At 44.4% G+C, this 72,089-nt stretch overlaps 1 protein-coding gene and 1 long non-coding RNA gene across 2 annotated transcripts; both read left to right on the top strand.

The window, feature by feature from the left end:
* Positions 1–53,442: 53,442 nt before the first annotated feature.
* LOC123041621 (myb-related protein 305) lies at positions 53,443–56,196 on the top strand. The gene is made up of 3 exons (XM_044464208.1): positions 53,443–53,851; positions 55,103–55,232; positions 55,323–56,196. Exons 1-3 carry the CDS (start codon positions 53,698–53,700, stop codon positions 55,813–55,815), a joined length of 777 nt encoding a protein of 258 aa, XP_044320143.1. The 5' UTR covers positions 53,443–53,697; the 3' UTR covers positions 55,816–56,196.
* A 5,952-nt stretch (positions 56,197–62,148) lies between these two features.
* LOC123041620 (uncharacterized) lies at positions 62,149–64,107 on the top strand. The gene is made up of 4 exons (XR_006418577.1): positions 62,149–62,583; positions 62,718–62,985; positions 63,160–63,203; positions 63,568–64,107. It is a non-coding gene; the product is annotated as an uncharacterized lncRNA (long non-coding RNA).
* The last annotated feature ends 7,982 nt before the right edge of the window (positions 64,108–72,089 follow it).

The following is a 72,089-nucleotide window of genomic DNA, read 5'->3' as shown; positions in this document are numbered from 1 at the left end:
ATATTGAAAATAGTTGGAGAGAAGACTAATAAAATCAATTGATCCTTTCTTCAAATTTGAAATAAATCCAAATATGAATTTTGCGAAACCTCCAACTCTCTCCTTGTGTCCTTGAGTTGCTCAAGACTTTTAGGATCACAAAAAAATGCAAGAATAAATATGATATGCATATGATGATCTATATATAACATTCAAATTAAAAATTGGGAAGTTACACTGTTTCAAAAAGGTAAATAGCGGTTCCGACGTTTTGCAACAAGCATCCTGTTGCGGGGCTTGTTCCGCAACACCTCTCTTGTTACAAAAGGGAGATGGCATTCGTGGATGGGTAGATCGGATGGACATCCCCGCGTCCATCCAACAGCCAGCGAAGCGACAGATGTTTTTTGTTTATCCGCCGGCTGACGCCTAACGTGGCCCTTATAAGCTCATCAAATTTGAAAAAGTTTCATTCATTTGTAAAAATAGTTCACAATTTTAGAAAATGTCATCGATTTTGAATAAAAGTTCATCAATTTTTAGAAAAAGTTCTTTGAATTTGAAAAAAACTCATAGAATCTGAAAAAAAAATTCATCGAATTGAAAAAAAGTTCATTCAAATGAGAAAAAAAATAAAAACTGAGCAAAACCATTCTGAATAAAAAGAAAAATGAAAAAATAGAAAAAATAAGAAAGAAAAAGAAAAAGGATTTTTTTTAGAAAAAGACATAAGTAGGAAAGAGTCTACAAGAGCACATGAGGTGAGGCAGGTGGGGTGGCTAGTGCAGGTCTTGAACGACCAGGAGGTCTTAGGTTTGAATTCCACTAGACGCATGTAATCAACAGAACTAAACAACCTGCTAATAGTTCGTAACATTCCTTCTTCATTTTACACTAGAGAAGCACTGTAGCATCGTGACTTTCCTTTTCTAAATTAAAGGATTTGGCTTCGCCATCAGGCGCCCGTTTGCGAACGGTCGCTTAAGCGCCAAATAGGATTCGCCCGCTTAGGCACGCCCTGGCACTGAAGAATTACGGCTATTTCCATGGTCCTTTAAACTGATGGGCCGGGCTGGATCTTGGGTTCAACGGTCATTTGCTGTTAATTTCTTTGCTTTGGGCCCCTTGTCTCTTCATGACTTTTGCCCGTCCACAGGACCAAAGCACTACAATGTGCCTTCCATGATGGAATGCAAGTACAGTACAGCATTTCCGTGTACTTTGTGGGCACATTCGTGGCTTCGTGAACAGTAAGGTGGGTGCAAGTTCAACAGTTTAAGACCGACGCAAGATTCTGTCCCCTCTTTACGCCAAGAGGACCGAGGGACTCGTGGACGGATCAGACAGCTGCGTACAAAGTGGAACTGATTCCATCCATTTGTTCCTTATTTTCTGTTACCTTTTTTTTAAATAAACATCCTCTTTATTTATTAGTAATAATGGTTACATCGTCTATAAGAAAATTTACAATATCGTTCATAGGTTTTTCAAACCAGTTCCTTGTTTCGGAAAATTTGGCTACTCTAGCAACTTCATGAGCTACTTTATTTGCCTTCCTATTACAGTGTTCAAATCTAACTAACGAAAAATCACAAATCAAAAAATAACAATCATCAAACACAGCTGCCGCCGCTCCCGCTATATGTCCTCCATTCTTCATCGTGTCAATTACTTCCATATTATCAGAGTTAACAACAAGTCGGTTACTTCCCGCCTTTTGTGCAAGTAATAAGCCAAAACGTAGTGCCATGGCTTCTGCTGTTAAAACATCTGCACACCAATCCATCTTCCAATTCCCTCCAACAATAAATCTTCCTTTATCATCTCTAAGTACAGCTCCCGCTGTGCCTCTAAGCATGTCTTGATCAAAAGAAGCATCGACATTTAATTTCACAAAACCTAGAGGGGGTCTCGTCCATCCCTCTATTTTATTTGTTGCCTTGGAGGATTGGGCAATAACATAGTTCGTCGTTATAGCACGGGCTCCCATCGAAATTTGGTATGCATCTTGGGTCTTCCCCTGATGAACTAGCGAACGTCTTTCCCACCATAAATACCAGGCTGTTATAGCGATCAGTTCGCGAACATTCTGTGTGCCCAATGTAGATAGCTCATGTTCTGGCATAAAAATTAGAAATTCAAGTACTGCCTCTCCCGCACGATCGACCGCACAGGCTTTTTTAATGGCTTCGTGCAATCCCAGTTTCTCCCACACCTCTTTTGCCTTTTGACATAAAAATAATAAGTGTTTAGTATCTTCATGCCCGTTTGAATATGATGGGCAGGTGGGCGAAACTTTCATATGTCTATTAGCAAGTGTAACACGACACGGGAGGGTTCCATGTAAGGTACGCCAAATAAAGATCTTCACTTTTGCTGGACAAGATAATTTCCAAATCTTGCTCCAAATAGTATTGACATTTATTCCTCCAATGCCATCTGAGTGTTGCAATTTCCTCCCATGTTGGCTTTCCATTCCTCCAGATAAGCAGAACGAACCATGAACAGTCCATTCTTTGTAAAGCTCCAAGCTATGAAATCCGACATGTCATACGTGGGGAGGGGGATCGTAAGCACTCTCTGGACATCAATTGGCCACAACGTTTGTCTTACCAAATCTTCATCCCAGCAATTGTTGATTGGATCTATAAGATCAGCAACTTTTGTTAGAAGCTGCCCTCTTCTAGGAGTGATAATTTTCCTATTTGCCCCATTCGAGATCCATGCATCTCTCCAGATATCAATATTCTGTCCATTACCAACTCTTCAAATATAACCTTTTTGAGAGAATCCACTCCGGCCATAATGCTTTGCCACGTGAAAGAGGATCCTTTTTTCAAACTCGCATTCATTAAATCTCCATCTGGAAAATATTTAGCTCTCAAAATTGTAGCACATAGTGAATCAGGGTTATCAAGCAGGCGCCACGCTTGTTTGGCTAATAAGGCCAGATTGAAACAATGTATGTCTCGAAAACCCATTCCTCCTTGGTCTTTTGGTACACACGTCTTCCACCATGCCATCCAATGCATTCTCTTCTGATTGTCTTCATCACCCCACCAAAAATGCGACATCGCATCAATGATTCCTTTACAAATCTTTTTAGGAATTTTAAAGACGGACATTGCATAAGTTAGGATAGCTTGTACAACCAATTTGAGAAGGATTTTCTTTCCTCCTGCTGATAGCAACTTTTCCTTCCAACCACTGATTTTCATAACAAATCGGTCTATTAAGAATTGGAAACAATCACTTTTGTCCATACCCATATTTGAAGGCAGACCCAAATATTTGTCATTGAGAGCTTCAGTCATAATGTTCAGAATAGTACATATATGCGCCTTATCTTCCACTTTCGTGTTGGGACTAAAAAATATACTAGATTTTTCAACACTCACCATTTGCCCCGATGCAGCACAATAAGCATCCAAAACTGCTTTCAGCGCCTCCGCGTTCATGGAATTAGCTTGCATCAGGATTAATGAATCGTCCGTGAAAAGGAGATTTGAAATAGATGGGGCATCTCTGCTAACTTTAATTCCGGAAATACTTCTATTCTCCTCTGCATTAGCTAGGAGTGCAGTCAGGCCTTCCGTACATAACAAAAATAAATATGGGGAGAGAGGGTCCCCCTGCCTCAGTCCTCTAGATGGTTTGAAGCTCTCTGTTTCTTCCGTGTTAAAACGAACCCGATATTCCACCGAGGTCACACATTGCATAATTAAATTCACCCAATCCTGCTGAAAGCCTAGTCTCAACATGATTTCCTTTAAGAAAGGCCACTCCACTCGGTCATATGCTTTGTGCATGTCTAGTTTTATTGCACACGTGCCCTCTTTACCGATCCTTTTATTTTTTATTTTATGGAAACATTCATAAGCCACTAAGATGTTATCTGTAATCATTCTTCCAGGCACAAAAGCACTTTGGGTAGGGCTAATAATATCTGGGAGGATTGTCTTCAGACGAGCAGCAATCATCTTTGAAATGACTTTATACACCACATTGCACAAACTGATTGGTCTAAATTGAGTTACCTTTTCCGGGGAGTTAACTTTTGGAATCATTACTATTGTAGTATCATTCCAACCATCAGGTATAGTACAGGTATTCACTGCTTGGAGAACCTCTTCAGTCAAATCATCTCCTAACATAGCCCAAAATCTCTTATAAAAAATGGCGTGAAGGCCATCTGGCCCCGGCGCCTTTAAATCACCAATGTCAAAAAGTGCCTTCCTAACCTCTTCAGCCGTGTAGGGGGCAAGGAGAGCCCTATTCATCTCATTCGTTACTTTTCTTTTTACAAGGGAGAGGACCTCATGGTTCGGTTGATTAACTTCTGAAGTAAACAGGTTAGAAAAATACCCCAGAATATGATTCTTCATCTCCGTGTCTTTTACCCAAACCCCATTATAGTCAAGCAATTTTTTTATCTGATTCCTCTTCTTTCTAGCTGTTGCGGCGTTATGGAAAAAAGAAGTATTTCGGTCACCATGCAATAACCAGTTTGCTCGACCCCGTTGTAGCCAGTGTATATCCTCTTGTTCCAATAAATTTTCAATCAATACAATAGTCTCCTTTTGACGTGCAAGAGAGGTAGCATTCACAGGCCCTCTCCGTAATTTTTCTAAATCTTTTTTTAGTTTGTTGATTCTTTTTTTCGGACCCTTAAGGATATCACGATTCCAAGTGTGCAAATCTGCATGTACCGCTCTTGTACGATCAGCGAGAGACGGCCCTATGCCCAACATCTTCGCTTTTTCCCAAGCTGTACGTACAATTTCTGTAACCGTATCTTCTTTCAGCCATCGAGCTTCAAAATGTTTCCTTCGACTTTTTGAGCGGTCAAAAATATTATCGTCAAAATATTCCGTGTCTAAAATAATAGGGCGATGGTTTGAGTGTACATGTTCTTCGTTAATAACCGCCGCTCGAGGGAATTTATTCGCCCAATCCACATTACAGACCGCTCGATCTAGTCTTTCCCTGATTTCGCCCCTCCTCCATGTAAATAAGTCACCCATACAGCCCATATCTGCTAGTCCACAATCTCCCAGACAATTACGAAAATCTCTCATCATCACATTTGGTCTCACATTCCCTCCCTCTTTCTCTGATGATAACAAAATTTCATTAAAATCTCCTAAAACTACCCATGGGTGATCGCCCTTCTCATACAAATTTCGAATATCATCCCATGAAAAAGCACGGTCACTCCAGTTGGGGTGCCCATAAAAGCCTGTTAAACGCCACTGTACAGTATTCCCTTTCATAAAAACAACATCAATAAAATTATTTGACACATAGTTCAACTCAACTTTATTCATATTCTGATAAAACAAAACAAGACCACCCGCCCGGCCATCGCTCTCAACTACAAACATTGAATCGAAATTTAAAACTCGACGAAGCTCATCGGCTTTACATTTATTTAAGTGAGATTCTGAAAGGAAAATTAGCTCTGCTTTGGTACGCTCCTGTAGATCCAAGAGCTCGCGAACCGCCGTGGGAGAGAGCATCCCACGACAGTTCCATCCGATGATTCTCATTTGGCCCGGTGTACCTCCTTTCGGAGGCCGCCAATGCGCCATCATCTCCAACCGACTCCCTTCCCTGCTGCCCTGGAGCCTCTTCTTTCTCCTCAACTTCTTTTGATACGTGTGTAACCACCCCATTCCCATCTCTCACAGCTTCCACTCTACCCATACATACACGCTTAGAGGAAACATTTATGTCCCCATACAGAATACGCTCATAGCTATCCATGGTTTTCTCAAAAGAGAAATCTAGTTCACTACCAGCTGCTGGAGCTTTATACAGGCTTCTTTTTTTACCTATAATGTTCTTGCGTGCTCCCTCTGAACTCCCAATTCCTCCTCCCTTCTTTCCTTTCCTGCCCTTATTTTCTGTTACCTAGCTAGCCTGCCGGAATCGCATTTCAACCACACCCGGCCGAGCTCAAACTTGGCGCTCAACTAGAGGTGTGCACACTGAGCACATGCGCTCATGTTACCTTGCCACGGAAAGAGACACCTTTCTTGTTTTTCCGGTAGAGAAAAGAGACGCCTAATGCCAATAAAACAGTGCTCTCTCTCTCTGATCAACATCTTCAAAACGTGAATGCGGCAAGGGTATTATGACAAAGGTGAACATAGCGGGTACGCTAGCCCCCATTGCATGCCCACAGCGCGCTCACCAGCGGAGAGTGTATGGAGAAGCATATAATGTATCATCTCCTCGCACCACACCTACATATGTACGCTTACACACATTATGAAAATGAAACATGTGTTGAATTAGAAAATAGTGGTAAGAAAAGACATAAAGGATTCATATTGCAGAATGTTGCCTTGTTGGACCGATTGTGGATTGGAACAGAAGTTTGTATTCGTGTTTACTGAATGGAACTTGATGTAAGCCATTATTGGGAACTCTCCTTTTTGACACATGCTATCAGTTATATATGATAGGCTAATTAAGTCCTTAAATTTAAGAAATGAGCCTTCCCTTACTTTTTTAACACAAAACTGTTATGCTGTTTTGCTGCTCGTGCAATCAAAACCTGGAATAGAAGAAAAATGTCCGAATTGGCATCTTGGGGTGAACGCTGGTAAACCAAAAGTAATTTCATATGGTTAAAAAGAAGTTCATATGTTGTGCTGAGGTTATCTTATCATTTGTGTGCAAAATTGGCATCTTGTATCCTTTTATATTGAACTAACTGGTAAAATAGCAAACCAACAAAAATATACACTTTTACTTGGTTGGATATGACCCATTCTTTTCAAGTTCCAGGACACAATTTGGAACTCATTTCTAGAGTGTATGCTAACATAGGCAACCTATCAAAAGGTACTTAAAATAATTGTGATGAAACCATGGAATCTTGTTTGATACCAGATTATTTTTACCAATTCTACCAACTTTTTTTAAACGATTCAATTATAACTAATAACAAAGGAAGAGAAAACAAATAAAGACATTGCAGTGACAAATACAACAAAAGTGGCACCTAATTTAGATTAGTACAATTGAAGCGCTAACCTTCATCTACTGCATATGAACTTTGCTATCCACCTACCAATTAAGTAATAACCATTGTGATACAAAATGAGGGTATGACAATTGGTGAACTAGATGTTTGTGAGGATCACTCTTGCTAGCTATGGATCTGAGAATTTCATGGGGATTCGAGCTAAGATATTTGAATTTCGGATGAGGATTCCTCCCAGCCACCCGCACCTCTATCCGTTCAACCGAGCCGCGGCCGCAGCCGTCCAATTCCTAGCCAACCCTTACAAGTATCCCCGGATCAGTTTATATACTATTACACCCGCTTAACGGGCCTAGTTTGGGCTAGCAAGCCACTGGGGTGGTCTCTTGGCCCGTGTAGACTTGGGTCTCTAGTCCTTGACGCGCTCTGGATCGCTGTTGCCGGCAACCGCTGGATCAGCTACAGGGCTTGGCACTCCTCCTGCAGGGACATGGGCTACAGGGCTGCTGACATCCCCCCTCCGTTGAGAGACGGCTTGCCCCCAAGCCGTAGCTCGAGGAAATTGCTGGCGCAGAGAGTCCAGGTCCTCCCAGGTTGCTTCATCTTGCGAAGAGCCACTCCACTGGATCAAGCCTTGAGCGATCGTACGTTTGCCATGTTGTCGGACTCGTTGCTGGAGCACGCGGAGTGGTACCTGAAGAGAAGCAAAAGAGGATGGCAGTTTGCGAAGAACGGTGCAATTGGGCAGCACTACCTTCTTAAGCTGAGACACATGGAAAACCGGATGAATTTTGCTGTCCGGAGGCAATTCCAATTTGTAAGCCCCTTCCCCAATCTTGTCAAGGATGGTATAGGGTCCAAAGTATTTGAAAGCCAGCTTGTGGTTTGCTCTATGCACAACTGAAGATTGCACATACGGTTGCAGTTTCAAGAAAACTTGTTCTCCAACGTTGAAAGATCTCTTAGTCCTGTTTTTATCAGCCATGTGCTTCATTCTCTGTTGAGCTCGGAGCAGATGTTGTTTAACAGAAGCTACCACAACCTCCCTGTCTTGTAGCCACTAAGTAATATTCACAGGGGCAACATTATCACTGGCAGCAATCCCAAAGTATCTAGGAGAGTGCCCATAAAGTACCTCAAAGGGAGACTTGCCCACAGCTGAATGCCAATTTGTATTATACCAAAACTCACACATGGACATCCATTTGCTCCATTTGGAGGGGTGAGCACTAATAAAACTTCTGAGGTAGCATTCAATCTGCTGGTTGACTCTCTCAGTCTGGCCATCAGTAGCAGGGTGATATGCAGTACTCATGTTAAGCTGAGTCCCAGTCCTGTGAACTAGAATTTGCCAAAATTTGCTTGTGAACACCGGATCTCTGTCAGATACAATGTACTCTGGCATGCCATGCAGTTTCTATATATTTTCCAAGAACACTTCAACAACCTTTTGTGTAGAAAAGGGGTGTTTGAGGGCCATGAAATGCCCATATTTTGTAAACTTGTCAATGACCACAAATATGCAATCAAACTGATAGGAAGGAGGTAATCCAGTAATAAAATCCATGGTCACAGTTTCCCATGCCTTTCTTGGAACTGGTAAAGGAGAAAGCAGCCCTGGATACTTAACTCTTTCAGGTTTAGCTTGCTGACAAACTAAACAAGACTGCACCTTGTCCTTAATAAATTTCTTCATGCCCATCCATATGAATAAGGAGTGAATTCGATGGTATGTGACAGGAAACCCAGAATGTCCTCCCAGGGGGCTATCATGAAAGGCAGAAAAAATTCTCCTGCAACTCCAGATTGTTGCCAACCCAAATACAACCTTTGTACCTCAGCAAACCGTGCACTAATTGATACTGAGAATTAGCAGGTGTTTTGACCGCAAGCTCTTGCAACAACTCTTTAGCTCTGTCATCTTGAGAATAACTGTCTATAATTTCTTCCATCCATACAGGTTGCGATTTGGAGATGTGAAACAACTGGGAATGTGATGGTCTTCTAGATAGAGCATCTGTAGTCGAATTTTCTGCTCCCTTTTTGTAAACTATAGTATAGTTCAAGCCCATAAGTTTGGTTAGAGCTTTCTGTTGCCACACCGTGTGTAGTTTTTGATCTTGCAGATGTACCAAACTCTTCTGATCACTAATGGTAAACTATTGGAACTGTATGTAAGGTCTCCACTGATCCACAACTAGCAAAATAGCTAGATACTCCTTTTCTTGGGCCTCAAGGCCTTGCTGACATAAGCTATAGGATGACCTTCTTTCATGAGTACAACCCCAATTCCTGAATCACAGGCATCAGTTTCAATGACAAAAGGCTTGTCAAATTGTGGCAGAGCTAAAACTGGGGCTTCCACCAGGGCCTTCTTGAGAGTTGTGAATGCAGTTTCAGTCACTGTAGTCCAGACAAATGACACTCCTTTCTTAAGCAGCTCAGTGAGAGGTTTACTGATCATACCATAATGCTTTATGAACTTCCTGTAGTAACCACTTAATCCAAGGAAGCCTCTCACCTCTTTTACACTGGTTGGGGTAGGCCAATGTTCCACTGTCTAAATTTTACTGGAATCAGTAGAAACTCCTGCAGAGCTGATGGTGTGGCCTAAATACCCAATTTGTTGTTGAGCAAAAGCACATTTGGACATTTTCACTTTCCACTGATCAGCTCTGAGTAAGGCCAACACTTCTCTAACATGTTGCAAGTGCTCCTGATAAGATTTGCTGAAAATCAATATGTCATCAAAGAAGACTAAAGCATTTTTCCTGTTAACTGGAGACAGTGTGGTGTTCATTGCTCCTTGGAAAGTGCCTGGAGCTTCACTGAGTCCCATGGCCACTACTAAAAATTCATAATGCCCTAAGTGAGTTTGAAATGCAGTTTTATACTCCTCCCCAGCAGCCAACCTGATTTGATGGTATCCTGCTCTGAGGTCTAACTTAGTGAACCAAGCAGCTCCAGCAAGTTCATCTAGAAGCTCATCAATCACTGGCACTGGAAATTTCCCTTTTACAGTGATAGCATTTAACATCCTGTAATCAACCACTAGCCTCCATTCTCCTCCCTTTTTCTTTACTAGCAACACAGGAGATGAAAAAGGACTTTTGCTGGGTCTAATTATACCTGACTTCAGTAACTCTGCAATTTGTTTTTCAAGTTCATCCTTTAACTGAGGAACTATTCGATATGGCCTGACAGCAACTGGCCTTGCTCCTGGAATTAGAGGGATTTTGTGGTCACAACTCCTCCTGGGAGGTAACTGAGTAGGAGTTTCAAAAACATCAGCAAATTCATCTAGAATGGACTGAATTTCTGGAGGAATTTCATTTTTCTCATCCATGTGCACTGCAGATATGGCTATGCAAGTGTAAGTGCAGTCCTCAGCTCCAAACCCATGCAAAGTAATTGTTTGTCCTGCCTTAGTGAAAGAGAGCCATTTTTCCACCCAGTCGATGTACATGGGGCTGTGTTGGGCAAGCCAATCTAGGCCTAAAATCCCATCATAAGTATGCAAGGGCAACAACTGGAAGTTAGAAGAAAATGTGGTTCCATTGCATTCCCAGAGACATTCTTCAATTTGTTGCTGGCAGTGTATTGTTGTACCTCCAGCTACTGTGACAGTGAGAGCCTTGATTGGGGTGACCCCTTCGAAGTGCTTGTACTGTGCGTCCAGGAACGAATGGGTGCTGCCAGAGTCAACAAGGAACTGTAGTTTGTGCCCTTGTAGTTCAATTTCCAATTGCAGAACAGGAGCTTCAGGTTCCTTCCCCATTGCAGCAGCTGATAATTTGATAGAATGGACTGAAGATTGGGTTTGCTGTTCACTGTCAGAGTCTGAACTTTCAACTCACTGGGTTTGTAATTGATCAATCAACTCCTGGACGAAATGCAGTTGGACAGTGGATTTGCACACATGGTCTTTGGCCCACTTTTCTCCACACACAAAACATAAACCCTTGGATTTCCTATAGTTTATCAGAGTTGTCCATTTGTCCTCTTGGCTGGTACTACTGACAGATTCTTCTCTCCTCTCTTCTGGTTTCGGTGGCTTGGAATTTGTAATTCCTGTGGAAGGTGTTGTTCTTCTGGTAGTTGCGAAGCTGGTTGGATGGTACACTTCCCCTAGCTCCTCATGGAGCAGAGCTAACTCATAAGCTGCATCGAGATCTTTGGGTTTCTGCAAGGCAACTGCCATTCGAACTCCAGGCTTCAGCCCATCCAAAAATCGAGTGATATAGTGCAAGGAATTCGACGCTTCTTCATATGCTGTCAGCTGGTTGTACAATTCCACAAACCGTTCAACATAGTCTTCGACAGTCGTAGTCTGAGCAATCCTGAACAACCTTCTGAGCAGTGTTTGATGCTGATTTCGACCAAAACGACTCTGCAAAGCTTCACAAAATTCAATCCAGCTGGAGTTGGGCATGCGCCTCTGAATTGACTCAAGCCAACGCGCTGTGGCTCCCTCAAACTGAGTAGTTGCCAGAGACAGCCAGCGGCTAGCGGGCGTGCCCCAGAGTTTGAATTGATCCTCGCAGCGATTTTTCCATAGTCGCGGATTTGTTCCATCAAATTTGGGAAGTTCCAAATGCAGAGAAAACAAATTGTGCTCAGCAGAATCAACTGACGGATAATCCTGAGGGGAAAAATTTCTAGGGGAGAAACCAGAATCGCGCGCACCTCTGACCGGAGGAGGGACATAAATATTATGCACCTTCCCCCGGTGTTCGTTGTCGAAGCCAAGGGCGCCGGTCGCGGCGGCGCCACGACCCAGCCCAGCGTTGCGTGAAGACGTGGCGGCGTCGAGCTTGGGTTCGTGCTCCTGGGACTCTGTCTTGTACAGGTCGGATCTGATTTGCTCGATGTCGATGGCGAGCTCTTCTCGGATGCCGTCAGTCCTTGCCAACATCAGCCCATCGAGCGTCGTGTTGTTCCTCTCCATCATTTTGCTCATCGATTTGAGAAGCGACTCACCATGCGTTCGAAGCTTGTCATCCAAGTCATTGGCGAATTCATGGCGAAGGATCTCGTAGACGGAGCGGCCCTCGTCGCTCAGCCCTTCCATCGCTGAGACGCGTCGGGTAGCGGTGAGGGGGCAGCTCCAGGACGAAGGCTCTGATTACCAGATGTGAGGATCACTCTTGCTAGCTATGGATCTGAGAATTTCATGGGGATTCGAGCTAAGATATTTGAATTTCGGATGAGGATTTCTCCCAGCCACCCGCACCTCTATCCGTTCAACCGAGCCACGGCCGCAGCCGTCCAATTCCTAGCCAACCCTTACAAGTATCCCTGAATCAGTTTATATACTATTACACCCGCTTAACGGGCCCAGTTTGGGCTAGCAAGCCACTGGGGTGGTCTCTTGGCCCGTGTAGACTTGGGCCTCTGGTCCTTGACGCGCTCTGGATCGATGTTGCCGGCAACCGCTGGATCAACTACAGGGCTTGGAGCTCCTCCTGCAGGGACATGGGCTACAGGGCTGCTGACAATGTTGCTCTCTTCTTTTTCAATCATGCAATCACAACCATTTCCCCCGAAAAATTAAGATAACCCCTCTGTTCGTCCGTTCATGTATCAGTTGATGCACACAACTGTTTTTTTACAAACACAACATGCCATCACAGAAGAGCTAGAGCCTAGAGCTACATAAAAGAAGGTACAAACTATCGCCGATTCTTTTGGTAACTGGTCATCCATATTGGTAAGATAATTTAGTTGAGCATTTATACATGACACGCTGAATGCAGACTATTTTTTTTACTATTACTAACTTGATTCCAAGGGAAAAAGTTGTCGGATCGTAAAAACAAGGATTAGTGGAGAGAATCAAACATGTTTATAGGAGTACGTAGGAGTATATATGTAACCACTATATATAGCAGACAGAATGACCAACCTGCTATATATAGTTTGCCTAGCTAGCCATAGCTACTGCGATTAACTTTGTTTTGAGGTGTAAAAGTACCCAGGAGACAATAGATTTTCCCTATAGGCTATAGCTCTGCCTTGTTTTAGTAATCCCTCGGGGCCATAGCATTTGCCCGATCGATGCGACTCCATCGCCAAATGCAAACAGCAAAGCTTGTGCGGGAGGGGCGTATCTTGCTTTCCACTTTTGGTCCCCGCTCGACGAGCTTTGCTTTGCTTGGAGTATAAACATACTACCTCCAAATACACCTGGCCTTTGGGTTTTATATACAAGTACTAAACAAAACTAGCAGATCGAGCCTTCTAGACCGCAAAGTAGAGAAAGGGACCGTGTACACGACACCATCAGTCATGCCATCATCGATGGATGCTTCATTTCACCGCACACGGATTAACATAACCCTTGCAGCCACATCACGGGAGAGATTTACTAATGGGGGCAGCGAATAGGGCGCGGCCTCCATGCCCGCGCAGACGACATGCAAACAAACAGGTGGAGGGAGCTCGACGAAGCAACCCCTGCCGTGTCTCCCGGCCGTGGCATGTACTGCAAGATATATTAGCTGTAGGGATAGTTAACCATTAACGTGCCCGTCGCCGGTCGATCTGGGTTCTTCTTCCTGCTCTTTCCGGTGGCCGGGATGGGCTTTACGCGCGGGGTGGCGATTAAACAAGGCGGTGGTCCTGGACCTGGAGGGGGAGCTGGTGCGCGTGGGTGACACCTGTCGCCGGCGTGGTGCGGCAAAGTCACCGCACCCAGCGCGCGGAGACGGCGATGCGCGCATAAAATAACACTCGGCCGAGGCCGATCGCGCTCGCCCGCCCGTACGTACGTCTACGTGCTTGCCCGAAATAGCAGCCACATTATTTTACGGGCGCGCGCGCTGTCTTCCGGGCCGCGGGAACCCCGATCGGTCTAGAGAGGAAGAGGAAAGGCGGGCGGGGTGTCGGCGCGGGATTGGCCCGGCCATCGCCATCGGCGCACCCACCACTAATTGGTGGCAGCGACAGCGGCTACCGATCGAGCATGACCTTAGCTTATTAGCTTAGGGCATTGTTAATTGCGCAGTGATGCGTCCTGCTGAGCCTGCTGATGCGCGCGCGTGATGCTCTGGTGTAGAGCTGGCTTATTGGCTCGGGACGTTTGGTGAGGTGAGACGCCGTGAGAGCTAGGCATGGGAGAGGGCACATTGCCACGAGCGCTAGCTTAGGGGCGATCTACGGGAAAGACCGAAAGAGAAGGTGTACGTGGAGGGCATGGCCGGGGACCGTACGTAGAAAATATACTTAAATCACAAGGGGAGATCTAACGATCTACTGCTGCTGCTGCTGCTGCTTTGGGGTCAGTATTATTCTTTGGTGAATGTCACGACGGGGAGGTCTCTCGAAGGGGTAAGGGAGATTAAGGAATTGGATATTGGTTTTGATTCCGGCCTCTTGTTACGTGCGCGTACGTGTGTGGTGTTCCCATGTTGCCCTCCGGTAACAATGGATCAGGCCGGGGTAGATCGGTGGAACTGAAGCTCCGGTTTCCCGGGGAATCTTGTGCTGTGGACACCTGCGCTCGATCGAGGGGTTCTTTCGGTCGTTTTGTCCCCGGCATCCCAGCCGGCAGGTAACTTTTGGCCAAATTAATTCATGCCTCCTTCGACCCATCAAAATGGTTCCTGGAGCCGCCGTTTTGTTTCACCTTAATCTACCCACACGGGTGAGACCGTGAGAGATGGGATTGGGGATCCTAGCCGGCAGGCGTTACAGTCTTGCTAAGTCTCAGTGGATTGCTAGATCCGTTAGATCATACATTAAGATCCGTGCGAAAAAATTCTCTCTTACATATTATGTCACATGACTGAGACTTAGTTAAATCTCAGTCAACTGAGACCTAACCACATCCTAGGCGGTAGGCCAAGATGTGGGCCGGCAGTGATTTTTTTCACTGTTGTGGAACTGATTTTTAGATATAAAAAAAGTTTAAAGAGAGTCTGATTTTGAATTAATGAATTCATCAACCGGCTAGGGATTACATAAGTCCAATAGAGAACAATGGCCAAGAGATACAAGGAGCTGAAAAAGCATGTAAAGTCAACACAACGAGGACAAGAAAGAAAGAAAAAATGAAAGCACAGCTAGCCTGTGTGTTGCTAACCATTCTCGAGATCCTAAGGGCATTTACAATGCAGAGCGCTAAGACGGGCACTAGGGTCAGGATCCCGATCGTTTTGCTCAGTTCCCGTCCAAATCTGGGAATTCGGCTGGCATCGATGCCATACAAGTCGTCGGGCGCTAACCCTGTTTCCCTTTCTAATTTTCTGAGTATAGCGCTGGTACACAGCTCTCAGCGTTGCAAGTATAGACTCTTAGCCAGGCGCTAGGACCAGGATGCTATTTTATTTCTAATCAAGCGCCTGATTAGGCACCTCCCATTGGACATGCCCTAAGACACTAAGCGAAACAGGAAGCCAAGGATTTTTTTTTTGGACAAGGAGGCAAAACCCCCGGCCTCTGTGTTAATCGGTGCATGCAACCATCTGATTAACGATAAAGTATCGAAGTCTTAGTGTCACTAGGACCCAAAATCATAGTGCAAAACGAAATAAAACAAAGAAAGATGCCACATCCGGTGAAACAGATCAAGCTACGATGCCTATACACCTAGCCTATTATCAGCAGGCCATCCAAATCGGCTGAAGATAGCCCGTGCTACCGTCTCCCAATGGTTGCACCCAATAACCAAAAGCTCCCTGGAGTCCACACGAGTGAGTAATGACCACATACGGATCGATGATGTAGCTCTGTAGATTACCTGCAAAAAATTCGTGAAGTTTGTCCCATTAAAAATTACATCATTTCTGGTATTACATATCGCCCATAGTAATGCACATATCCCTATCCGAATATGTTTCATGTATGTAAGTCTACTTCATTGAGCCACGTCCCAAATAACATGTTTATGCTCGTTGGGTGATGGACGTTAAAAGCTATATGAATTGAGCGCCATAATAATTTTGCAAGCGGGCACTCCAGAAAGAGGTGTTTAATCGTTTCATTGTGATCACGGAAGCAACATGTGAAGTTACCAATCCAACTTCTTTTAAGCAAATTATCTTTGGCCAAAATGACTCCTTTGTGAACAATTCGCTTTTGTTATATGCCAATCGGGATCTGTATTCATCATGTTCCTCTTTCACTCTCCCGAAACAGAACAATTCTCTTTTGTTATATGCCAGGAAGAATGCCGGCAAACTAGCTCCGCCGGGCTTAGAAGACAAAGCTCCTTCCTTCTCTATTGCCGAAGAGGGACCCTGCCCTCTCGTGCTGTTGTGGAATGGACTGTTAGAAATCAATTCTTACTGTCTCGTGCGAGCGAGCGTCAAACATATCCTCCTGCCATTCGTTTCTTCAGAAAGCACAAAAGCATTGTTATAAACACGTCAGGCAATAGAAATTGAGGAAAATCAAATCAACATAGAGAACACAAGATTTTAACATTGAAAATCCCATCCATGAGAAGGTAAAAAATAACGGGCACTAGCCAGCGAAACTTCACTATACCAAAAAGGTTATAAACGTTGGGATTTACAACGATTATTTTACCCCGTGCGACGGCTTACAAGAGGTATATATAGTAGTGGTGATCCACTCCGCTCCGGCCCAAGCGTCACGGCCACGGGCCTCCGCTCAACTCCGTCAGAAGTTAGCCTTTATATGAATGTGGATCACAACTCAACAAGCGTCGCGTCTTGGTGTATTGGTATTTGATAGAAGAAAAGTCCAAGGGAGAGCAAAAAATCTAAATTACAAAGGCACTCTAAGTGCTAGACACCACCGGAGGTATCACCTATAGGGCCTCCCGCGTGATTGAGCCTTGGCTTTAATCATCTTAGACTAAGCTAGCGAGGTTGGATTGCTGGTTGTAAAAGATTATCACATTCCGTTAGGGAGATAATTCGTGGCATCCAGGCGCGGGAGCACACACTTTTTTTAGGCGTCGTGGACCTTACGATTGCTTCGCAATTCCGGTACTAGTTTAGTATTTGCATGTGATTAGTCCTTAATTACTGAATGTGGGGTATGCATAGTTCAGGCTGGCGTAAGCCCGCCATAGTTTCCCGTCAAAAAAATGTGGGGTATGCTTCGCAATTTAGCAGTTTTTGACAGAGACTACATGCTCATCCCATCCCACCTCCCATGCCTTTTCTTTTAACATTCAAATTTGAACCTATTGTATCTTTTGAATTGAAAATCTATTTTTTGTTTTGTTTGCATATCCATGTTCTGCGACGAGGGGTTTAAATCAAGACTACTCTTCAATACGTTTGACAAGTTTTAAAAACTTCATCAAGTTTCAACTATTAACTTGATAAAAGCGAATGATAAATTCAATGAGTTTCAAACACTAAAACTTAAACTCTGCACCCTAAACCTTACATCCAAAGCCCTAAACCCGAAATCCTGAAAGGAAATGAAACTTGGTCAGAGTTTAATGTTACGTCTATCAAGGTTTAATGTTTGAAACTGGTTAGAATTTGAATTGTTCCCCACAAAATATTTTTTTTTGAATTGTTGTCCAAATGCATTAAGAGTGGTCTTGTTTGAAAGCCTTCGTTGCAGGGAACGCATCTCTAACCACATGGGTGAGAGATGGATGGGGGATTCTTAACTGTTAGGCGTTAGGTCAAGATGGTCGGGTAGTGGAAATAACTATTATTGTAGTGAAACTGATTGTCGGAAATCAATTCATGTTGTAGCATGTGAGCTAGCGTCAAACGTATCCTGCCTGTTTATTTCTTTAGAAAGCAAAAAAACATTGTGTCTTGGTGTGATAGTTAATACAAGAAAATTCCAAGGAAGGGCAACACTCTGAATTACAACGACACAAGCTAAGGGACCGAAGTATGACCTCTAGACCTCCCCCACGATCTTCGTGTCGAGTAAGCTATCGAGGTTGGGTTGCTCGTTGTTGTAGATGACCGTGTTCCGCTGCTTAGAGATCTACAAGGCCATGAGCAATCACTACGAGGTGCCTTCTCGCAACGGTACGAGAGAATGGGTGGCGTGCTGCTACCACTCCATGGAGTCCTCTTCAATGACCGACAACCGGGAGGAAGATCGAATCGCAGGAGCACATCATGCCACAAGGTGCACAAGAAAGGGCATCCGAAGAGGAGGTAACAAATGGCCTCCTCCAATTGGCCATATACCACATATCTAATGGTGTGTTGCAGTCTATGCCTTACAAGTCTTTCCGTCGTCCGACAACTATCTTTGACAGGTTAGCCAAATAAAGAACTTGACCGAAGATGGGGATCATGACTTCTTGTTAACTAAGCTTCCATAACCTCGATGCAACCCCCCCCCCCCCCCAGGGGTTGTTGTAGCAAGTCTTGAAAGAATGTAGGTGGTCGGCCCTCCGTTGCCAAAGAAAAACATTTGTCATCATTCGGGAGATGCACATCCTCCAATAACCAACTAGATATGGATATATTCCCTCCAAGCAAGGGCGTTGAGGGGCCCTTTAATGTATGTGACCCAAGGCCTATCCAAGAGTGCCTACCATAGCATGCGACGATTCTGAGTGTACCCTGAAACTAGGAACAGTAGTTCGGGAGCAATTTCTGAAAAATTCATGTCATCCAGCCATTAGTCCTAGAAGAGAGCAGATGGTTTTTCGCCTACAACCATTTTGGTGAATGCCACAAACAAAATCTACTTGTCCCCTGAGAACTTCATGTCAAGCCTAACCCAATGCGGAGTGGGGCGGTAGCCAGTGAACCCGAAGGCTAATCGGTATATGGGCGAGGTTCAAGATGTCGAAACCACCAAGACTTGTGCCGTGGAGGGGTGTGTGTGTGTGGGGGGGGGGGTGTTAAAACTAAGCCCAATGGACATGGTAGTGCCTACCCGGAGAGGCAAGTTAGCATGTCTAAAGAAACCCCTCACTACCCCCATTTAGTTTTAGTTTATAGTATAACATACGTTGAATATAGTGATCTTTCACTTAGATATATCTCTAGTTCCCTGAATTGAATCATGTGGGTCGGCATCGTTCAGGCAGTCACAGTGCTATCCAGCCCCCTATTGGTACCTTATATGGAAGGTGTTGGGACCTTTGTGTGCTAATATCTTCATCCGCCTCACCGTCAAGAACATGTGTTGAATGGCGGATTGTATGGACCATAGGGCACTCCTCCCACGATGATCTTACATCCTCTATGGCTAAGAGATCGAGGATATCAACACATCCTCATGGGTAGCTCCTTCTCCTCACAAGTGTCGCATGCTATCCTTTCTTGGTGTCACACAACAACTGTTCTTCCTCGTCTAGAGATGTCTTTTCTAGACTGGCTGGCGGTTTCTTGCGACCATGCCCCCTGCCATGTGTAAGGTGCTCTCCTCACCCCTTCTGTCGACTGCTTGATGGCTCTGGAAGCATCAGAATGGATGCATTTTCGATGGCTTGAGACCCTCCATTAAGCACCTTGTCCAAACTATCCAGGAATAGGGCTTTGGGCTAGGGCTGGAACCAAGGGGCTCAACCTATTTTACACGAGACATAGTCCTAGTATTGATAGGGTTGAACACCCTTTTTACTTGTTCTTCTTATGCACTCGCAACCACACCAGCTCGTATACATGGTTTTGCGAGTTGTAGTTCGTAATAACTTCATTCTCTTTCTATCAATGAAATGATAGGTAATGTCACGTACTTGTGAAAAAAGGCAGCGGCGATGGGCACACAACCGATAAGTCATCGATAGCTCTTGAACTCACGAAACAGTCTTCCGCCATGCTTTATAGATAAAGCACAAAACACAAGTATACGACCGTAAGATACAAGGTGGTGAGGAAACCCTCAAAGAAGCAGAACCTTGCAAAAAAGGACAACATGCATTGAAATGATGGCATCACCAAAAAAGAAAATAGGAAAGCCTAATGACTACACCACAATAGGACTAATATCATCAGCATTCCAAGGTCACACCCTCAAGAGGGAGAACAATGCACATCGTCGCCATCGCCTGCATAATGAGGTAGACAAGGCTTTTCACCCCAAACCAAACACGAGAAGCAAAATTACGAGAACATCTTCACGAGAAAATCGATGGTCACGGGCACCACCGCCGTCGATGCCAGAGCGCAGAGCTTTCGCCTGGTTTCTTCCCTGTACCATGAAGGGGCAATCAACCGCCACAACGAAGCGAGGACCTCCAAAACCACCTCTAGCCCCCTTCTCTGCCAAGATAGAGAAGGAGCCAAATTAGCGCAGTGCTCTTGAATTAGATCATGACAACAAATATGGGTGAGACTATGAGTAGTTAGGGCATCTCCAACACCGACCCTCAAACTGCCCACATCCGTACGGACCGGGCGGTCCGGACGTGTTTTTCCGACCAACATGGTACCTCATCCACCCGTGCACAAGTGCAGACGTACTTTTCCCCGGAAACCTGAAGCAAACCGGTGGAGGGGGGCTTTGCGGGCGTCTGGATCTCTGTGCTACTTGTTATTGCGTTGGGATTTTCCCCAAAGAGGAAGGGTGAAGTAATATAGTAGCGATAAGTATTTCCCTCGGTGAGAACCAAGGTTATTGAACCAATAGGAGAATTACTCAAAACCTAGTGAACAACACCTGCATATACAAAAGGAAATACTTGCACCCAACGCAAGCAAGAGGGTCGTCAATCCCCTTGAACACGTTACTTGCAAGGATCAAATCTTATAGTGTTAGATAAATAAAAAAGAAAAGCAAATAAATTGCAGCAAGGTATTTTTGGTTTTATAATATGATTAAGTAGACCCTGGGGGCCATAGTTTTCAGTAGAGGCTTCTCTCTCGAATAGACAGCATACGGTGGGTAAACAAATAACTCTTGGGCAATAGATAGAAAAGTGCATAGTTATGATGTTATTCATGGCAATGATCATGTATATAGACATCACGTCCGTGACAAGTAGACCGAAACGATTCTGCATCTACCATTATTACTCCACTTCGCGAGTGCTTCTATGCTTGCCTCTTTAGGTATTAAGTTCATAACAAACAGAGTAATGCGTGAAGTATGATGACATGATGTAGACAAAGTAAACTCAATCAATATGAATAAACCCCATCGTTTTACTGTTAACGTCAACAATACAAATACTGCCTCACTACCCCTTCTGTCACTGAGTGAGGACATTACAAAATTGGATCCATCACAAAGCACCTCTCCCATTGATAAATCAATCTAGTTGCCCAAACCAAACAGATAGACCGAAAAGAAATACAAAGCTATAATAATCATGCATAATAAAGTTTAGAAAAGACTTAATTACTATAAATGAATAATCTAATCATAAACCCACAGTTCATTGAATCCCAACAAACACACAGCAAAAGAAGATTGCATCGAATAGAACTCCAAGAAGATCGAGGAGAACATGGTATTGAAGATCAAAGAGAGAAAAGAAGTCATCTAGCTACTAGCTATGGACCCATAGGTCGGTGGTGAACTAATCACGCATCATCAATAGGGCAACAAGGTTAATGTAGAAGCCCTCCGCGATTGATTCCCCCTTCACCAGAGTACCGGAAAAGGCCTCCATATGGGATCATGGAAGAACAGAGGCTTGCGGCAGCGGAAAAAGTGTTTTGGGTGTCTCTCAATTGGTTTGGGAATATTTGAGAATTTATAGAGGTGTAATTAGGTCAAGCGGAGTTGCGTGGGAGTCACGAGCTCAGGGGGCGTGCCCTGTGATCTCGTGGCTCTCCTGTAAGGCTTCTGGCCTCTTTCTGAACCTTCTAGGGTCCCTTTTGGTCTAGAAAAAATATCACCATAAAGTGTCATCATCGTTTGATATTGGTTTTCCGAGAAGTAAGAAGCAAGCAAAAAATAGGAACTGGCACTGGACACTGAGTTACTAGGTTAGTCCAAAAAATGATACAAAATAGCATATAAAGCATCCAAGATTGAAATATAATAGCATGAAACAATGAAAAATTGTAGATACGTTGGAGACGTATCACGTTGCCACACACACGTCCGACAAACACGAGTCCATGACCCACCCAACACACTCTCCCACGCTTTCTCTCCAACAGATGCACCACTTCATACGCTGCATTCATGCTGGCCCAGAGCAACAACTGGCATTGATGCTGCACGATGTGACCGGACAGGAGGGCGACACTGACCGACATGACCAGACGGGCGACGCCGTTTCAATGCGGTCCCGTCGTCCTGAGAAACCAACTACGTCTATTGCGTCGCATTGAAGCGTGTTGCCATTCCATTCACCTAGCTGTGGCTATTTAAGCACTGCACGGGCACCATCCACGTCCACAATGCACTCTCAACTTCACATCTCCACACACCTCTGACGCTCCCCTCCTTCTCCACTCATTAGCAATGGGCAAGTCTTGTGCCTCGGCGCCGATGAGCGGCCCCAGATCTGGCTTCGGATCCTGGTGCCACCGCCCTTGCTCTCTGGGGCCGTCTTGATCGACGGTGGGTGGCTCCTCCATGAAGGAGGAGATCGTCAGCTCCTTTGACGACGAGCATAACCAGCCGCTAGCAACAACACGTCCTCTCATAGGACACAATGTATGCGGTGACAGAAGCCAAGTACAAGGAGCATATGGAGATGATGCGCCAACGCTCGCTCCTCCACGACCTTGGTCCGGCGGTGCCACCGGAGATGCTTCTCGCTGACTGGTGAAGGCGGAATCACCTTACACTCCCTTCTCCCCCCCTACAGTACCGTGGCATATGATACGCCGCATGAAGGAGGACCTGCATTCGTCACCGCCACGCCGCCTCAAGGAGGAGCGGAAGTTGTCACCGCCAGGTCGCGCTGTAGGACCTTGAAGTATGTCTAGAGGGGGGGTGATTAGATTACTTGACCAATTAAAAACTTAACCTTTTCCCAATTTTAGTCTTTGGCAGATTTTAACTATTTTAGCACAAGTCAAGCAATCTTTACACAATTCAAGCAAGCATGCAAAGAGAGTATGAGCAGCGAAAAGTAAAGCATGCAACTTGCAAGAAAGTAAAGGGAAGGGTTTGGAGAATTCAAACGCAATTGGAGACACGGATGTTTTTGTCGTGGTTCCAATAGGTGGTGCTATCGTACATCCATGTTGATGGAGACTTCAACCCACGAAGGGTAACGGTTGCGCGAGTCCATGGAGGGCTCCACCCAAGAAGGGTCCACGAAGAAGCAACCTTGTCTATCACACCATGGTCATCGCCCACGAAGGACTTGCCTCACTAGCGGTAGATCTTCACAAAGTAGGCGATCTCCTTGCCCTTACAAACTCCTTGGTTCAACTCCACAATCTTGTCAGAGGCTCCCAAGTGACACCTAGCCAATCTAGGAGACACCACTCTCCAAGAAGTAACAAATGGTACGTTGATGATGAACTCCTTGCTCTTGTGCTTCAAGTGATAGTCTCCCCAACACTCAACTTTCTCTCACAGGATTTGGATTTGGTGGAAAGAAGATTCGAGTGGAAAGCAACTTGGGGAACACTACTAGGGAAAAGCCTATACACAGAATCTTACCAGCAGCGCTCCTCAAAATACCACGCTATTGCTATTTAGCAGCAGCGCATTTAACCAAAACACGTTGCTGACAGGAAAATAGCAGTAGCGCGTCCACCACAAACCGCGCTACTGCTATAATTGCCATGACCTCCCCCCCCCCCGCTAGTTATAGCAGTAGCGCACCGTACTGAACAACGCTGCTGCTATAGAAGTTAGCAGCAGTGCGCTTCTAGGAAAACCGCTACTGCTAAGATTAGCCCACAAGTTTAGTCCCACCTCGCTCCGTGAACAGGGTGTTTACCACCTTAAATATGTTATTTCTGAAACTACCACAACTAGTTGGTCTTCACTGAACTCTATGTGTAAAATTTGTGGCCGCAATATGAGTCCTCTCCGGTTCCTACCGGAGGGGAGTCATATTGACAATTCAGATTGTACACAAAAAGATCATTGATGGCCAATGTATTTTTGCATTGACGTATTTTTTGTATAGTTACACTTAGCAGTAGCGGTTTACATGCAAAGCGCTACTGCTATTCAGATTAGCTATAGCGCGTTTTGGCAAACGCGCTACAACTATCCCTACCTTATCCCCACGCGCACGACCGGCCCTCACTCACACTCTCACTCTCGCCCGCGTGCCGATAACCGTCGTCGTGCATCGCCGCTGCCGCCGCCTCCATCCGTCCACCGCCGAGGTACTCCCCTCCTTCCGTCCCTCCTCCCTCCTCCTCCCTCCTCCCTCCGCCTGTGGCCGCCCCTCCCTCCGCCGCCGCCCTCATCCCTCCGCCTGCGGCTGCCCCTCCTCCCTCCTCCGCCGGCAGCCCTCCTCCCACCGCCCTCGACCTCGCCGCCTCTAGCTACCTCTCCGTCGCCCCCCACCTCCTGCCACTAGTAAGTACTAGATTTAGTAGTAGTAGATGTTAATTTAGGGTTCATAGCTAGTACTAGATGTTGCTTAGTTAGTACTAGATTTTTAGTAGTAGTAGTTGTAGTTGAACTACTTTAGTTGTAGTTGAACTAGTTTAGTAAGTAAATTAATAAACTAGTTGAACTAGTTGAATTAATAGAACTAATGTATTTTTAGTAAGATAATTAATATAACTAGTTGAACTACTTTATTTTTAGAAAGAACTAGTTTTTTTTCTATTTATAGAAAGTCTATATTTAGTAAGAACTAGTTGAATTAATAAAACTAGTTGAACATGTCATATTTGTTGTTATTTTTTAGTTTAAGCAATTATTCGGGATGTATTAGTGATAACTTATATGGTTTCAGGTGACCACCGTCGTCCCCGTCACCGACCCCCTCCGACATCCCCGCCATCGTCCTAGTCACCGACCCCCTCCGACATCGAGGTGAGACCAGCCAAATATCCTTGTATATCTTGTGTTGTTGCTCAAATAGGATATGTGGTTGCCCAAGTGGCCGTTCATGTTCAGTTTACATCTCTGAGTGGCCTATGTTTTGCCGGAGTGTTGATTAATTTCCGTTCCGGCAAATTTCAGGCGCTCGATATGTCCTTTTTTAGCAAAGGTCATGCCGGATTTTTTCGTGAATTCTGGCATGACTTGTGCTAGAATATGTACAAGTTTAATCTTTGAATTATGAATGTAGGAAATGTCGTACTCGGACGACGACAGTCTCCCAGGGGAGTGTAGTTGGTGCCACGACGATCGAGGTATGTGCGACAGGTTCGTTCGGCTGGACGAAGATCGGCGCTTCACCATTAAGCTCGAGGAGACCTTCGATTGTGAAACAGTACGCAACAACGACAAGTGTTTTTTCGTAATTAAGCATGACTTCAACTATTTCAAGTCTAATTTTCATATTTTACAATTCGACTAGCTTATCCCATGCCATGCAAGACGCTATGTCTTGGAGAGGATGGGTTTTGAAGACCATGAAAATTTCAAAACAAAGAAAATACACCTAAGGACCCATCATGATATGGATTTTGAAGTAAATCTGTGCAATTCTCAGAGCGTAACCCATTTTGGTTGCCAAAATTGGGAAGCACTTTGCAAAATGTATGGTTTTTATGAGGGTATGATTGTCACCATGGATCTTGGTGATCCTGACATCGAGCAAGACAATATGGACATTTGGGTCCTTGTTGATACGCTTCCGATTGTACCGCTATGTGAGTTTCTCAAACATAGTTATTAACTAATTTATATTGTTTATTTCAAAATAGTTGATAGCTTATTTCCATTGACAGCTTATTTTGATTCTTCAAAGACTGTGTGGAAGATGGTAGATAAAACCCACTACACCGATGGCACCGAATTAATGTATAAGGAGAAAAATCATCTGATCGCATTTTGTACTCTTCTTGAGAATTACAATAACTATTATCGAACTCCTCCAAGTTATGGTGAATACGTGCCACTAGTGCATGTGTTGAACCACGGTAACTTCTCTCGAGATACCCTGGTAAGATTTTTTACTATTACGACATCCGTGCATCTTTTCCATACTTTAAAACTAGTACATCATTGCTAACTACGAAGTTATTATTATGTTTTTCAACAGAAACTCCCGATGGATTGTGTGCCTCATCTGATGTCTCTGCATGGTCGCCTCTCAGTTCTGAACATACTGCCAGGTAAATCTACGGAGCTCACCTGTGCATATCGGATTTCTAAAACCCGTGAACACATGTTAATCAAAGAATGGAAGAAATGTATGGACATTCGCAAGGAGGTTCTTGGAAGTAACATTCAGCGAAAGGCAAGAATTGGAGACAGGCTAATCTCCATTCTCCATAATGGAGAGTCAGGGGTATATTGTTTTTTGCTATTTTACCTTAGAAAATGTAGTAGGTCTTAATCAAATGTAATAGGTCCTATGAGGTACAATATGTTTATTATGTGGTAATGTGTTAGAGTTGATAATGAGGAGTACTTGTGATTACGACTAGTGACCAATTTGCTATGTGATGTCATTGATGAAAACGATGATCTTGAGGAGGTGTTATATGACAATGATGTATTATGATGATAAGTTGTTAATGATATGATGATGATGATGATGATATTACTATATCATTGGGTGAAAGAACCGCGAATTAGTTTCAAGTGGATGGACATCCACTTGAAACTAGTCCACGGTTCTTTCATCCCATGATGTAATAACTCATTATGATGTAAAAACAATCTCTAAATTCCTGTTGTATGAAAACTTGTGTAAAGGTGTATGAATACAACATGAAATAAAAAAGAAATAAAATACTAAATAATAGTAGTAGCACGGGAAAGGAAAAGCGCTACTACTAATTAACAGTAGCGCTGTTCTGAGGAAGCGCTACTACTAAGTCAATTTAGCAGTAGCGTGGGTCTAGGCGCGCTATTGCTAATCATTAGCTGTAGCGCCTTATCAGTAGCGCTCCTTCCCGCGCTACTGATAGGCCTAAAACCCGCGCTGCTGCTAGGCTTTTCCCTAGTAGTGGAAGGCTAGAGATCAAGATTCATATGGTAAGAATGGAATATCTTGGCCTCAACACATGAGTAGGTGGTTCTCTCTCAGAAATGGTAAGTTGGAAGTGTAGGTTTGTTCTGCTGGATCTCTCTCCAAATGAAGAGGAGGTGGAGGGATATATATAGCCTCCACACAAAATCTAACCGTTACACACAATTTACCAATCTCGGTGGGACCGAATCAACAAACTCGGTCGGACCGATTCAGTAAACCTAGTGACCGTTAGTGATTTCGGTGGGACCGACATGCAACTCGGTGGGACCGATATGGTTAGGATTAGGGCATAACGTAATCTCGGTGAGACTGATTACACAAACTCGGTGAGACCGATTTTGGTAATTAGCTAACCAGAGAGTTGGTCAGGTAAACTGGGTGGGACCGATTCGCTCTTTTCGTTGAGACCGAAACGTTACGAAAGGGAAATAGAGAGTTTACATTGCAATCTCGGTGGGACCGATCGCTCACTTCAGTTAGACCGAAACGTTACGAAGGGAAACAGAGAGATTGCAATCCCATCTCGGTGAGACCGAGATCCCTATCGGTGAGACCGATTTGCCTAGGGTTTGTGGCAGTGGCTATGACATCTGAACTCGGTGGCGCCGGATAGAAAGAATCGGTGGGGCCGAGTTTGACTTTAGGTTTAGGTCATATGTGGATATGAGAAAGTAGTTGAGGGTTTTTGGAGCATATCACTAAGCATTTGAAGCAAGAAACTCATCAAGCAACACCTCATCCCTCCTTGATAGTATTGGTTTTTCCTATAGACTCAATGTGATCTTGGATCACTAACATGTAAAATGCAGAGTCTTGAGCTTTTGAGCTTGAGCCAATCCTTTTATCCTTAATATTTGAGGGATCCACCTTCATCATCCATGCCATGCCATTCATTGAGCTTTCCTGAAATATTTGTCTTGGAATAGTATTAGCCCAATGAGCTATATGTTGTTATGAATTACCAAAACCACCTAGGGATAGTTGCACTTTCAATCTCCCCCTTTTTGGTAATTGATAACAACATATAGATCAAAGCTTTGACAAATGATAATAAGATTGAAAAACATCATTGCTTTGAGAAGTATGTGATAAGAAAGAGCTCCCCCTAAATTTGTGCATAGATTTAAGATTTGCTTTGGACTGCAAATGCACAAGGAATTAGGCTCATGGGTTACCCTTCCATGTCACATACATCTTGGTGGAGCGCTCAAAATAATAAAGATTGAATAAATGCACTCATCACCAAGCAAAGTGAATGATCATATAAAGATAAATAAGATAATATCATCCAACAAGCATAAGTGTAGCTTATGATCAAACACATGATCATCAATGTCTCACACAGACAATAGCATAGTATCTCAAGCTAGCAAAAGCAAATAAAGTTCAACCAAGAAGACAAGAGCAAATTCTCTCTCTCGAAGCCTATGATCTATACATATTTCTCCCCCTTTGGCAACAAGTTACCAAAAAGTTCCTAGAAAATGCATAGTACTATTTCGTCTCTCAGGCTTGGTCTTCAGTTGGTGGTGTAGAGATGACGCCGAGGACGAAAGCTTCAGTAGATGTGGATGGAGCTGGAGGTGTAGGTGTAGGTGCTGGTTGCACAGGAGCTGTAGCTGGTGCAGATGAGGTGGCTCTTGTGTCTGTTACTGGTACTGCAGCTGATCTCTAAGCTCGAGGTACTCTGGCAAATGCATCAGTAGTTGTCCTGCCCTTCCTCTCCTGCATGTCTTCCTGTAGCTGCTCCACAACTGACTGAATCTCAGTTACTTTGATATCTAAATCATAGAATTTTTGTTCCATGATTCTTTCCAGGCTCTCCTGGTTTTGAGTTAGGGTGGCCAACCCCTTCTCAATCCTCAGAGTTGATGCTATCAAGTAACCAAGCTGGTCTTGCTTGCTCTTCAAAAAGTACTCAGATGCCTCCTCTAGAGTTGGCATCTTGGCAGCCTTGTCCTTCTTTGCCTTCTCCTTCTTCTGTTGAGCTTGCACTGAAGATGGTTCATTCTCATTCATCACAACTTGATTGTCCTCAACGTCTGGATAGAGAACAAAGTGTTCCTTATCCAACAGATATTTGCCTGTGCCATCTTTGAGTTGACCAGCTCCTGAATTTGTGGGGCATACCCACAACTTCTCTTTTGGTCTGCTGCTGTCCTCTTGATAGTCTCAACCATGAGGCTCATGACCTTGAATTTCTGTGGCACATCAAATATGTGTAGCAAATTAATTGCATGCCCTCTGATCATGTTGTGGTCACCTGACTTGGGCAAAAGAGTGTGCCTTAGGATCCAGATGATCGTTGGCATCCCTGACAGAAGAAAATGGACATACCCAAACTTGAAAGTCTCAAGTGCTTTGTTTGGGATCTCCTTGTACATATGTGACATAGAATTGTGATCCTTTTTCTTCTTGGAGTAGACATCCAAGTCACCTTCTTTCTCCTCTGGGGCATTTATCAGATTGGCCCATTCCTCAATAGTTGATTGGTATCTCGTACCTTCAGACATCCAGACTATTCTGCCATCAGGATAAAAGTGAGCTGTGGAGTAGAATTGCATAACTAGCTCATCATTCCAGTTTGTGAACTTCTGTCCAACAAACTCATCAAATCCACAAGCCTTAAAGCTGTCAAATACTCCTGGGTAGTGATCCTCATTTTCCTTGATGAATTTCCAGTCTACCCACCTCATGTCACAAACTATGGGCTTCTTATCCAATAACACAGTCTCATAGAAGTCCTGTTGTTCCTTTGTGTGGAACCTGTAATAAACAGCGGTTCTTCTTCTGATTGCATATGGATTAGACAATCTCCACTGCCTGAGCCCTGCATCTTTCCTTAGCTTCATATTCTCAGCCACTAGATGAGCATCGTTGTGGTCTAGAATCTTGGGTTTGAGCTTCCTCAAGACTTGTCCTTCATCCTCCTCCTCAGCAGCAACTTCAGGCACTGTGGCCTTGTTCTTCTCAGCAGCTGGTATACTCCTGGTATTCCTCTTAGGTGTAGTCTTGGCCTTGGAGGCAGCTTTGGGTGCTTCTTTGGTCTGACATGCTGCAAACACTGACTGCTGATCCTGCGAATAGTTATAGATGAGATAGAATGGATGAGCATCACAAAATGCAGAGGTTTTTGCAAAAGAATGATTCAAAAACTTAGTTCTAGTTTTCCATAGAAAGCATTTCGGATCAACCGATTTTCAAACTCGGTGATACCGAAGTAGCTTTTGGAACCTAAACTAGTGATCTCGGTCAGACTGAGTCACAGTTCGGTGGCACCGAGACTTCTAGGGTTTCACTGAGTTCTGAAATCGGTCACACCGATTAGCAATTCTCGGTCAGACCGAGAGTCACTTGTGCAATGGTGTTAGCCGAATCGGTGGGACCGAGTTTATCAACTCGGTGGGTCCGAGATGGTTTCGGCGGAAACCTAACCCTAAATTTTCAAATCGCATCTATTCTAAGGATTGTTTTTACTAGATAGAGGTGTTTCAATCGTGGCAAGAATCATAATGAACACAATGTGCTAGAGATTGGACGGGGATATCACTGTGATCGAGTTCATACCCTAGTTTGGCGATGAACTCGCTACGGCGGCAACGGCGGGGATGAATTCCGTTGACGGCAGCGGAGACCAGCGACTGGAGGCGGCTGGCGACAAAGTCGACGATCCGAAGACCTAGGAGGCAGAGCGAGCTATGCGCGGGTGAAGTGGTTTGGAGAAAGTTTTCCAAATTTTTGCCCGTGTGTATATATAGCCCGACCCTGTCGGTGTGACCGAGTGGAACAACTCGGTGGTAACAAGATGCATAACTGTTGACAGTTACAGCAACTCGGTGAGACCGAAAAGTTCAAATCGGTTGCACCGAGATTGAAAACCTAGATCGACTTAGTGATCTCGGTATGACCGTAATGGAAGAGTCGGTCAGACCGAAACACACAATTTTTTTTTGGAAGTTTAAGTCCATGACAAATCGGGGACTCCGAGTGCTCCTCACACAGAGTGGTTCGAATCTGACTTGATCAAATTTTGTGATGTAGCATGAATAGAGTTTGAGACAAGAAAAGCATAGATAGCTAGAGAAGGTTCTTAGGCATTCTTGTTCATCCACTTGGCAAAAGAAAAAGAAGCCAATCAATCAAAGCAACAAGTGGATGTCCTCGAATGAGTAAAATATGCAACCAACATGCTCACACAATAAAATAGCAAATGAAATATGTGGCAAAGCATGAACAATCAATTCTAGCATCTATCAAACAATTGGCGATGACTAGGTCATCAATATATGAGTATATTGACTTAGGAGTCAAATGAGAACATTTGATCATAGGTCATACTCATCGTTTAAGCTCAAGTGGGGTTACCACTTTTACATAATGCATTGATGTGTTCACACCATTAGAGTTGCTTTGACTCAATTCTTAGAGTTAAGCTCCCCCTAGATGTGAGATCCCCCCTTAGAGGGATGAACTAACCTTGGGTTTTGTCGATGATGACTTCATGTAGGTGTTGAAGATGTGGATGCTCAATGTTGATGAAGATCATTTGGAGCAATCCTTTGGAGTGAGTTGCACTTTCAATACCTACACGGGTTAGTCCCACAAGGAACAAACAAGTATATCCATAGACATAAAGTGATGTTCACACAAGATGATGTCCATGAAAGCATTAGGTTACCTTGTCCCTTGCCTTACCAACATGAGGGTTTGTGACTCCTTGAACTAGTGCAAGATGTGGAAGTTGATTGCACTTGTCCTTGCCAAAATGATATGAGTGAAGAATGTTGGCGGAGTCACCCTCAAGAACTCTCTAGTTCTTCTTCTTTGGGATCCACATCATCTTGATGGGAATACTTGGAGTTGTAGTTGTGCTTGATGAAGTAGAACTTGACGTAGTCTTGGGAACCCACTTGACCAAGGCCTTAGGAGCTTCTTCAAATGCATCTATCTCCTCTTGAAGCTCATCCTTGCCTTTGTTCTTGTGGTCTTGTGGTGGAAGATCATCTTGAGCTTGTGTTCCCTTGAAAGAAGTAGGATCATACTTCTCTTGTTGAGGAACAAACTTCGTCTTGGGATATTGATCTTTTTCCCACTCAACTCCATTAGCATTGAACTTCCGTTCAAAACCAACACCTTGATTCTTCCGGTGCCTTCCTTGCTTGCGTACAATTTCCTCGAATTGCTTACTCCCGGCAAGGCTCTTGTATACACCTTTCTCTATAATTCCCTTCAATAAGCTATTTTCTTGCTCAAGTGTAACTTGGCTAAGAGAATCATTAGTGGAATCAAGAGAACTACTAGAAGCAACAATATTGGATTTAGCATGATCATTGTTACTACTAGAGGAACAAACCTTTTTGTTCTTGTTACTAGACTTGACTTAAGGCATGTAAGTAGATAAGAGTAAACGCTTGGCAATGTAACAAGAACTTTTCTTACGGAGATCATCATTGGTTGCCTTTAAGAACTCATGCTCTTGCTCAAGGTTGAGCTTTTCAAAGCGTAACTTCTCATGAGTCCTTAAAAGTTCTCGATGATCCCCTAAGATAGTTTCATGAGCTAAATTAAGAGTGTTTAGTTCTTTAGTTAGAAGCTCAATCTTCTCCTTGTCATTGTCATTCATTTTATCTTGTTTAGCATGATTAATTGACGTTTCATCATAGTATTCATCACTAGAGTTGTCAACAAGTAAATCATCATCACCTAATAAGTCATCTTCATCACTATTGAAATCAACATACTCGGGGTGAGTTACCTTAGGGCCTTTAGCCATGAAGCATCTTCCAATTCCTTCATTTGGTGAATCAAATATGTCGTAGGAGTTGGTCGACACAAGTGCTAGACCGACAACTCCTTCATCTTGAGTATGTTCGGAGTCGGAGTGATAGCTTCTCTCGGAGTGATGTTCAGAGTCTGAACCGGATACCCATTCACCAACATGAGCTTGATGTCTTGTTTTGTGTAGCTCTTTGATGACTTGTCCTTCCTTTCCGAATCCTTGCTTCTCTGGGATGTTCTTCTTTCATAACGGTCATCTCTACTCCTTCTCTCTCTTGGCGGTGATTCTTCTCTTCTACTTCTTCTCTTGGGAGAATCTTCTCTTCTTTTGTAGGGTGTCGTACACTCATTGGAATAGTGTCCGGGTCTCCCACAATTGTAGCAATGGTGCTCTTGACTAGAAGATGTTTTGTCATTGTAGGACCTTGACTTGGAGCTTCTTTCTTTGCTCCTACTCTTGTAGAATTTGTTGAAGTTCTTCACCATTAAGCTCAATTCTTCATTGAAGGTTTGTTTCTTATTTGATGATGTAGGGGCTTCACATGAGGCTTTGTAAGCACCACTTGACTTGTGGTGAATTTCCTCTTTATCCTTGAGTGACATCTTATGAGCAACAATTCTTCCAATGACCTTCGTTGGCTTGAGATTCTTGTAGTTGGGCATCATTTGGATCAATGTGCACACGGTATCATATTTTCCATCCCATGCTCTTAGGATCTTCTTGATGATGAATCTGTCGGTCATCTCTTCACTTCCTAAGCCAGCAATCTCATTTGTGATAAGAGCAAGCCTAAAGTACATTTCAGCGACACTTCACCATCCTTCATTTTGAACTTGTCAAGCTGACTTTGGAGCACATCCAATTTGGATTCCTTGACGGAGTCAGTACCTTCATGCATATCAATCAAAGTATCCCAAATTTCCTTTGCATTCTCAAGACGGCTGATTTTGTTGAATTCTTCGGGGCACAATCCGTTGAAGAGAATATCACAATCTTGAGCGTTGTACTGCAGCATCTTCAATTCATCCGCACTAGCTTCACGGTTCGGTTCTCTCCCATCAAAGAATTCACCTTCCAAGCTGAGGGAGTCCTGGACTAGGGGGTGTCCGGATAGCCGGATTACCATCATCGGCCGAACTATCATCGGCCGGACTATCATCATCGACCGGACTCCAAGACTATGAAAATACAAGATTGAAGACTTCGTCCCGTGTCCGGATGGGACTTTCCTTGGCGTGGAAGGCAAGCTTGGCGATACGGATATGTAGATCTCCTACCATTGTAACCGACTCTATGTAACCTTAGCCCTCTCCGGTGTCTATATAAACCGGATGGCTCTAGTCCGTAGGACAACAACATCAACCCTTACAATCATACCATAGGCTAGCTTCTAGGGTTTAGCCTCCTTGATCTCGTGGTAGATCCACTCTTGTAAACATCCACAATATCAATATCAATCAAGCAGGACGTAGGGTTTTACCTCCATCAAGAGGGCCCGAACCTGGGTAAAACATCGTGTCCCTTGTCTCCTGTTACCATCCGCCTAGACGCACAGTTCGGGACCCCCTACCCGAGATCCGCCGGTTTTGACACCGACATTGGTGCTTTCATTGAGAGTTCCTCTGTGCCGTCACCGATAGGAAGGATGCCTCTTCCCGTCTTCAAGGACGGTATCTTTGCCAATGGAGCCCTTGGCCGCCGGCCAAACAATCTGGCTAGGATGGTTTTCTCATGACCGCCTGTCCGGCCACCGCTTCGACGATGACCTCTCGGGTCATCAAGAGCAATCTTCACGTCAACTCGGAATTCGCCGAGCAGCTGGATCCAACAGAGCTCTCGTCCGTAAACGAACTCTTGGATCGGATCGCCGCCCTAGGGAGTCGCTACCGACTACAATCAGATCGGGCTTAAAACCGATCTGAGAGAGATTAAACTCTCCCCAGGTTACCCACCACGTCGTGGTGGTAGAGGAACATCGCGGCGATCCTTCTCCCATATTGAAAACTAGTCATGTCCGGTCTTCCGAACCCTCCATGCCGAATTCCCGCTGAGGGACAGACTTCGATCAAGCGCTGAACCTAAAGTCAGGCATCGGACCGGACTCGTTGGACAACGTTCCACTTTCCAAGCTTCCGAATTCGGGAACTTCTTGGCCCTTGAGCCTTGAGATGGGTAGGGCTCCGGACTCAATTCCACCACTCACCCAGACACATGCGATCTATCTCTAATCCGGCAAGAGCCTGTTGAAACAGTACATCATTTCCGGGCCAGATTCCTCCTGGTTATGGACAGGATAAAGGACTACCGAGAGGAAAATGCAATCTCAATCTTTTGCAATAATTGCACGAATGAGGGAATCTTGAACGCCGTCAGCCGTCGTGAAACCACATGCTTCGCCGACTTGGCGTCCATAGTACGAAAGTACTGTGCAATGGAGAGTTTCCGGAAAACCGAAAATAAGTTTTGGGACAATCCGGCCCCCGGAATACAACCCTAGTCCGCAACAAAAGGGTGCATTACACTCAGGCACCAGGTACAAAAACTAAAAAGCAGAAACCCCATAAAGGGCACGAAACCGTACTGGAGGGATGGCTTAGCGGACCCTGTAAAATTCACAGTACAGAGGGCGCCACCCCAACACATAGCCTTCGAGCATGTTGGATATTACGGCAGGTGGCCAAAAGTGGCGAGGAGCTTCTAGCCCCGGAAAACCACACCAACAATACCGGTATGGTATCAACAGTCTTCGAGACTTTCGCATCAAACAATATGCGGAAACGAACAATCCGCAGCCTCGCCGAAGTCTACCAAGTAGCCACAGCAAATCCTTAGAGCGACGCGGCCATCACCTTCAACGCCAGCGACGAACCTAAATTCCGAACAGCCCGAGCACCAGCCGCATTGGTCCTCAGTCCAATAGTGGACGGCTTTCAACTTACCAAGGTACTCATGGATGGCGGCAGCGGATTAAACCTCATCTACGAGGAAACCCTTCAAAAAATGGAAATAGACTGGAGCCGCATTGAGCGAAGCAGCACAACCTTCAGAGGAATAATCCCTAGCCAGGAAGCGCGCTGCACAGGAAAAATCACACTCGATGTGGTATTCGGCTTGCCGGACAATTACAGATCCGAAGAAGTCACGTTCCAAGTGGCCCCGTTCAACAGCGGATATCACGCTATATTAGGACGAGAGGCATTCACAATTTTCCAAGCCGTACCCCATTACGGGTACATGAAGCTCAAAATTCCTGGGCCCGGCGGAATAATCACTCTCGTTAGTGATCCGGACATAGCACTCCGCGCCGAAAACAAGACAGCCGCATTAGCCCTGGAGGCACTATCCGAAGCCCTAGCGGCAGAGGAACTCACCGTGCTGCGCTCTACGGTGAATAGGGACGATGTGATACTCGATAAGAGGTCCAAGTCCACCTCCTTTAAACCAGCAGATGAAATAGTAAAATTCCAGGTCCACCCAACAGACCCGACAAAGACGGCCTCCATCGGGGCACAATTGAACCCTGATGTAGACGCCGCACTGCGAGAATTCCTTCGAGAAAATTGGGACATTTTCGCCTGGCACCCCTCGGATATGCCCAGAATCCCACGCAGATTGGCAGAACACAGCCTAAACATCCTAAAAGGATTCAAGCCAGTCAAACAGGCTCTTCGACGATTTTCCGAACCCAAAAGGCAGGCAATGGGAGAAGAACTAGCCAAACTATTGGAAGCCGGATTCATCAGAGACATCAAACATCCGGATTGGCTAGCAAACTTGGTAATGGTACCAAAGAAGGACAAATCCTGGCGCCTATGTGTCGATTTCAAAGACCTAAATAAAGCATGCCCAAAGGATCCCTTCCCCCTCCCCCGCATCGACCAAATCATCGATGCAACTGCAGGGCACGATTCATTGTGCTTCCTGGACGCATACTCCGGCTATCATCAAATCAAGATGGCAGAAGCGGATCAAGCCGCAATGGAATTCATTACTCCATATGGACCATTCTGCTTCAACACGATGCCCTTCGGACTTCAAAACGCCGGCGCAACATATCAGCGCATGATTTAGACATGTCTGGCTACCCAGATCGGCAAAACAGTAGAGGCATACGTAGACGACGTAGTCGTCAAAACTAAACACGTCGAAACTCTAGTAGACGACTTGAGGGTCACATTTGACAACCTCCGAGCATATGATATCAAGCTGAATCTGGAAAAATGCGTTTTCGGCGTACCAGCCGGAAAGCTCTTGGGCTTCATTGTATCCGGTAGAGGAATTGAAGCAAATCCGGCCAAGATCCGAGCCCTATCACAGCTGGATATTCCAAAAAACCTCAAACAGGTCCAAAAATTGGCTGGATGCATGGCGGCTCTCAGCCGCTTTATCTCCAGCTTAGGAGAAAAGGCATTGCCCCTCTATCGCCTCCTCAGGCACACCGAACACTTCGAGTGGACGGATGCTGCCACCGCCGGACTCGAAGAAATAAAGGCCATATTGGCAACGAATCCGGTCCTGGCTGCGCCCAACCTGGGCAAACCAATGTTGTTATACATCGCAGCAACGCATCAAGTTATAAGCGCGGTACTCATCGTCGAACGAGAGACAGAAGGGCATAAATTCCCTCTTCAAAAACCAGTGTACTATGTATCCACTGTGTTAACCCCCTGCAAGTCCCGTTACCCGCACTATTAGAAGATAGCGTATGCGGTGTTCATGGCATCCCGGAAGCTCCGACACTACTTTCAAGAGTGTTCGATAACAGTGGCCTCCGAAGTACCACTTAACGACATTATAAACAACCACGACGCAACGGGCAGGATTGCAAAATGGGCCATTGAGCTCTTACCATTCGATATAACTTACAAACCTCGGCGAGCCATAAAGTCACAAGTTTTGGCTGACTTTGTCGCTGAATGGACCGAAGCCGAACTCCCTAAAGAGTACGGCGCATACTCCAATTGGATCATGCACTTCGACGGCTCTAAAATGTTGGCCGGACTGGGGGCTGGCATCGTATTGACGTCCCCGACCGGGGACACAGTCCGATATGTACTTCAAATAATGTACACGGACTCCAACAACGCAGCCGAATATGAGGCCCTCTTACATGGCCTCCGGATGGCAATCTCCATGGGCATCCAACGCCTAGAGGTGCGCGGGGATTCAAACCTCGCAATATCCCAAATAAATGGAGACTTTGATGCCAAGGATCCGAAAATGGCAGCATATCGCAACGCTGTCCTAAAAATGTCAGCTCGGTTCGACGGACTCGAATTCCATCACGTAGCCAGGGATAATAACCAAGCGGCCGACGTATTGGCACGCATCGGCGCAAAACGTGACGCTGTCCCCCCAAACATCTTCCTGGAACGGCTATTCAAGCCATCCGTACTATGGGAAGAGGAGTCCAGAAATAACAAACCGGAAGCAGCCACACCAACCGACAAAGAGCAATGTGACATAAGCGGCGATTCCGCCGCTGAAATAACACCTTCAGCCCACGACATAATGGTCGTAATCGCCCCGTGGACATAACCATTCCTGGCCTACTTACTTAGGCAGGAACTTCCCAAAGACCAAAATGAGGCCCGCTGCATTGTCCGGCGATCTAAAGCCTACAAGGTCTATGAGAGAGAACTTTATAAGAAAAGCACAACCGGAGTCCTTCAAAGGTGTATCTCCGAAGAGGAAGGGCGAAACCTCCTGGCTGAAATTCATGCCGGACTAGGCGGACACCACGCAGCAGCCCGGGCCCTCGTAGGGAAGGCATTCCATATAGGATTTTATTGGCCGACGGCCCGGGCAGATGCTCAGGACTTAGTCCAAAGATGCGTCGGTTGTCAGCTCTTTGCTAATCAGAGCCATATGCCACCCACCGCCCTCAAAACTATACCTATTACCTGGCCGTTCGCGGTCTGGGGGCTTGACATGGTTGGACCCCTTAAAGGGGGAACCCACAAGCAAAGGTACCTATTGGTCATGGTGGACAAGTTCACCAAATGGATAGAGGCCAAACCAGTCAAAACGGCAGAGTCCGGACCAGTGATAGACTTTATCTCCGGGGTAGTACACCGTTTTGGCGTCCCCCACAGCATCATCACCGATAACGGCACGAATTTTACGGCCGATGAGGTTAAATCATGGTGCAAAAATATGGGCATTAAGCTCGATTACGCTTCAGTCTATCATCCTCAAACCAACGGTCAAGTGGAACGAGCAAATGGTCTAATAATGAGCGGCATCAAACCCAGACTAGTGCGGTCACTTATGAAATCTGACACGCACTGGGTAGAGGAGCTCGACTCCGTACTCTGGGGGCTGCGGACAACGCCCAACCATACTACCGGATTCACACCATTTTTTATGGTGTACGGCGCAGAGGCAGTTCTGCCCTGCGACATTATTCATGACTCACCTCGAGTGCGCATGTATGAAGAAAGAGAGGCCGAGCTGGATCGGCAGGACAGCTTGGACGCATTGGAGGAAGAACGCGACGTCGCCAAGGCTCGTTCCGCATTCTATCAGCAGCAGGCTCGAAGATATCAAAGCAGAGAAGTATGGGCCAAGACTTACAACGTTGGCGAACTAGTTCTACGCCTGCCGGACAAGAAAAAGGACAAGCTCAAGCCCAAATGGGAGGGCCCCTTCATCATCAATCAAATCCTGACTGGTGGAGCGTACCGTCTACGAAATGCATCGGATAACCGACTCGAGCCGAACCCATGGAACGCAGCCCGCCTCCGAAGATTCTATGCCTAGCGCCGGATTAAGAGTTCGTCCCTTTCCCCCATCCAAATTTTTTATACTTCAGCTGCCTTTTTGTTTCTCTTTTTTCTCTCACCCCTATTCATAACAGCCTTAAAAGGCTTATTTGCGCATAGTTCGCACGTAATTGATGTGCTATCCGCACTCACTATACCTGGGGGCTTCTTTACAAGAAGCTTAATTATAAGGGCTTCATGCCCAGCACGCGTGTTAAACTTCCACGTGTACCTTTTATTCACCAATATATGCATCGATATGACTTAAGTTTTGGCCAAGCTGGGTTGCCTGGCTCATGTGCTTACCCCTACGTTCCCGATTGTTCGGCTAGGAGGTAAAGGGAGCACCTCTGCGATTGTTACTGCCGGGTCAGCCAGATGTGTACCTCAGACTGGGTGAAGCCGAAAGCTAGCGTTCTTATGGGAATATTCGGTCGGTGATTTGAAAGATGATTTTTTATCAATTTATTTATCTGCCCCCAGATGTTTTTCTGCTTTTTTAGCAGTCCGGACATGCACTTTAGGGCATGCCTCCCCCAGAGGAAAGGAACCCTTAACGGAACTATTCTCCCTGGAAGATGTTTCTTACTAACCATGTAATATAACATAACTAGTTGGGCACTTGTCTGATAAAGCACTAATGACCCCTACGCCTGGTCTCCATGCATACCCCGGCTGTTTCATAGCCGAGAAGGTATTCGGACACACTCTGGACTCTAGGGTCCGGAGGTCGAAGCGAAAAGGTCGGCAAAGACAAACGATCTACAATCCGGCTAGAAGGCATTTTACATGTCATTTCATAATACATTGTCAAATTGACGGACTGTATTCTTCCTCAATCCCGTCTAACAGGCTGTCTAATCTACAGTCCTGTTGGGAAAACTTAGCGGCCAACTCTACTTGGTCGTATACTAAACTTACAGGGATCTCCTTCCCATCGGGCCCCACAGGTCCAACTTCGGCCATGTGGTTGGGATCCACCTTCTTGTACCGCGTCTTCACCATGGCCCAGGCCTCCCTGGCACCTTGGCGGCAGGATGAAATCTTCCATAAATGGAAGCGCTGCCGCACTCCCTGAAGCTTCTCCGCAAGCTCCCCAAGGCCCTCGGGTAGGGAGAAGGCTGGCCATAAAGCCTGGATGACGCCGCTCATTGCCTGCCGAACTCGTTCGATCAGTTGCAACAACTCAGGAAATTGATCACCCGTTGATACGGGCATCTCCTCCGCGGGACGACCTGTGAGTATACCTACAGACATATTTTGTCAATTGACTTCCTCGTCGAACTCTTCTTTTCAAAGGAGTTCGCTCAAGCACTTACTATAGATGCCGCGACGAAGCCGCTGATTCTCCTTAACGGAGCCAGACAGCTCGGCCCGAACGCCTTTCAGCTCTTCTCCAAGCTGGGCATGGGCATCCTGGAGCTTGTTCCTTTCGTGCTGCACCTTATGCAGCACCCTCTCGCCGGCCTTCAGCTGGCGCAGAAGTTCTTGCCTGTCCGGATCTTGTCCGGCAGCACCTGCAATGTCATTATTAGACTTGCGAACAGGCCACACACTACTTATCTTTTTTAAAATAATGTGTTACCGGGAGAGGTCCCTGTGTTTCCTCCTGCGGCAGCGAGTGCGGCATCAAGTTGAGCCTTACACTCTTGCAGCTCCTGAGACAGTTGGGTATTCTTCTCGGTAAGACCCTGCGTTTCATATGATCCTTAAATCAGTTAATATAACTACTTTAAGTCTCGGGGGCTACTGGCATATATAACTATTAAATTCTCTTACCCGTATGTCTTTTACATATTGCTCTGTGGCTCTGGTAAAACCATCTTGAGCAGCACGAAGGTGCGCGTCCCCCGCGTTAAAGGCATTCAACGCCTCGGGGGAGAAGCACGCGTCACGAAATACTGTCCCGCGGCGCCTATGGTTCATGGCGCTCTCCACCTCAGACTTGGTGGCGGAAAGTCTATCGGCATCCTCTGTCGGAGGAGTGTCCGGCTCGCGCCTTGCGCTCGCCTCCCCCACCAGGCCAGGCGTTGGAGCTTGGCTGGTAGAGGCCGGATTGGCAACCTCTACACCCGCAGTCCGGCGGGCGCTTTTTCTCCTACAAAAGTCATGAGCACTCAAACGCTTCCTAGGAACGTTGCTCCACATAATGAATTGTGAGCTATACCTTTGCGGCGACGTTTCAGTCCGCGCCGCGCTCCTCTTCCGCCTACTGGTCCGGACTGGCGTCTGATGGTCAGCCGCCCCGGGCTCGGCTTCCCGCCCTAGAGGCGCCTCCTGCACAGCGTCATCATATACGATGGTCAGAAGTAAGCAAGGAATAACGGTGCTAGGACTTTGGTCACAATCACCTGGGAAGCCGGATATAGCCCGGGATAGTCGGCCGTAATGGCGACTAAAGCATTACCCATGCTGAGCTGGTGGAACACCCCGTCGATTAGCTCCACTCCTATGTCCGGATCCTCTTCAGAGGCCGGATCCCGGGATCTCTCTGGATCCTCGGGTTGCGGAGCTGGACTTAGCATGTCCTCCACCATCCGACGTAGCTCCTGCGTCGAAAGAAGAACACAATATAAGAAACTTAAATTTCAAAGGCATGGGTTGGACACGCGGAGTGTTTGCTTACCCAAGGCCGGGGATTATTCATGGAAAACCCATTTAATGGGTTCGTCTGAAGGAAATCCTCCTTCTCCCCCTTATACAGGCCGGACAGGATCTTCACCAGGTCTTCGGCCGAATCCGGCCCTTTGCGGCCATGACGGGTGGCATCGTCCTCCCCGTTGAAATCCCACATGGGGTGGCCCCTGTATTGTAGTGGCTGCACCCCCCGCATAATGCATGTTTCCATGACTCCAATCATGGTCAACCTGGAATGGGCCAGTAACCTTATCCGGCCCATCAAATAATGGACGCTCTTGTCTTCCTCCAGTTAGGGGCTCCGCGGACGCCAACTAAGGCGTTTCTTCAGAGGAGCATTGCTGAACTCCGGGAGGCCAATCCGAACAGGGTCTGGCAGCGGAGCGTCTTCTATATAAAACCATTCCGAAAGCTAGTCTTCAGATGCCTTCTTAGGGGTTCCGGATGGATATCCGGTCCTGGCAATGCGCCATATTTCGGCGCCGCCCACTTGATATATGGACCCCTCATGAGAGTGGGGTACAAGGCAGAACAACCTCTTCCACAGCGTGAAATGGGGCTCGACGCCCAGGAATAGCTCGCAAAGAGCTACGTAACCCGCAATATGAAGGATCGAGGCGGGCGTGAAGTGATGAAGCTGGAGTCCGTGGAACTCCAGGAGCCCGCGGAGGAACGGATGTACAGGAAATCCGAGCCCCCTTATCAGATAGGGGACGAAGCATACCCGCTCCCCTTTGTTGGGACTTGGGGTAGCCTCCGCTTGCTTCCCACCTTTGTAGGTGGCTAGCCCGGCTCGGACCGGAACCATGAAGGCCGGAGGGAGATATCCCCCCGTTTGGAGCTTCACCAGCTCGTTGTGCGGAACAAAGCATCTCCTCCAATCTCCTGGCAGAGGGCTGGGAGCGCGAGAAGAGGAGCTGCGTTGATGGTCCATGATGGAATGGATTCTTGGTCGAAAGCGCTCCAATGAGTATTCGCGGGAGGAAGATGGTGATTTGGATCTGGATTCTTGCCTCTCTTATAGGCAGATTATTCGCACAACTAGGGGGTAAAACATAAAAGACACCCTGGCTTTTCACATTCGTGCGACGCATGGAAGAAGGCCATTATTGGGCGTGGAAGCCAAGAAGCACAACATTGATGAGGAAGCCGGACACTGTTCGGCCGGTACATGGAACTTGAAGGAGAACCCGCCTTGCAACGCCGAAGACTATACACATGCTGGACTTATCGTCATTGAAGACTGGTTCAGGGGCTACTGAGGGAGTCCTGGACTAGGGGGTGTCCGGATAGCCGGATTACCATCATCGGCCGGACTATCATCATCGACCGGACTCCAAGACTATGAAAATACAAGATTGAAGACTTCGTCCCGTGTCCGGATGGGACTTTCCTTGGCGTGGAAGGCAAGCTTGGCGATACGGATATGTAGATCTCCTACCATTGTAACCGACTCTATGTAACCTTAGCCCTCTCCGGTGTCTATATAAACCGGATGGCTCTAGTCCGTAGGACAACAACATCAACCCTTACAATCATACCATAGGCTAGCTTCTAGGGTTTAGCCTCCTTGATCTCGTGGTAGATCCACTCTTGTAAACATCCACAATATCAATATCAATCAAGCAGGACGTAGGGTTTTACCTCCATCAAAAGGGCCCGAACCTGGGTAAAACATCGTGTCCCTTGTCTCCTGTTACCATCCGCCTAGACGCACAGTTCGGGACCCCCTACCCGAGATCCGCCGGTTTTGACACCGACACAAGCCAATACACACAATAGCCCAAACGGCGGGGTTATGTCCGAGAATATGCATTTTCATCTTATGCTTCCAACTAGCAAAATTAGTACCATCAAAGTAAGGACCTCTACAGTGATAATTTCCCTCGCTAGACGTCATACTCTCCTAGGTTGTGAAACCAAGGCTATGACCACCAAAGGCTATGGAAATCAAAGCAAATGGAGACCAAAGCTCTGATACCACTTGTAGGACCTTGAAGTATGTCTAGAGGGGGGTGATTAGACTACTTGACCAATTAAAAACTTATCATTTTCCCAATTTTAGTCTTTGGCAGATTTTAACTGTTTTAGCACAAGTCAAGCAATCTTTACATAATTCAAGCAAGCATGGAAAGAGTGTATGAGCAGCGGAAAGTAAAGCATGCAACTTGCAAGAAAGTAAAGGGAAGGGTTTGGAGAATTCAAACGCAATTGGAGACACGGATATTTTTGTCGTGGTTCCGATAGGTGGTGCTATCGTACATCCACGTTGATGGAGACTTCAACCCACGAAGGGTAACGGTTGCGCGAGTCCACAGAGGGCTCCACCCAAGAAGGATCCACGAAGAAGCAACCTTGTCTATCCCACCATGGCCGTCACCCACGAAGGACTTGCCTCACTAGCGGTAGATTTTCACGAAGTAGGCGATCTCCTTGCCCTTACAAACTCCTTGGTTCAACTCCACAATCTTGTCGAAGGCTCCCAAGTGACACCTAGCCAATCTAGGAGCACTAGTAGAAAAAGGGTCAAATGTGAAGCACAATAGTGCCGGTTTGAATTACAGCCGACACTAATGTGTACATTAGTGCCGGTTCGTGGCGGCGATCAATAGCACCGGTTCGTGGCGAACCTTTAGTACCGGTTCATGCCACGAACCGGTACTAAAGAGGCTGTGTCAGCCTGCGGTGAGGCTATGGCCCCACCATCACCATTTAGTGCCGGTTCGTACCACGAACCGGTACTAATGAGGTTATGGCAAGCTGTTTTTAGTCCCACCTCGCTCCCCTAACAAGCCTTTTACCACCTTAAATATGTTATTTCTCAAACTATCACAAGCACTTGGTCTTCATTGAACTCTATGTGTAGAATTTGTGGCCGCAATATGAGTCTTCATCGGTTTATAAATCGTTGATGACTCATATTGACAATTCAGATTGTACACACAAAGATCATTGATGATCAAAGTATTTTTGATGTTATAAGATCATATTGACAATTTAGACTGTAAAGAAATATAAGATCATGATCTAAATGCTCTTATATTTTTTGCGTTCAGTATGCACCAACTGCTAGGCGGGAGGAGCTGTTTAGTACCGGTTCGTGGCGAACCTTTAGCACCGGTTCGTGCCACGAACTGGTACTAATGAGGTTGTGTCAGGTAAGGCTGGGGCCCCACGAGCACCTTTAGTACCGGTTCATGGATGAACCAGTACTACAGTTTCTTAGTAAGCTGTTTTTTAGTCCCACCTCGCGAAGAGAGAGGGACTAGGAGCGGTTTATAAGCCCTGAGTGCAGAAACGATGAAGAAGAGGCTCAATGCTCACGTTGCTTAGCTTCAAGCCTTCAGGAATATGGTAGACTGCACGGAGCTATGCGCAATGCAGTTTACACTATTTCGAAAGGCTTGAAGCAAATTAATGAGCATTGCACCTCTTTTTTTATTTTTAATAACTTATTACAACTCCGGACTTCTTCTGTTATGGCAAAAACTAATTGCACGTCGGCATTTCTTTTTTTAAAACTTTGGTTATAACTCTAGACTTTGACCATCAAGTTTTGCAGAAATGAAAAAATAGCAGAAAAAAACTATAGCTGAAAAGAAAAAAACTATATAAAATGACCGTGAAATTGAAAATCACTACAAAATGAACTCTGAAAATGTTGAATTTTGGCAAACTAGATGAAAAACTACTCAGAAATAAATAGAAGAAAATAAATATAACAGAAAAGAAAAAACTATACAAAAAACTACGCAGAAATAAATAGAAGAAAATAAAGCAGAAAAGAAAAAAACTATAAAAAAATTGGGGCGCTGCCCTGTGGGCCTGCTAGGCCACGGGCGTGCAATTACAGGCCTTAAAGGCCCAGCAGACTCACAGGGCAGTGCGCAGAATTTAGGCCCACAAGCCTGCTATATAGAGGAGTTCAAAGAGGTAGCCGCGGCTGGATTTATAAACCAGTGCGACTGCCCTTCGCCCGGCGAGGTGGGACTAAACTTTGGGGTGGCAGCACGAGGCCTTTAGTACCGGTTGGTGGCTCCAACTGGTACTAAAGATCACCCTTTAGTACCGGTTGGAGCCACCAACCGGTACTAAAGGCCCGCTCTTCCCGCCTCTTGGCCTGGCCAAAGTAGGCCTTTAGTACCGGTTGGTGGCTCCAACCGGTACTAAAGGCCCATCCTATATATATATATAGCACTTACGAAAATTTCAGTTACATCTCCCCCACTTCGTCTCCAACCTCTCGACATCGCCGCGCGCCGCTCGATCCCGTCGTCGCCGCCCGTCGCCCGTCGTCCGTCGCCGTCGTCGCTGTCCCCGCCGCCGCCCGTCGTCGTCGTCGTCTCGCGCCGCCGCCCCGAACGCCGCCGCCGTCCATCGTCGTCGCCGCGGTCCCGTATGTCTCTCGCACCCGCGCGCCGGCGCCCCCGCCCCGTACGTCGGCGCCCCCGCTCGTACGTACGGGGCGGCGTACACACACATACACACATACACACACTACACACACTACACACACACACACACATTTTTTACTTATTTTCTGTTTTCTGTTTTCTGTTTTTTAGAAAATTTAATTAGATATTAATTAGCTAGGTATGTGAGATTTGAACTAGTTGAATAATTAATATAACTAGTTTCTTTTTAGTAAGAAAATTGTCGAACTAGTTTATTTAGGTATATGAGATTTGAACTAGTTGAATAATTAATATAACTAGTTTATTTTTAGTAAGAAAATTGTCGTATCTGAGATTTGATTATCTAATTAAAATATTATTTGTTAATGAGTTTTTCTGTTTATTTAATGTTTATATATATATTTTGAGTTTATATAAATGTTAGATTAATGTCGAATGTTAGATGAATTAGATAGAAAAATTAAATATATAGTAATGTTAATTGTTAGAGATGAATATAGTTAGACATATATTTGAATTGGCTAGATATTAATTAATGTTAGATAGTAATAAGTGTTTAATGTTTCACCTAAGTGGGATAAGTCTGAGAAAGAGATGGAGGATTAGAACTAGTTTATTTTTAGTAAATGCTTAGTTGTACTTGTTGAATTAATATATAGAACTAGTTTATTTTTAGTAAATGCTTAGTTGAACTAGTTGAATTAATATATAGAACTAGTTTATTTTTAGTAAATGCTTAGTTGAACTAATTAAATTAATATAACTAGTTTATTTTTAGTAAATGCTTAGTTGAACTAATTGAATTAATATAACTAGTTTATTTTTAGTAAATGATTAGTTGAATTAATAGAAGTAGTTGAATTAATTGAATTAGTAAGTGTTTAATGTTTCGCCTAATATGAACATAGGAAATGTCGTCTGTCGACGGAAAAAATTTCGGTATGTGCACATACTGTGAAGACGAGCGCGGCCAGTGCGACAGAAATCTCCTTGTTGATGGTAGGCGATTCAGCATCAAGCTGGATGAGACTTTTGAATTCGATACAGTAAGTCACAACGACAAGTCTGTTTTCGTAATTAAGCATGACTTATATATGTTTCATTTGCCTGACTTATAATTTTTAATTTTCACTATTCTACTAGCGCATCCCATGCCATGAAAGAATTTTTGTCTTGGATAAGATAGGTTTCAAAGATATGGAAACTATGAAGGTAAAGAGAGCTTACCTGAAACTAAGCATGATGGTTATACTTTCAACGTCAAAGTATACAATGCACACACGTACACCTATTTTGAATGCAAAACTTGGCAAGCACTATGCAAGGCTTATGCATTTGAGCCTGGTATGGTTATCACCTTTGATATTCGTCCGGAAGATGATATTGAAGGTAATAGAGACATATGGATCAATGTGCAGACGCCTCCAGTTCTACCATTATGTGAGTTCTTCTTAAATATATTTTTGTCTTTGATATTGCTTATTTCAAAAATAACTGACAACTAATTTCTATTGACAGCTTATCTCCATTCAATCAAACATGTCCGGCGCTTGGTAGACAGGACCTTCTACTGTCCCGGAGCTGAACTAAACTGCGAGGAGATAAGACATTATGTTTCATGGCTTGAGGATCTTCATATTGTCAAGACAAAAGAAATTCCTGCACTTGGAAATGTTAGTACTCAAAACGTGCGACCAATAGTGATGGTATTGAACTACGGTCACATCTATTTAGGAATGATGGTAAGATATCATGACAATCATGTTGAACTCGATGATTGGTTCTACTAGAAATTCTATTTATATATATATATATATATATATATATATATATATATATATATATGCATAACGTTTATAATGTGTAGTATCGTAAAATACCAGCAAACGAAAAAGAATTAAAATGGAAACACAAAATTAAATGAAAAAGAAATCATAAAACTAAAACCCCCAAACCTTATAGTACCGGTTGGTCTTACCAACCGGTACTAAAGGGCTCCAGGCCCCCGGAGCTGGCTCGTGCCACGTGGTTGCCCTTTAGCACCGGTTCGTGCTGAACCGGTACTAAGGGGGGGGGGCTTTAGTGACCACACTTTAGTGTCGGTTACGGAACCGGCACTAAAGGGCCTTACGAACCGGTGCTATTGCCCGGTTCTGCACTAGTAGAGACACCACTCTCCAACAAGTAACAAATAGTGTGTTGATGATGAACTTCTTGTTCTTGTGCTTCAAGTGATAGTCTCCCCAACACTCAACTTTCTCTCACAGGATTTGAATTTGGTGGAAAGAAGATTTGAGTGGAAAGCAACTTGGGGAAGGCTAGAGATCAAGATTCATATGGTAAGAATGGAATATCTTGGCCTCAACACATGAGTAGGTGGTTCTTTCTCAGAAATGGTAAGTTGGAAGTGTAGGTTTGTTCTGATGGCTCTCTCTCCGAATGAAGATGAGGTGGAGGGATATATATAGCCTCCACACAAAATCTAACCGTTACACACAATTTACCAATCTTGGTGGGACCGAATCAACAAACTCGGTCGGACCGATTCAGTAAACCTAGTGACCGTTAGTGATTTCGGCGGGACCGACATGCAACTCGGTGGGACCGATATGGTTAGGCTTAGGGCATAACATAATCTCGATGAGACTGATTACACAAACTCGGTGAGACCGATTTTGGTAATTAGCTAAACAGAGAGTTGGTCAGGTAAACTTGGTGGGACCAATTCGCTCTTTTTGGTGAGACCGAAACGTTACGAAAGGGAAACAGAGAGTTTACATTGTAATCTCGATGGGACCGATCGCTCACTTCGGTTAGACCGAAACGTTACGAAGGGAAACAGAGAGATTGCAATCCCATCTCGGTGAGACCGAGATCCCTATCGGTGAGACCGATTTGCCTAGGGTTTGTGGCAGTGGCTATGACATCTGAACTCGGTGGCGCCGGATAGAAAAAATCGGTGGGGCCGAGTTTGACTTTAGGTTTAGGTCATATGTGGATATGAGAAAATAGTTGAGGGTTTTTGGAGCATATCACTAATCATTTGAAGCAAGAAACTCATCAAGCAACACCTCATCCCTCCTTGATAGTATTGGCTTTTCCTATAGACTCAATGTGATCTTGGATCACTAAAACGTAAAATGCAGAGTCTTGAGCTTTTGAGCTTGAGCTAATCCTTTTATCCTTAATATTTTGAGGGATCCACTTTCATCATCCATGCCATGCCATTCATTGAGCTCTCCTGAAATATTTGTCTTGGAATAGTATTAGCCCAATGAGCTATATGTTGTTATGAATTACCAAAACCACCTAGGGATAGTTGCACTTTCACGCGCTAGTGGCATGCTTCCCCTCACAGTCGCCTTGAAGGCGCACGGGCGCATACCCTACTACCTTGCGATGGTCGCGGCCGCACTGCACGGGGCACATGAGCAAGTGAGAGGGTCATCCGCGAGCGCCAGGCGGCGAACGGGAAGCCCTGCCGCGACCCCACGTCCTTCCACTGCTCAAAGCTCAACGACAATGATTGACAATGGCGACGACGACGGAGGTGCCGTGGCCAGCCCGGCATGACGTACAAGGTCACCATAAACTATGTGTAGATTAGTTTTTGTTTTTGTTTTGTTTTTTTTTTAGTTCACCAGACGAAATATCGTCTAGTTTTATCTAATTTGTTTTTCACCCATGACCAATTTTTTTTATTCTTTCTTTTCTCTCTCTATCTCCATCCATATCAATCACATGCATTTAACCATACAATTTGGACATGAAGTAAACAACATGGTTGCATGCATTCATAAATGAAGGCTCAAAACAGACGAACTGACCGAGCGTGTCCACTGACGATTTGGAATCGAAATAGACAATCATATTTCTTGAGAAGAAAAATTAGACAATCATATTCCATTCCATGCTGCCTGACCGGTCAAGCTAGCTAGACTTGACCCGATGGAGCAGGCCGACATGCAGCTCAAGATCAGGTGCATGCGCGGGCGCGTGTAATGCACGAGGCTATCTGGCATGTCGATCGAGTGACCGATCATGTGTTTGCTTTTGATTTTCTTCGTGTGCCATCTTTTTTCTCGATAGTGATGCATGTATTTTTTTATTATTATTGGGGGTAGATAGAATGGGAGCCTTGGCGCAGTGGTAAAGCTGCTGCCTTGTGACCATGAGGTCATGGGTTCAAGTCCTGAAAACAGCCTCTTACAGAAATATAGGAAAAGGCTGCGTACTATAGACCCAAAGTGGTCGGACCCTTCCCTGAACCGCATAGCAAGCGGGAGCTACATGCACCAGGTTGCCTTTATTGGGGCGGGGTAGATAGTGATGCATATAGACCAGTCTTCTGATCGATAATTATTAGCACAATTTTCCTTTCCTTTCTGATTCTCGGCAAAGCACCACAGCACACACATATGCTTTTGTAACCGCGTGCCAGCTCAGGGTGTGCCGGAGCGACCAGGTGAGGATGATGTACGCGGTAATTACTGCACTCCAAGCAATGTGGCGCATGGTCGTCAAATTAAGATGATTAGTTTAGTCCGCTTGTGCGTCGGAAAGTCGATCCATCGAACGCTGCAAGTACAATTGCCATCAGGGGATGAACTGACACATGTAGCAAATCTAGTTACCCACGGCGCGCTCTTCTGGAAAACCTACGACGTTTACGTCTCGAAAAGTAACTTTCGGCTCATTCGGATTGCAGTGAATCCCGCTTTCCTTTTTACCGATAGCTACTCCCTCCGTTTCAAAATAGATGACCAAACTTTATACTAAAGTTAGGCTTTAACTTTGCCGATGTTCCTACAATCCACATTATCACTTTAATTTAGGAATAACAAGCCTCTCGGTCTATGCATATTCGGATACATACAATTCAATCTTATTTTATTATAAAGATGGCAAGCATGAATTAGGACAGAATACACACACACACACACAAAAACACCGTCGCCATCCCAACATCTTCATTATCTACCACTAATTTGTGACAATAATCCTATGATAAAACTATATTCGGCCAAAACAATGCCTTTAACAAGGGACTGCCACTCAAACGTCCATATTGATATGTTCAATCAAAAGGTCAATCGTGAGTAATCACCCCTAAAGGCGGAGCCAACACCTTCAACAAGAGCAAGATGCATGTATATTGATGTTCGTAGATCCTTCGGCCAAAGAAGATGATCAAGGGTTTTCACCTAGGAGAAAACTCATACTCGTCGCTGGTTCACCAATGCACTTGTCCACCGTCTGTATTGATCTGTTGTTGAGCTAGTCAGCTCCCCCTGTGTCCATCCACGCTCTTTGGGCCTCGCACGAGACGTCGCGGTCATATGAGAAATTCATCCGAGCCATCCTGGTGTAGTTGCCGCCTTCTGAGATGTCAACATCACGTCACATGTCGGCTCACTCTGAATCGCATACTGATTGTTGCCCATCCGAGCCACTACCCTCGTGGTTGTTGTGGCATCGGCACCACATGCATCACACATGGACTCAACATATTTGATTTCTGAGGGTGCCCCTGATGGTATTTTTGTATTTGCATGTAATTTTTCCCCGCAACATGTGTTTGTGAAATAAATCAGGCGTCCATGTTCTTGATATTTACATCTTTTTACTTATCGATTTCTACCACACTCTTCTCAATCCTCAGCAAGTACACTCTTTGTCCAGATAAATAGTGTATGTTTTGCTATGTTAGGACGAATTTCGATCAAGAATTACTCTATTAGTATGTAGTTTATATGAGACAAAATTAAAATACATGGTTTCATATTCAAAGTACCGGCTTATGATTCAAAATTTGTATTACAAAAAACACTTACCGATAGATTAGCTATCGATTAAAGTCTTGTATTAACCAAAAAAACAAGCCTTATATATCCAGATTGAGGGAGTATATGAAAACTTTGGGTATCATTCGTACAAATTAAGTTTTGTTACCGGCACTTGTTGTAAGTGAAGCTGGTGGGCCATGCGTGTGTTTGCCTATATATCTTGTCTGAAAAAACAATTTTAATTGAAATACTGAGTCGTAAACGTATATACACATGTATCACTAGATGTGCACACTCACACACCGCAAATACTGGATTTGCAGAACTTTAAAATTATCATAGTAGACAAAGATGCCTTGTTATTGACCAATGCATAGTCTTTTTACTGGAGAATCTAACTTCTTACGTTACAATATGTGGCTGAAGCGGGCACTGTGAATCTAAGAGGGCCGAGTACATTTTTTTGATTTTTTTTTAATAATTCTAGGATGCCATGCAGTTTATGGTCTTGTATGCAATATTTTCAATTCACTCTTTCATTCCCTATATGTCACTTTTTCCAATAAAAGACTCCTCCGTTTGTGTAAATAAAATTTTGAGGACCTCATGGAATTCGTATATATGATATAATGTGCCTAACGTGCAAAACTCACCTCTCTTCGAAAACTAATGTGAGGACTCATTTATACCAAACATTTGCAGAATTCTAACAAAATAACTAAGAAACATAATTTTACAGTTTCGACTCACTCCAGTGTTTTTAGTCGTTGCTAGATGGTCTACATAACTTATGTGTTTTAGGTTACTTTTAACGTTCATTGTACTGTCATGATAGTTGATAAATAGGTTGAAAGTTTTTCAAAAAATTAAAACTACGGTGGATTCCTCCGAATCATGACGCCGACATAGCCCGATACACGCACCCAGCGCTTTCCGTAAGCAACACGCAGTAACTTATCTTAAGAGAGTGAGAGAGAGAGAGACGGAAGAAAAGTAAAACTTACCGTGGGCATTTTCGGAATCTCCACAGGCAAGGCAGGGGTAGTGGAGCTGGAATTTCCCTGACAGTGACGCAGAGAATTTCTTGCTATCGATCGATCCTCTGCCCCATATATACGCGGCAGCGGCTCACTCGTCCCATGCCATCGCTCGCTGGGCGACAGCATCAGAGCAAAGAAAGGTTGCCTCCCCCCTGCCTTGGATTTGATAGCGGCTAGCTGATTAAGCTTAATAGTACGCTCTGTCCTACCAGCAGCTAGCACGTAAAAATATCTCCAAGAGAAGAGCGGAAATCGCAGCAGCAGCAGCACCATCGTGCTCAGCTTAGTAGCAGTAGCACTGCTATCTCTTTCAGGCTTTCAGCTAAGCGGGAGAGCTTGCTCGCTAGCTGAGGAGTGCGCGCCATTAATGGCGGAGGCGGAAGGGCAGCTCGCGGCCTGCTGGGGGAAGCAGGACGACGAGTGGAGGAAAGGCCCGTGGACCACCCAGGAAGACAAGCTGCTCCTGGACCATGTCGCCCAGCACGGCGAAGGGAGGTGGAACTCCGTCTCCAAGCTCACAGGTACGGCCCGTATCTAGAGTACTAATAGCACTCCTAATTAACTCGAGGTTCCTGCATGAACAGATTACTACTGGTACTATTTTTCTTGTCCTGCTCTTGATCTGATGTTTTCTAGCTTGATCTAATGCTTTATGTTCTTCCTTGACTTTTGTCGCTGCAAGTACGAGCCTCCTTTTCCAACTAATCCGGCTCGTCTGCAACTTGCAAGTTGTGAATGATTGATCCGGCCTGCAAGTTGCACACGGCCGTAAACACTACCTTAGGAGGATCTTCAAGTACCGGCAACTTGCAAGTTCCCAAAGCTAGCCGCATGCATGCATGATTCGATCCTGTACGGTCGTGTGTGCTCGTCTCTTCTTGTTAGGACGAAGATGATGAACTAGCTGACGGAAGCTCTCTTTCGCTCGCGCATTGAAATTTCTTGGAGAATATAGTCAGTGCGTTAATTCCTCTAAGATCCTAATCATCAATTCTTCAACTCCGTACGAACTAGCTTTCACGTAAGTAGAAGCCTATTAGCTATAGCTCTGGTTTGCATACCTACTTGGAAGATGCGTGGCTATATTGCTGGTCCTGACTCCTGAGCCATGGGCGAGCTAGAGGAGGTCCTGGCACGTCCATGGGCTACTGATAAACTATTTAATCAAGACACCCATCAGCTAGTGTACGTACATCCCGGCCCGTCTGTGTGCATCCACCTCGCGGAATTGGCAAGACTAGTCGTCAAAGGGGGTACTGGCGAAGTGACGAATAACAAGAGATCGCAGTATTGATAAGCCCTAGTCATAAAAGGGAGTGTCCATAATTTTGCAAAATCTGAACAAAATAACTAGTTAATTGACATATGAAAAGTATCTTGTCAGTTGGCTATGTACCAAATGGAAAGATTTAGCACTTGTATACCTAATAGTTAGTTAGATTAATACCCAGGCCAACATAGTGATGCCGACATCAACTATGCGCAGCACTAGCAGCGTATCCAGCATCCAGGCATGCATTGGGGTTAATCCAAGGCCGGCCAATATGTTGAAATATATCTTTCTCCCCGGGCTCAAGCTTTTGGGTAAAGCCGTAAAGGAGTGAAATCAGTATTACTAAATGAGGCAAATGACACCAATATGACTATAGTAGTTTATACGGGTACGTGGTCCTGGACCACCCCTGCGTGGTAGTATAGTAGTACTGCACATGTGGTAATCTAATCACTTGCCCCGACCCCATTTCTTATTAATTTGAGCTTTGTTGCTGCAGGTCTGAAGAGAAGTGGCAAGAGTTGCAGGCTGCGGTGGGTTAACTACCTCAGACCTGACCTAAAGAGAGGCAAGATGACACCCCAAGAGGAGAGCACCATAGTCCAGCTCCACTCCTTGTGGGGAAACAGGTAAAATATACACTGGCACTCCAGACTGATCAGCTGAAACAATAGACTGGAAACATCCAGCTAAAATTCACTCTCACGTTTCTTCTTCAGGTGGTCGACGATTGCACGCAGCCTCCCGGGGAGGACGGACAACGAGATCAAGAACTACTGGAGGACGCACTACAAGAAGGGCAAGCCCTCCAAGAACATCGAGCGCGCCAGGGCGCGGTTCCTGATGCAGCGGCGGGAGATGCAGCAGCAGCAGCAGCAACAGAAGCTGCTTCTTGGGCAGGTCAAGGACGTCGAGCTCCCCGGCGCCACCGTCTCGGACGACGTCGACGAGAAAATGGACGGCGCCGTGGGCCCGGCGGCGACGGCGCTGGCTGACCACGGCCATGAGGAGCTGATCATGCAGGACGTGCTGGACTTCCTGTGCCCCATGTCCTGCGCCCTCCTCCACAGCGCCGGGCAGACCGGCAGCTGCGGCGCCTCCACGAGCGAGGAGTATGGGTCGACCGAGGATGACGGCGCCACGTGGGGAAGCCTGTGGAACCTCGAAGATGTGGCCCATGACGGCGACGGTGGGGCATGCGCGCTGTGGTAGCTGGATTCCCACCGTTAGCCCTCGCGGCGAGAGCAAAAGGAGACCCCATTAAGAAGTTGCATGCTCCCTTCTGATAGCGAACGGAGAGAGGCGAGAGTACATGTTGCTGAAGTGATGGATAATGATGCAGCAACAACAACTATCGTACGCCCACTTTGCAGGAGCCTCAGTTGGTGACACGTTGAAAGCTCTGTTGCACTTTCTCAAGGGGAAACTGTAGATGTGTTTTCCCTGGTTGGCGAAGCTCTCTTCCTGCCCAGTGCCTACTCAAACATCAGGGACAAGGGTGTGTTGAAATTCGTTTCTGTGTTAATATTAACTGTCTGAACATAACATTATCTCTGAGTATTAAGTTGGATTATGATGATCCTGTTTGTCTAACTGTATTTTGACTATTTTATGGTCTGTTTAACCACCTATTTTTCAAGACATGACACCCTTGGGGGTTTATTTTCATAGAAAAAAGACCGTGAGCACGAGCACTGAGTTCGGAACTCGAACGCTTGGTGGTTTGTTTTTTATATATAGAAGAAACACTGTGAGTACCCAACACTAAGTTCAGGACTCGAACGCTGGTAGGCAGCGTGTGCACTCGCCCAGCTAGCCAGCCAAGCGATACTTGGTGCTCTAACCGGCTTTTTCATTTTTCTATACTTCACATGGTTTTATTTTTGCACCAGACTATGAAGTAGGTTTAGCATTACACAATTCAACAATCACAAACTAAGCATTACTCAACTACATAATCAGCGCTACCAGCCTTAGAATCTTGATCACATGGCTGAAAGATCCGGCATCAGCGTTTATTGCGCAAGGCCTAGAGAAAATAATCATGAAAGACTAAACTTATAGAACAAAGGCCTCATACCTTGTCTAATACCGTGATATGATGAAGAGGAAGGATGAGGACATGAGACGCTGACCGGTGAGGTGAGGTCTGTTAGAATAAATCCGAGGCCATCGTCGATCATCCGAGGATCAAACAATCATCACACGAGCATGACACCGAGATTTGTTAACGAGGTTCACCGATATGGCTACATCCCCGGGGCTTGACTACGGGCGCTCCTCCCCATGACACCGTCACAATATCGCACACCGGCCACCCGGGCGCCGGCACACGCCGCCGGCTCCCCCTTGCGCGCCTGTGCTATTATGTTGGCATAGGGTACATCGTGTGTCTACCCTCGCTATATAAGAGAGGCCTAGGATACAAGTGTCCTATTAGGACACGACTCCATATCCTATCTAAACACAATACAACTACAAGTCCAACTGTAACCTACCTTGTACACTATATTCGACACAACTCCAACAAACTCCACCTTGGCGAATATACTCCACCATCCTAGATTTGTCCATGCGTCAAACTTCCATGTACATTGGACTTGAGCTTATCCCATGAGTGCCGCTGCTACTCCAAAGACTCCATGTGACTCCACCTGCAACTTGTAGTCCCTCCTTTTCTTGACCACCGTCAACACTCGAGCAAAATTAAGTTCCTTGTTACTCTAGCTTGTGCTCCCAACTTCCAGAGTATCCGTCCAACGCCATCACACACCGATCACTGACCTGCGTGAAAGTGAACAACTTACATATTGGGTGTCACACATAAGAGTTACCGGAACTCAACATCACCGCTCCTTCCTTGACCGCATGTCTAAAACTTGAAGGAATTTCACCGTTGCTTGTTGTCATCCCGAGTCAAATTCGCAGTTGTCTCACCACATGTATGACCACCAGAGCCCTGGCCCGTCTCCATGTCCCGTGCATACTGCACGCCTCGCCGCTATTACCGCGTCGAGCCTCCGCTGTCCCGGTCGAGTCTCAAGGGTCGCGAACCCACACCACTCAACCCCCACTGCAGAGTACCACCGATCATCACCGACCGATGACGAGTTTCACGCTTCCATCAGACCACTGGGCTCCAGTCCGAACTACGTGTCACTCGCTTTTTTTCCTCACTGAATAGGCTTCGATTCTCTGGATCCTTACACCGTAGCCCCTCAATCCAGCTCCACCTTCAACATGACTCCATGGTAGATGATCAGTCGACCCTCGCGCCCCGTCGACTCCAAGCTCTCATGTGCACCGTCTTGAATCAACCCCGCACCATAGTCTTGTTGAAGCCACACAAGCCTTCGGACCTGCGCCACGTGTTTCCACGCCCAGAAGTCGGTCACCATCAGCATCACGCTCCTATGTCGTCTTCGCCGATCCCACCACCGTCTTCTGTACCAACCGACTTGCGTCGATCCCGTCAGACTGTCCAGTCCGACCCAGCCGAACTATTTCGGCTGCACGACACGCTCAAGGCATCCAAATCATCTTCCGTGAATCTCCATCCATCACATGATAATTCCATCTTACCTGACATGACTTCCTGCAACGCCTTGAAGCATCCATGTTGTGCCAAAAATCTTTCACCCATGTCTGCCATAACCCAAGATTTCCAGTTTTGTCAAACATCTCCACCTCAAACTTGGTACATGTTGGCGCCATAGTTCCTTCTACGGCTGACTCTGCGAAAAAATAACCAAGCTTTCCGCGCGATGCCCAAGAACTAGCCTTTGCTTCACGTGAACTTGTCTCCTTGGCTTCTTCTTATGCTAGCTAATTGCTTTGTCCTGCGCCCATGCTATCTTGGTGTATTACCACGTGATTTTCCTTCACAAATTTGATTTGCTCCTGCCTGTCCGTGTCATGTGAGGACTCGGTCCTCTTTTTATCCAAAACAAATCTCACGCTGCTCCTTGTACAGCATGTACGCCTCGCGTCCTGGCCTCAAGCCACGGCTCCACCAAGCCGCACCAGCCAGTCTGCCACGTCCAGGGCAACGTCGCTACCTGCAATAGGCCGCCAACCTCGTGTCACTCCGCACAACGCTAGCTCCTTCCTGGAGACCTTCCGCACGTAGGGTATGCCGCCAGCCGCCGACTTGCTTCCGATCAGTATCTGTCCGATCTGCTGACTGTTGCGTACACGCACTAGTCACCCGGCCGGCCTCGATCCGAAGGCAACAGGAGCCCTGTCATCGAATCGATCTGCTGCTTACCTGCATGCCACGCGCCTCCAGCCTACTGCACGCTACGGTGTACATCTGATCGCTTTTCTCGATCTCGCAGAGAACCACACCGCAGTCGGCTGCATCTCAACTCAATCCTTCCTCTAAATCAACAATCCACAGTCTTCGAAAAGCCTAGCTCATGATACCACTTGTTAGAATAAATCCGAGGCCACCGTCGATTATCCGAGGACCAAGCAATCATCACACGAGCACGACACCGAGATTTGTTAACGAGGTTCACCGATATGGCTACATCCCCGGGGCTTGACTACGGGCGCTCCTCCCCATGACACCGTCACAATATCGCACACCGGCCACCCGGGCGCCGGCACACGCCGCCGGCTCCCCCTTGCGCGCCTGTGCTATTATGTTGACATAGGTTACATCGTGTGTCTACCCTCGCTATATAAGAGAGGCCTAGGATACAAGTGTCCTATTAGGACACGACTCCATATCTTTCCCTACTAATAAAGCACGCACCGCTTCTGGTCGTCCGTCATTAAAAGTGCCCTTGAAGTTGGCAATAATTACCCACCAATGCCACCCGTAAGTGCAAAAACGATTCGTTTTTAATTTTTAATATCGCTCCAGGGTTCTGTTATTAAAGGTGGATACGATATAATAGCACCAATGCATGAGCAGTGCGATGGCTGAGGCAACGATGCTCCACACAGGAGACCGGGGTTCGATCCCTGGTTCTCATGCTTTTTCTCTTTCTTTTTACCAAGCGCAGTAACGGGCCAGCCCATGTGCGGGTCGTGGCGCCCCCTGTTTTCTATATCTTTTTTTTATTTCTATTTTGTTTTTTCCCTAAAAATAAATTTCGGATTGATAGCGCCCCCTATTTTTTATTTCTTTTTACTTTTTTATTTCTGTTTTGGTTTTTTATCTCAAAATTAATTTCGGATTTCCAAAATATCAAACAATTGCGAGTTCTGAAAAAAAGTAGGAAAATGGTAAACTGTTTGTGAATTTAAAAAATATTCTAAAAATCAAAAAATGTTCATGACTTAAAAAATTGCTCACAAATTATAAACAAATCACGATTTCTAATGATTTCATGAAATAAAAAATGTTCATGATTTTTTTAAATGAGCCAATATTCAAAGCATATTCAGGAATTTAAAAATCATGTCCATCAGCTTTTAGAAAATGTTCACAAAAATTAAAACACATCCGTAAATAATGAACAAAACTAATTGTAGGTTCCATAAAGGTTTTATTAGGAGATCTATATAGCTCGTTTTATGATTTTATTTAGTCCTTCGCGTTGGGTAAAAAAGGGTTTCCGTGTTTTGTACAACGCTGAACCCAACAAAATTGACATAACTTTCTAAGGGTTTGTTTTTGTAAGCTATATTAAAATGACTAAATGTCTATTTTGCTTCCATACACAGTTATGCTTATTTTCATATCACAATAGTGGTTATGGTAAACACCGCTACGCTAAGTCCAGACGAGACACTTTATTTATCAGTATAGCTCAGGCAGGGTCCGTCAATGCAGTTTGCTCAGCCACAAAATATTTTGTTGTGACGCCTTAAAAAATCAAGTCTTGATGAGCATCATATTGTTCTTTTTTGAAATTACATTTTCAAAGTGTCTTATCGCATCATGACATGATTTGTATATACTTTGTGAATTTGATTCATACTTTTTTATATCTACCACACATGTATAACTTGATAGTTTTTTTCTGTTGCAAGGCACGGGCATTTCCGAAAATGTTCGCTAAATCAAAAAAAGTTCGTCAAATTCAATAACTATTCCACCCAATTTCTAAATATTTTCATCGATTATAGAATGTTTGCCAGTTCAGGAAAATTGCTTAAAAATGTTCACAATTTCTAAAAAATGTTTGTAAATAGCAAAAAATATTCATAAATTGAAAAAATGTTCTTGATTGTAGAAAATGTTCAGAAATTTGTAATAGTATGTTGTTTGCGATTTCAAATATGTGCATGAGTTTAACAAATTGTTCATAATTTCAAAATGTTCATGATTTCGAGAAATTGAGAGAGATATTGTATCTCGGTGATGCAACGAAATGTGATCATGACCATTTGAAATTATGAATTTTTTTCTCCCGTTGCAACGCACGGGCCCTTTTGCTAGTCCTATCTAAACACAATACAACTACAAGTCCAACTGTAACCTACCTTGTACACTATATTCGACGCAACTCCAACAAGGTCAATGTTGATCTGGATGGTGAAGGCGGGTACCTAACTAGTCATGGCAATGAATAATGAGCTCCCATGTAGGCTTAGAGAACTGCTTGATGGGGGCGGGGGGGGGGGGGGGGGGGGGGGGGGTAGTGGTGGTTGTCATATCTACGCGGTTATGGTTTACGGTGGGCGGCTGAAGCAAAAAAACAAGAGGGTAAGTGTCATTGGGCTGACGGGTGCGTTAGTCACTATAGGAGGAAGGAGGGGAGGAAATGTGAGGAAGGAAGGCGATGTGCAGCGTCATGCCCTAAGGGTACAATGCAACCGAACCGAATTTCCCATATTCAAGCCAAAATCACACTCCATTTTGTATGCTTGGTCCACGAGTCTGCAATATTCTCGGTCCACACAATATTAGTAAAAAATTAATCTCTATTAAAATTAACTAAGGGGGGCATTATAGCTCAGCCGACGTAGAAATAGTTATTTTTCGGTCAACATTGATAGTTCTCTCAATATTTTTAACACACCAACAGTCAGTTTATAAAAGAAAAGAAAAATGAAAAAGTAATGCAATTTTGTTAATCAATTGTTACAAAATTTAGTTGCATATATAAAAAAGATGGTATCTATTTCATTTTTGAGGCAAAATGGTATCTTCTGTAGTGCATGCATGCATCTGCTAGCTAGGGTCATATATGATATAATGATAATGTGAACCAAGGGCATGTCATCATTCAAGAGAGAGTGACTCCACACTAAGCAATGTGACTCCAATTTCTGCCGTCTTAAGTCTTCCTTAATCAAGTCCATTATCACATGAATTGTCTAGCCCGTGCTAGTTATTTCAAAGTCTGATTCGGCCCACGTATATAAGCATAGGCATGTTAATGGTGCATATACCATTCAAATTTCTCGATAGTTGGAAAAAAGCTCTAAATACAGATTCAAAGCATCAAGATGGGTAGTTCGATCATTAGTTGGCGACTCATAGCAATTTAAGTAGAAAGCTTGCTTTGATATTCCATAGTAGATGAAATATGTAACCTAGCTTATACAGTTTGCAAACATCCTCTCGGGCACTTGCTCATACCCGGATCCGACCGGGCCCCCCATCCTCGCCACTGGAGCACGACGGTCGGCGGGAGCGGCATGACGTCGGGTATGTATGAGAGAAGAGAGAGATGAGCAGGAGAGAAAAAGGGAGGACAAGAGGAGGCCAGAGGAAGAGAGATGGGAGCGGTGACCGCGTACGACCGCCCCGACCACACGGTCGCGGCTTGGCCACCGCGGCCTCCGCGCGGAGCTTCGCGACTACGACCAGCCGGAGGTGGAGGCCATCATGTGGTGGGCCGTCAGGTCGGGCTTCAGGGACAACGTCGTCCTGCTCCGCAAGGTCATCGGCCCCTACCTCAGCGCTAACGGCAGGTGCGTCAACGTCGACCACAGAGCCAGCTTCCCCTCCAGTATTGGATCGTCGAGCGCTTCCCTGCCAGGGAAGATGGCATACCTGCCTTTCCTGCCCTGCATCTGGTGAGTTCGCCATGACAGACCCACTTCTTGGTACCTCTTCTTGAATTGCTTTCGGCGACTGATCGATTCTTCTTGAGCCATAGTTCAATTCTGTCCAAATTTGATCTCCTGAAAATAACCATGGTTCTTTGCAGAATCCCCATACGTGTACCTCCCCTTCATGTTCATCTACCTGGAGCCGGGACGGCGGATCCCGTTCGTTCAGGCGCTCGAGGAGGGGTACTACCCCGAGGACGAAAGCCGGCGCCTGTTATGGTTCAGGGGGTCCGCGTTCTGCCTGAGAGACGACATGGCGTTCCTCGGGTTCCCTTGAATGCGTGCAGCTCTCTCGCTCTCTCATGTCTGATGCACGCACGCTGTGCTACTGCTATCTGGTGACTTTCTACGCACACACTGCAACAGGTAGGGCTGCCTCACATCTCCCTTTGTACTGTTGGTCATGGCGTGGTGCTGCTCCTCTCCCTCTCTCAGATCAGTAACTGCATTATTCCCAAATAAATGTGTGCTTCTGTTCAGATTCTGCCCACAACGTGTTTGATGTTATGCTTATGAGGAGTTGAACTTCATTTTTTTCAGGTTCTTCTTTGGTGTATCAGGCCAGGCGTAATTTGTTTTCAAAGGTGAGCTTGTTGTACAAGCTAATTCATCTGGGATAATTAACTTATGGAGAGTCGTTCATGATGTTGCTTGCATTTTTTTTGTCTAACAAACTGGATGCTTAAATTTCGGATATAAACATTGAGTAGGTGCTGAAATGTTTTGCTAATAATAGTTTCCAACTTGCTTTTAGCAGAACTACAGAACTATAAAAATACATCAAAACTATTATAGCTCAATCAATTTGCATATTTTAATTATGTGTACTCAATGGATTTGGTGTCCAGGACATGGACTTAAGATCAAGTTGGATTATGTGCTGATGTTCTTCGATAGAATAATTGTTCTTCTCCTTTAACATGATGCACGATTGACTTTTGTTTTTAGATGCTCACATACACACACAAACGACATCCAGTAGGCGCTTGGAACACCCGATAGATTGAAAGCACAGAAGCAAATATTTCCAATACGAGGCCACGATGCCCGACAGAGATGTAGCCAATGTGCGCACAATCCTTATTTCTTGATGTTGGAACAAGTAAGAGCATATTCATGTTTACTTATTATGTTTTTTTGAGAAATTTATGGGATTTACAAGCTGAAATTATTGACTGCTTCAAAAGATGTTTTAACCAAAACTGTTTGCACCATATTTCCCTGGTTCTGCATTCATGGAATTGCTAAAAAAATGAACAAGTTGATAGTTTTGTTCCTATCAATATTCCGTCCAAGGTGCCAATTTGTTTCTTCACTTTGCTGATCTCCTAATGTCTTTCTGAACTAATTAGATTTTTTGAGCATTACTGAACTAATTAGATTTTTTTAGCACTACTGAACTATTTAGATGCCATCTTAAATTACCTTCCCTTTGACACTGTTGTACACATTCCTGAAACACTGCACAATGGTTCAGCTGTGTACATGTCTACAACAATACTAGCAGGTCTAAACGTGTTGCTAAGGTGCAGACTGGCCTCACTTCGAGGAAAAAGCATGGAGTTAGAGTGCCATTTTTTCCTGCCAATTTCATTTTCAGCAACCTTCAGAGATGCCTCTTCATTTGTTAGGAAATACCTTTTGTGAATCATGAGATTGGTCTTTCAACATGGCATAGAAGATGTACTTTTGAAGTACTTTCAATATTATTTTGCTACTTGCAAAATTGTTCGAGTGGTAAATTGTTTTTCAAATTTCTAAGGATATATTATTTTTTTAGATCAACAGGGAAAGGCTCCCCTGCTCCATTTGCATTAGAAGCCTGAACAAACATCCCTGGCTTCCTCTGAAGAGTGACATATTGTTTTGATGTGGCTGCTGAAGAGTATACCAAGTTATCAGCAGGCTGCATCAGCGGCTCGCAACGGAGTAAGCTGTGGCGACTGCTACTGGTGCAGCAAGGCACTAGCTAGCTAGGTGTAGCTGACACAATAAGTTTTCTTTTCACTTCAAAATTCAGAGGAAGTCAACGTTTCTTTTATAGTTCAAACCAATCACTGGTTCAAAAGATCTATTCCAAAAGGATATTGTCTCTTGATACGAGGTTACCAAAATATATTCTTCATCATGGCCAAAGATAAATTTAATTCCGGGTTAAAAACTTTAGAATAACTTTGTTTATAGATTTTCTAGCTAAGGGTTGCTTTTGTTTAGCCGGAACTCAAATCATGATCAGATGTACCTAAAATGATGATTTCGGCTCCGTGCTAGCTATTTCTGATTTTGAAGTTATCCCTGCATATTACATTATACAAGTTGGAAAACTGTGCAGAGTGGAAGTTGGTACTAAAGCGGACTGCTCTTTTTGATCTGCACACAAATTTCAGTTATAATATGTGCCACTCATTTTGTTACCAAAAGTTGGGATGATTTTTTACCACTTTGTTTTAATTCGGTAATTCCCACCCTCGCCTAATATTCTTTTAGGATCCTTCCCATGATTTGTTTCTCCCGTTGCAACGCATGGTCCCTACTAATAAAGCACGCACCGCTTCTGGTCGTCCGTCATTAAAAGTGCCCTTGAAGTTGGCAATAATTACCCACCAATGCCACCCGTAAGTGGCAATTTCTAATATCGCTCCAGGGTTCTGTTATTAAAGGTGGATACGATATAATAGCACCAATGCATGAGCAGCGCGATGGCTGAGGCAACGATGCTCCACACAGGAGACCGGGGTTCGATCCCTGGTTCTCATGCTTTTTCTCTTTCTTTTTACCAAGCGCAGTAATGGGCCAGCCCATGTGCGGGTCGTGGCGCCCCCTGTTTTCTATATCTTTTTTTTATTTCTATTTTGTTTTTTCCCTAAAAATAAATTTCGGATTGATGGCGCCCCCTATTTTTTATTTCTTTTTACTTTTTTATTTCTGTTTTGGTTTTTATCTCAAAATTAATTTCGGATTTCCAAAATATCAAACAATTGCGAGTTCTGAAAAAAAGTAGGAAAATGGTAAACTGTTTGTGAATTTAAAAAATATTCTAAAAATCAAAAAATGTTCATGACTTAAAAAATTGCTCACAAATTATAAACAAATCACGATTTCTAATGATTTCATGAAATAAAAAATGTCATGATTTTTTTAAATGAGCCAATATTCAAAGCATATTCAGGAATTTAAAAATCATGTCCATCAGCTTTTAGAAAATGTTCACAAAAATTAAAACACATCCGTAAATAATGAACAAAACTAATGGTAGGTTCCATAAAGGTTTTATTAGGAGATCTATATAGCTCGTTTTATGATTTTATTTAGTCCTTCGCGTTGGGTAAAAAAGGGTTTCCGTGTTTTGTACAACGTTGAACCCAACAAAATTGACATAACTTTCTAAGAGTTTGTTTTTGTAAGCTATATTAAAATGACTAAATGTCTATTTTGCTTCCATACACAGTTATGCTTATTTTCATATCACAATAGTGGTTATGGTAAACACCGCTACGCTAAGTCCAGACGAGACACTTTATTTATCAGTGTAGCTCAGGCAGGGTCCGTCAATGCAGTTTGCTCAGCCACAAAATATTTTGTTGTGACGCCTTAAAAAATCAAGTCTTGATGAGCATCATATTGTTCTTTTTTGAAATTACATTTTAAAAGTGTCTTATCGCATCATGACATGATTTGTATATACTTTGTGAATTTGATTCATACTTTTTTATATCTACCACACATGTATAACTTGATAGTTTTTTTCCGTTGCAAGGCACGGGCATTTCCGAAAATGTTCGCTAAATCAAAAAAAGTTCGTCAAATTCAATAACTATTCCACCCAATTTCTAAATATTTTCATCGATTATAGAATGTTTGCCGGTTCAGGAAAATTGCTTAAAAATGTTCACAATTTCTAAAAAATGTTTGTAAATAGCAAAAAATATTCATAAATTGAAAAAATGTTCTTGATTGTAGAAAATGTTCAGAAATTTGTAATAGTATGTTGTTTGCGATTTCAAATATGTGCATGAGTTTAACAAATTGTTCATAATTTCAAAATGTTCATGATTTCGAGAAATTGAGAGAGATATTGTATCTCGGTGATGCAACGAAATGTGATCATGACCATTTGAAATTATGAATTTTTTTCTCCCGTTGCAACGCACGGGCCCTTTTGCTAGTCCTATCTAAACACAATACAACTACAAGTCCAACTGTAACCTACCTTGTACACTATATTCGACACAACTCCAACAAGGTCAATGTTGATCTGGATGGTGAAGGCGGGTACCTAACTAGTCATGGCAATGAATAATGAGCTCCCATGTAGGCTTAGAGAACTGGTGGTTGTCATATCTACGCGGTTATGGTTTACGGTGGGCGGCTGAAGCAAAAAAACAAGAGGGTAAGTGTCATTGGGCTGACGGGTGCGTTAGTCACTATAGGAGGAAGGAGGGGAGGAAATGTGAGGAAGGAAGGCGATGTGCAGCGTCATGCCCTAAGGGTACAATGCAACCGAACCGAATTTCCCATATTCAAGCCAAAATCACACTCCATTTTGTATGCTTGGTCCACGAGTCTGCAATATTCTCGGTCCACACAATATTAGTAAAAAATTCATCTCTATTAAAATTAACTAAGGGGGGCATTATAGCTCAGCCGACGTAGAAATAGTTATTTTTCGGTCAACATTGATAGTTCTCTCAATATTTTTAACACACCAACAGTCAGTTTATAAAAGAAAAGAAAAATGAAAAAGTAATGCAATTTTGTTAATCAATTGTTACAAAATTTAGTTGCATATATAAAAAAGATGGTATCTATTTCATTTTTGAGGCAAAATGGTATCTTCTGTAGTGCATGCATGCATCTGCTAGCTAGGGTCATATATGATATAATGATAATGTGAACCAAGGGCATGTCATCATTCAAGAGAGAGTGACTCCACACTAAGCAATGTGACTCCAATTTCTACCGTCTTAAGTCTTCCTTAATCAAGTCCATTATCACATGAATTGTCTAGCCCGTGCTAGTTATTTCAAAGTCCGATTCGGCCCACGTATATAAGCATAGGCATGTTAATGGTGCATATACCATTCAAATTTCTCGATAGTTGGAAAAAAGCTCTAAATACAGATTCAAAGCATCAAGATGGGTAGTTCGATCATTAGTTGGCGACTCATAGCAATTTAAGTAGAAAGCTTGCTTTGATATTCCATAGTAGATGAAATATGTAACCTAGCTTATACAGTTTGCAAACATCCTCTCGGGCACTTGCTCATACCATCACGGCATCACATACATTAGTTAGTTAAGTTAGTTTGCACATTGACTAATTGTTGGAAGTATTCTAAAACACTAATTTTTTGAAGAAAAAACATTTACTTGGCAAATAGAAATGGTTTTTGTTTCATGTTTGGTTTAGTCCAGGGCTAATGCCTTGACTTTTAGGATAGTGGTAGTCTGTGGATCTTCTTATGAGTCTAGGAAGCCTTTCTCTCTCAATTACACTCTTTGTTTGTAGACTGCTCTATTCCAACTTTGATTGAGGTAGATTTCAATTTAGTTAGGTATAGCTCTGATAAGAAAATTGTAGCGTATCACAAGTGGTGTGGCCCTTTTATGCTTGGGGTGGGGATTTGGAGTTTGTTAGGGATCAAGATGGGCAATAGGTTATTCACTTGGTCCACCAACTGGAGTGATCTTGTCATGCCCACCATTGGTAGGGTGTTCTGCTTAGCTGACTTGAATCTTATTTTCTCATGAGCAACCATTCAGGATCTCCCTAGGCTGGGTAGTGATCATACCACCATCATGGTATGGGTCAAAAATCCAAAAGCTCTAGTTTTAAGTTTGAGAAATGGTGGTTGCTAGGAAGTGATTTTAGAGTAGTTGTAGTAAAGACTTGTACTAGGCCTACTAAGGGTAGGAATACAATAGATATTTGGTAGAAGAAGATGAGAAGTCTTAGGAAAACTGCAAAAGGCTGGAGTATTAATATAGAGGCTAACCATAGGTCCCTCAATACCAAGATGATGTAGGAATATGACTACCAAGACATCAAGACTAGGCCTACTGAGTTGTTTTTGGAGCAGACCCCCCCCCCCCAAGGTTTTTCATGCCGAATTATGTATGGTTTTCAAGGTTTTTTTCATTTCTGTTTCCTTCTTTTATTCTTTTTCAAAATTTGTAACTTTTTTCTCAAAATTTCAATTCATTTATCTTTTATTGGATTTTATTTTTCTTTTTTCTTCCTTTTTAAAAATGCATGAAGTTTTATAAAATCCGTGAAATTTTTCCAAATTTACAAACATCTTTCCAATTTTTATGTACATATTCAAATTTGTGAACTTTTTAAAAACTATGAACTGTTCAAAGCCCATGAGCAGGTTTTTAAATTGGTGACCTTTTTTTCAATATGTGATTTAAAAAATGCATGAACATTTCCAATTCAATTTTTCAAATTTTGCGAACTCTTTTTCCAAAATCTGTGAACTTTTTATCAAAATCAATGTACTTTCTCAAATTTTAATTTTTGTTTGGAAATTTATTATCTTTTTTCAAAATCATTTTTTAAATCAATTTTACGGTTTTTCAAATCATTTTTCGAAGTGAATGGTCAACTTGTCCACCTGTCATCCAGGCGTAGCTGGGCCGGCCCAGAACGCGCGCGGGGGCGTCAGTCGGCTTAACTGGCACTTAAGGCGTTGCTTAGGTTTTAACTTTTAGGATCAAGCGTTGAGGGCGTCAAATGGTTGTCTTTCTGCACAGGAGGGTTTGTATATTGGACTCTGGTTCTGGTTTTGGAAACCTTCTGAGTGTTATCAGCCCCTTCTAAAAATAGGAGAATGTTATCAGCCCGGCTTTTTACCGAATAAGTATGGGAACCTTCTAAAAGGTTCCTGAACTAGTTTTCTATTTTTGTTGTTTTCTTTACTAGGTTTTTTGTTTTCTTTGTTTTTTTATTTTTATTTTTATTTTTAAATTCTATTTTATTTTTAACTCAATAATTTCAAAAATGTTTACAAATTTTATAAATGTTCATAAATATGAAAAATAAATGTTTATCTTTTCAAGAAATGTTGAATTTTAAAAAAAATACATGTTTTCAAATAATGTTCGCAGCAATCCATGAGCACCTACAGGTTTGCGTATGTTGTTGATCAAGGCTAGATCAGCGAATTTTGAAGAAATCTGGTTCTCTCAAGAAATCCAGAAGCTTGAATTGGGAGGCCCATCGACTAGCTAGAAGTTCTATACGCCTTGAAAAGGGTCATCATATATTTGGCTCGTAAATCCCAGAAGGCATTTGTATTTCTATCCTTCATTTTTTTAAATCAGATTTGCCATTTCACATCTAGATATAAAATAGTCATCTCACATCTAAATTGTACACCACACAATTAAAGGCCATGTGATTCGTGCAAAAATGTTTCTTTTGACCTGTCGATGTGCCTCGTGCGCTAATGTCGTTCCTCAGGTTGCTTTTCTATTTTTCTAGTTGCTCGTGAGGGTCTGCCTTAAAAAAAAAACTGCTCGTGCGGGTCTGCCTTTTCTTTGAAACAAATTTCTTTTTGAAACTGCTCGTGAGGGTGTGCGTCTGCCTTGTCCGTTTGTCTGTACGCATGGGTACATAGACCTTTTTCTGTTTTGATTATTATGTTTTTTGAAAACATTACAGACGCAATCACTCATATACATGCGCATATACTCACTTTTATAAATGCACACACGCATACCCTACCCCTGTTAGCACCTCCGAAAGGCCGAGCCAGCATATCATCTTGAAATTTATGAAGTCACCGTAGGCACCTCGTCATCGGCAGAAACGTCTCCTCTCACTGAATGCGCATCGCTGGAAATCCTGAAATAAATTCAGAAATAAATGCGAGCATCGAGACTTGAATCCTGGTGGGCTGGGGATACCATAGTCCCTCTAACCATCCAACCACAGGTTGGTTTGCTGTTTCGATTATTATGTGCGCCGGTGCCTTGTTGTTTCTGTTTTTTGTTTTGTTTTTTTAGTGTTTGTGTTTTCTATACATTTTTTGAGCCCATTTTTCCTATAAAAACTATAACCAACTTTTTCTAAGCTTCATCAAGATGAGATTCTGCAATGTGTCATCTAAATTGTTGTTTTGTTGGGTCTTGTTGTTGTAATTTCCTTGCAAAATCTTGATTGCACGTTGTCAGCCGATGTATTTCTATGTCGTTCTGTTTTGTCCACTTGTTGGACTGTTTGCATTGCATGTTTTTCTTGTCGGAGCCTATTTATGGTTGTGTTCTTTGTGCCCATTCATCTCACTTCTTTGTAGAAGTGGAGGAGACAACCGATGTCACTTGTTGAAATATTGTGGATGTCGCCTAGAGGTGGGGTGAATAGGCGCTTTAAAATAATTATGATTTAGGCTTGAAAAATGCGGAATAAACCTAGCGGTCAATTTGTCAAGCACAAAACCTAAAACAACTAGGCTCACCTATGTGTACCAACAACTTATGCTAAGCAAGATAAACAAGTAAGTGATAGCAAGATATATAACATCAAACACTATGGCTATCACAAAGTAAAGTGCATAAGTAAAGGGCTCGGGTAAGAAATAACCGAGGCACGATGAGACGACGATGTATCCCGAAGTTCACACCCTTGCGGATGCTAATCTCCGTTTGGAGCGGTGTGGATGCACAATGCTTCCCAAAAAACCACTAGGGCCGCCGTAATCTCCTCACGCCCTCGCACAATGCAAGATGTCGTGATTCCACTAAGGGACCCTTGAGTGCGGTCACCGAACCCGTACAAATGGAAACCCTTGGGGGCAGTCATCGAACCAGTTTGGCAACCCTTGGGGGGCGATCACGGGTTCCCGTCAAATTGCTCGGGGCAATCTCCGCAACCTAATTGAAGACCCCGACGCTTGCCCAGAGCTTTAGACCACAATGATTGAGCTCCGAACACCACCAACCGTCTAGGGCGCCCAAGCACCCAAGAAGAAGCTCTAGGGTACCAAGCACTCAAGAGTAATAAGCTTCTCAACTTGTAACTTCCATGTATCACCGTGGTGAACTCAAACGATGCAACTAATGCAATGGCAAGGGCACACGGAGTGCCCAAGTCCCTCACTCTCAAATCCCACCAAAGCAACGAAATCTATGGAGGAAAAAGATAGGAAGAATAAGAAGGAGAACACCAGGAACTCCAAGATCTAGATCCAAGGGGTTCCCCTCACATAGAGGAGAAAGTGATTGGTGGAAACATAGATCTAGATCTCCTCTCTCTTTTCCCTCGGGAACTAGCAAGAATCATTTGAGGAATTGAGAGATAGCAAGCTCGGATAAGGTCAACAATGGGGGCCACACACGAGATAGAAGGATAAGGTCCAGTGGGGAAGAAGACCCCCATTTATAGGTGGGGGAAATTTCAACCGTTATCCCTATTCTCAGACCGCAGCGGGCGGTACTACCGCTCAAGGGAGCGGTACTGCCACTTG

The sequence above is a fragment of the Triticum aestivum genome, chromosome 2B (genome assembly GCF_018294505.1).
Source record: "Triticum aestivum cultivar Chinese Spring chromosome 2B, IWGSC CS RefSeq v2.1, whole genome shotgun sequence".
NCBI lineage: Eukaryota > Viridiplantae > Streptophyta > Magnoliopsida > Poales > Poaceae > Triticum > Triticum aestivum.
Note: the sequence above shows the minus strand (reverse complement) of the source record. Positions and strands in the feature narration are given on the sequence as shown.

Bases quoted from the DNA above. Each gene is read 5' to 3' on its own strand.
- LOC123041621 (XM_044464208.1), top strand. From the start codon at position 53,698: ATGGCGGAGGCGGAAGGGCAGCTCGCGGCCTGCTGGGGGAAGCAGGAC. The intron at 53,852-55,102 runs GTACGGCCCGTA...TTGTTGCTGCAG, and splicing joins CTCCGTCTCCAAGCTCACAG to GTCTGAAGAGAAGTGGCAAG. The intron at 55,233-55,322 runs GTAAAATATACA...TTTCTTCTTCAG, and splicing joins CACTCCTTGTGGGGAAACAG to GTGGTCGACGATTGCACGCA.